This window comes from Vitis riparia, chromosome 18 (assembly GCF_004353265.1).
Source record: "Vitis riparia cultivar Riparia Gloire de Montpellier isolate 1030 chromosome 18, EGFV_Vit.rip_1.0, whole genome shotgun sequence".
In the NCBI taxonomy this organism is placed as follows: Eukaryota; Viridiplantae; Streptophyta; class Magnoliopsida; order Vitales; family Vitaceae; genus Vitis; species Vitis riparia.
This window is the reverse complement of record NC_048448.1, coordinates 29,850,316-29,922,404: the sequence shown is the minus strand read 5'-3', so window position 1 is coordinate 29,922,404 and position 72,089 is coordinate 29,850,316. Positions and strand designations below refer to the sequence as shown.

Here is a 72,089-nt window from a genome sequence, read left to right as displayed (position 1 = left end):
CTGATTCTCATGCTAGTTATACGAGGTTTCCTGTTGGTTCAGGCTTTGATTGGGATTCATTAATGGCAGCCCAGTGTGTATACTTTGCAGGAAGGAGAAAAGTTTCATATGGATTATTGACATGCTAATCTGAGGCTTTGGTAGGCTGCAAGTAAGTTGTTTAGTTTTCATATGGATTGTATGTTTTGGGACTAATACATCATAAATTTTTAATTCAATCCCTTTTTGGACATTTTCTCACCAACCAAACAAAGTGTACTTCTATTTTAAATTTTTCTTTTTCGTTTTTCAGTTTAAATTCTCTTATTGATTTATTGGGACACTATGCAAAGCATGAGGAAAATATCATTGTAATTGAAATAGAAACACACAATCTGGTTGTTAATGTGGGTCGGAGACAAGTGGAGGTGACATCATAGCTTGGAATTAACTGTGATCTGTTGCCAAATGGTATTGCATTAAAGACCCTAAAATGTATTTATGGTATCGTTGAAACTAGTTCATCTTTACAGTACTTGTGTGAAAACATGCAACTATAATTTGGAAGAGTTTCGGGTTGTCGGAATAAACCATTTCAAAGTATTACTCATTTTGCATATTCATGGGATATGGATATAAATTTTATGAATTCTATATGTTATTTTGAGATGGCCACGTGTCATCTTTGGAGAGACCATCAGACATTGCACATCTTGCCTGTTAGGAGAGATGATGGTTGGGCTGAAGATGGAATGAGCGGATGACACGTGTTATGGAATATTCCGAGGGAGAGCGTAGGCTGTTATAGAGAGAGGAGGTCGTTAGAGGGAGGGGATTTTTTTTTGGGTTGCTGGTTACAGAGAGGAGCGTAGGTAGCTTGAGAAGCAAGAAAGGTTTGAGAGCGTGTTGGGTTGCTTGGTGATTTTTGTTGCTGGTTACAGAGAGAGGAGGCTGTTAGAGAGGATGAGAGGAGCGTAGGTAGCTTTAGGGGGAAGGGAGTTTTTTTTTTTGTTACAGAGAGGAGGAGCCTAAGAGTTGCTGGGAGAGGCAAGACAAACTGAGCTGAGAACATAGAGGGGAAGGAATATAGCTTTGAAGGAGGAAAAAACCAGAGGGATAGAGAGAGCGGCAGGTTAGATAACGAGAGAATGAGTGAGGGAAGCTTGAGAGAAAGTTAGGAGGAAAAGGAAAGAGTGGAGAGTAAGCTGGAGATTTTTGAAGGACGGAGGCAGAGGGAGGGGTATTTTCTTTTGGAGAGGAGAAGAAAATGAGCTTGAAAGGGGAATAGCACAGGTATGGTTTCTATCAGCTGGATCCCTTTGTTTTCATACCATTTTGTTATGTTTTCTGGGAATAATAGGATTTTTATTTTCATGACTGGATGTGAGCGTTGGGGACTTTTGTATGTTTTTGTGAAATCTGAGCTTGCTTGCCCTCACTTTATGCTTGATTTCTAACCTGTTTTATGGGCTCTATTTTTGGCATTCGTGTCTTGATTTTTCCTTGAAACCCATTTGAGATCCATTTTGGCACACCCCTACATCTAAGCTGGTTGATTAAAACATGAAACGTCGCTTGTCTGGATTCATTTTATTCCTACCCTTTGTACTCTGTTTTGCTATCTTTCCTGTTTCTGGTACCCGTCCATGGAGTGCATTATTTTTCTCATCTCTGCCTGTGGGAGCAAGGAACTACAGAGGATATATTCTCAGTAGGTGAGTGCTTGGTGATTATCTAGACACAAAGGTGACATATTCGTCATGGTAAGAAGGTTCTGGGTATGCAGTTGCTGGGTTGGTGCGCTGCTTGACACTGTTGCCATGTAATACAAGAAAAGTTGTCTCATCATTTGAAGAGAACCTTGCTGGGCAAAGGGTTTTGCATGCTTTTGAGCCTGATTTGCCTAAAGATCCTGTAGGATTTGATCTCATCATCAAGAAGCTAAGGGACCTCGTGCCGGTATGGATCAATTGTTCCTATGAATTCATTCCGTTGGTTCATGCTACCATGCATCTTGATGCTCAATCATCTGACTGTATGCTATATATACTTCAGAGCATGGATCTCGCAGTCAGGTTCCTTGACTATGGGACTGACAAGTCTCAACCAGGATTATGCTCATCTATACACCCTTATGAAGGACCAGATATGACCGTGTGAGATCAAGATGTCTCACCTGGAGTATTGAAGAAGCTGCAAGCGGAGATATTCAAAGCCTCTGAGCAGGTCACCCTTAAACCCTTTGAGCGAACCATGCTTGTGATGTTGGTGGGTACAGAATGTCAAAGAAACAAAAGCCAACAGCTCATTCCACCAATAATACCCACACCCTTCACACCCACTGCAGCAGCTCGTTTCATTACCGTGCCCATATCACCATTTTTCAATGCCCACTCACCCATTCCTCTCACCATCCTATAAATCTTCATCCTCCACCATTCATTCCCACTCACTCATTTTCTATCATCCCCGTCGTGCATGAACCCCTATGTACATATCTCCCCATCACAACCATCCACTTATACCCTACCCTCTACCTAATTTCCCTGTCACCTTTCCCATTCCTTCATCTGCATGGCACGCATGACATTTTCCAGCATGGACAGAAATGAGTGGTGGCGCTGCGACTGGTGTGTTTGGTGCAACCCAATCTTCTTCCCCGTCGCCTTCCACAACAACATTTGGCGCTTCTTCCCACCGGCTTTTGGAAGTTCAGTGCCTGCTTTGGAGCTACTTCAACTCTTGCTTTTGGTAGTTCGTCATCATCATTTGGTGGATCTTTTGTGTTCGGACAATAGCCTGGTTTTGGAAGAGGGTCACAACCAGGTAGCTGAAGCGGAACTGTAAGATATGATCAATGAAGTTGATGCTGATCAAAATGGCACCATTGATTTCCCTGAGCTCTTGAATTTGATGGCATGCAAAATAAAGGATACTGACTCTGAAGAAGAACTCAAAGAAGCTTTCAAGGTCTTCGATAAGGATCAAAATGGTTTTATTTCTGCTGCGGAGCTTCGGCATGTAATGACAAATCAACTGCTAGAGACACAATGAAGAATGCCGGGGTTTCTACTGTACCAGGAAGTGATAGATCATTAAAAAGCACGGAAAAAGGTATCAAGCTTGCCAATGAGATTGGCTATCCTGTGATGATCAAAGCAACAGCTGGTGATGGAGGACGTGGAATGCGCCTTACTAAAGAACCCAACGATTTTGTGAAATTGTTACAGCAAACAAAAAGTGGAAGCATGCACTTCTACGGAATACCATGGACAAAGAATTGAATGGGTTAAACAAACGCCTGGAGCCAAGGTGCTATTCAAGTTACGTATGCAGGAACATCGAGTGTGATGATGATGAAATGTTGACGGTGAAAAGAAAGAAGGGCATGTACACGAGTTCCCTGAGATTTGGTCTGGTAAAACATTGGCATTTGGAATCCTTTCTCCACCCTGCAATGACTTTGGTTTCAACAGCTCAAAGGACGCCACTGCAGCCGCTATGCAGGAGTTCACTCGATCTGGTGGTGCTAGGCCTTTTGGAGCACCGCTATTGGTTGCTGGTGAGGACTGTTGGTCACTCTGGATTGATAGCTGAAGTCAGGTCCGATGAGTCGAGTCACCAGTCGTCCCCAGAGGCTTCGCTTGGAAATAGATTCAGCTTTAAACATGGAAAGCGCCGCTGTGAATGACCTCAAGTGGGGAATTTGCCGCCAGATGATTGAACTGTTTTCTGTCCATGCTCCTTCTCCTGATGTGAAACTGAAGCTGCTCAAGGAAATTGCTGAAGAGCACGGGCTAGATTGGGATCCAGCTGCCTCTGAAACTGAGTTTTTCAAGCCACATGAAGACTTGCCGAATGGCCAAGCATCCAACATTTTTTGTCTCTCATTACTTCAAATAAATTCTTTTAAATCAAAATTTGTTTCTAATCTTCTAGAATTTTCTATCTATCATTATTTCAAATAAATACTTTTAACACGAAATTTATTTATAATCATCTAACATTTTCTATCTATCATTACTTCAAATAAATTTTTTAAGTCAAAATTTGTTTATAATCTTCTAGAAATTTCTACGTATTATTATTTTAAATAAATTCTTTTAATTCACATTTATTTATGGTCATCCAAAATTTTCTATCTATCAGTATTTTAAATAAATTCTTTCGGCTTAAAATTTATTTATAGTTATCCAGAATTTTCTATCCATCATTGCTTCAAGTAAATTGTTTTAAGTCAAATCTTATTTATAGTCATTCAACATTTTCTACCTATTATAACTTCAAGTAAATTCTTTTAAGTCGAAATTTATTTATAATCATCCATGATTTTCTACCTATCATTACTTCAAATAATTCTTTTAACTCAAAATTCAAATAATGATTTCAACTCAAAGTTTATTAGGGTAATAGTATGTTAAATTGTAGAAAAAGATTCCCACTTTTTCTTTTTGGTTTCCTTCGTGATAATTTTATAATAAAGATAAATTGTAGAAGAAGATTCTAACTTATAACTTATCATAATTTAAGTTTTTAATTCAATAAAAAATAAATTTAGATAAAAATCAAATAAATACATAAAAATTGTTTTGAATTAATTTGTTTTTTCAAATCCAGATTTTAGTTTATACTATTCATTTTTCATTCAATTCCCTTTTCACTTTACCCAATTATTAATTTATTTTGTATTTCTCATTCAAAAAATAAAAACTTAAGAAACCTCATTTATTCCCTTTATTTCCCATTCGCTAATGACAAGAAATCATTATCAAATTATTTTAAATTTCCCTATCAATAATAATAATAATGAAAAAAAAAAACCTAAAAAGCCTCATTCATTCCCTTTGATGCTTGTTGATATTGGTGTTAGATAAAAATCTCTGAAGTTACAAGCAATAAAATGAAAATCCAAGAACGTACCTTTAGCCATGACAATCAAATTCACACAAAATAGGGATTAGTTGGCTAGTCCTTACAAGACCTTATGTTCATGCATTGATGGAATTCACAGACTTAATTCATATTCACAGACCGTGGGGGTGAATATTATGGTAGATATGACGAATCTGGTGAACAATGTCTAGGATCATTCGCCAAATATTTGATGGAGTGTGGTATCGTCCCTCAGTACACCATGCCATGGGCTCCAAGCCAAAATGGTGTAGCAGAGAGGCGAAACCGTACTTTTAAGGATATGGTAAGGAGTATGATCAGTCATTCTACCTTGCCAGAATCACTTTGGGGTGAAGTTGTCAAAACTGGAGTTTATGTTTTGAACAAAGTCCCAAGCAAAGCAGTAGCCAAAACCCCATATGAGCTATAGACTAGCAAGAAACCTAGTATTAGGCATTTGCATGTTTGGGGTTGTCCAGCTGAGACTAGGCCTTACAAACCAAATGAGAAAAAATTGGACTCCAGAATTGTGAGCTGCTACTTTGTAGGGTATTCTGAAAGGTCGAGAAGTTTCAAGTTTTATGATCCCTCAACTAGGTCTTTCTTTGAAACGGGCAATGCTAAGTTCATTGAGGATGTTGAGTTAAGTGGGAGAGAGCCATTAAGAAAGGTGGTATTTGAAGAGGAGTCTCTTAGTATTCTTATTATTGCAACTGGACATGGTCATATTATGTTTGATGACACTATCCAAAATGTACAAGCACTAAGAGAGATTGTAGACACCCCTGAAATTCCTCCTACTCAAGTTGTGGAACTAGTTCAACTTCATGAAAAGGTAACTCAACAACCTCAAGAACCTCAAGTACAAGTGCCACTGAGAAGATCCACTAGAGAAATGAGAAGTGCAATTTCAAATGATTATGTTGTATATCTCTAAGAACATGTGTTTGAAATGGGTCTGGAAGATGATCCAATTTCAATTAGTCAAGTCAAAAAAAGTTCTAATTCTAAAAAGTGGATAGAAGCCATGAAGGATGAGATGAAATCAATGAAAGACAATGGTGTTTGAGACTTAGAAGAGTTGTCTGAAGGTGTAAAACTGATTGGTTGCAAATAGATTTTTAAGACCAAGTGGGATTCAAAAGGCAACATTGTAAGGTATAAGGTGCCTAGTCGCAAAAGGTTTTACTCAAAAAGAAGACATTGATTATAAGAAGACCTTTTCACCGGTTTCGTCAAAGGACTCCTTTAGAATCATCATGGCACTTGTGGCTCATTATGATTTAGAGCTGCATCAAATGGATGTTAAAACTGCATTTCTTAATGGTAACATTGATGAGATGATATATATGGTGCAACCAGAGAACTTTGAGTCTAATGATTCAAAGCAGCTTGTATGAAAATTAAAAAGGTCTACATATGGTTTAAATAGGCATCCCAACAATGGTACCGAAAGTTTGATAAGGTGATTACTTCATTTGGTTTTAAGGAGAACACCGTTGACCAATGCATATATCTCAAGTTCAGTGGGAGCAAATTCATTATCTTGGTGCTATATGTAGATGATATTCTACTTGCAAGTAGTGATGTGGAACTTTTGCATGAAACCAAGTGATTTCTATCCAATAAATTTGACATGAAGGATTTTGGTAATGAATATTTTGTGATGTGTATACATATCTATAGGGATCGTTCAAGAGGTATACTTGGGTTATTACAAAAGTCATACATCAATAAGGTGCTAAGTAGGTTTGACATGAGCAATTGTGCAGCAGGAAACACACCTGTGGCAAAAGGCGATAAATTTAGTTTGCACCAATGTTCGAGAAATGAACTTGAGATGAAGGATATGGAGAGGTTTCCCTATGTCTCGGTAGTAGGAAGTCTCATGTATGCACAAGTTTGTATGCGTCCGGATATTGCGTACATTGTTGGAATGTTGGGTAGATATTTGAGTAACCCAGGTATGGATCATTGGAAAAAGGCAAAACGAGTTATGTGGTATTTACAGAGAACTAAAGATATATGCTCACATATCGAAGATCCAATCATTTAGAGATCATGAGATATTTGAACTCCAATTTCGCGCGATGTCTTGACAACAGGAGATCCACTTCAGGCTACATCTTCATGTTAGTTGGAGAAGTAGTTTCATGGAAAAGTGTTGAACAAACACTTATTGCTTCTTCCACTATGGAGGTAGAATTCATAGTCTGCTATGAAGCATCAAACCATGGGATATGGCTACGAAATTTTATCACTAAGTTGTTCATTGTTGATGGGATTGAGAAACCATTGAGAATCAATTGTGATAATAAGGCTGCAGAATTGTATTCTAAGAACAATCAAAGTTCGTCAAAGTCCAAACACATTGACATCAAGTTCTTGGTTGTGAAAGAAAGAATTCGGAGTCTTCAAGTATCAATCGAACACATAAGCACAAACTCCATGATTGCGGATCCTCTCACTAAGGGTTTGCCACCCAAAGTATTTCATGAGCATGTCACACATATGAGTGTTGTACATATTAATGATATGCCAGTATAGTGAGAGTTTGTATTTGGGTTTTGTGTTTGTTTTCTTGATGTATTGTTATGTTTGTGTTATCTGTACAAACTTTAGTTTTAAAGACTATTGTGTTTGAATACTCTGAATTGAAATGATGACTTTCAGAATTAGTTTAGCAATAAGTGTTAAAATTGGAATTTGACTATTTTTAGTCACAAAGTAGGACCAATTGGAAATAGACATATTAAAGACCACATTTTATGTAATTTCCATGGTACACATCCATACTTGATCTATGTTGCTAATTTTTTTAATGTTGTGATCATTAATGGGTCTAGTTATAGTTATGATTAACGAAAGCTTCTTTGATCCTATGTTAGCATAATTAGTAGACCGGATTGTTTGAGGATATATATTTGGATAGGATAACAAAGATGAGCTCAATAAAGTATTATCATGAACATTATTCTGTAATATATGTGGTCCAAGTGGGAGATTGTTAAAATAATTATGGACTCACATATATTAATAATTTTTTATGATTAAGCTATCTATATATATTCGATTTATATTTATTAAGTATGGGTCACCTTGTGTGTAGAGCCCAAGTCATATGCGTCTTACATGATGGGCCTAAGACACATGTGGCCAATAACCCAATGGGTATGGTCCTTAAGGCATAGAGGAAGTTAATAAAAGGGAAAAGGAAACTGAAGTTTGGTGTCTTTTAGTTTTCTTTTCTGAAAATACAAAAAACGTTCCCTCTCCTGCCTCCCATCACAAGAGAGAAAACAACTTCCTCTATTGCCTTAGAAGAACCATATTTCTTCAAGATCGACAATGGATTCAAGTTTGTCTACATTATCTAATCTAATTGACATGTTTTCTTTATGATTTAACATGAGATTTCAGGTTTTGGGTTGATAAAATATTTGGTAATCTTTAAAAAATGTTCTACAATAGGAAATGGACTCATAATGCCCATCATACACTACAAGAAAATTGACTTTTAGCGACAAAATATTTTGTCACTGAAAGTCTAAATTTCGTCTACAAAAACATTCCCCAACGAAAATTCTTTCGTGCCTTGTTCGTCGCCCTAGACCCGTCACTAAAAGTTTAGTGACAAAAATCTTATTTCGTCGCCCAAAGTTTTCCTTGATGAAATAAAATTTTGTCACTGAAGGTGTTTTCCAACGAAATATTTCATCGACAAAAGTAAGAATTTTTGTCACGAAAAAAATAAAATTTGTCCTAAAAGTCGTCAATATTTAATGCCGACGAATTTTATTTTTATTGCCAAATATTTTTGGTAACAAATTAATTTCGTCAGTGATAGTCTACCGTCTTTGTTAGTTGTCTTGGCCACGCCCTAGGCCTTCGCCATTCACCCACAGTGCTAGCTCACCCGTCAAACATGTGACCAAGCTCTGATACCACTTGTAGATCGAGGTGCTTTGTACTTCCCAGTGGGTCACTCATCCTAAGATTTCTTTAACTGCAACACGCTTAACCATAGAGTATTTTATGACAAGGCCCCCATTTGTTCTGAAAACCAATTAGTGATTAGAATTGAGACCTTATATTATTTAACGTCACTCTCCATAGTCGACATGAATTTGACTTGAACTCAATTATACTCAACCCAAAATCATGAAAGGGTGTTAGATTCAAGTCATATCAAATTTTGTCACCTCTAAACAAACCTAATGTTGAATGAGAACAAATTAGAGGACTATAGTTTATTAATAGCTAGAATAAATTCAATTCCAGACTTATGGATTAAAGTGATAAATTTGAAATATAAAATAAAAGTATAATTGAAAGACAATGTTAGGAGAATGCCAAAGTGTAATACTCATATTGACATTAATAAAATAATGATCAAAATGAAATTAGGATTCTACATCATTTTTTTTTTCTTTCCCTTTCTCATCTATTCCAAACAAAAATATCAAACATAATGAAACACTATAAATATAAATCATATAATAATTTATGATATATTTCAATTATTTTTATAACTACATTTGTTTTAAATATTTGATTAAAAATGCATACAAGTATAAAAACTCTTTTACAAGTTAGTAGCCATAGAAGTTACTATTTTGCGGTATAATTTAAGATTTTATTCTTAATAACTAATCAATTTTGATAAATTAGTAATTAATAATTAAAAATAATAAATATATACTTGATCAATAAAAAATAAAATAACCAATTATTAATAAAGATGTGGTTGAAAACTTTTAAAAAAACTTTATATTTATATAGAATTTCATATGTGTTATATATATCGGACATTTTTTATTTTGTAAATATGAAAATAGAGCTAGGCATATAGTACTTACAATATATTATATCATATAATATTTAACTTATACTTATTTATTTATTAATAATATATGATATCTTCGTACACATAAATAATATTTGGAATTTTATGTAGGTAGAATGTTTTTATAGATACTAGACAATTTATTTGAGAAAGTTAATTCTGACCAATTATTTAAAAACCAAGTAATAATTAAAAAAAAAAATCTATTAATTTAAACTATGTAACTAAATGTTAGTATAAATTTACTTCTTGAGTGGATAAGGTATGATTTTGAATAAATTTACTTATTCATAGCTAACATAAATTTAATACTACATTGGACTTGTATGGATAACTTTTACCTAATATAATAAAAATCATTTAGTAGTATTTATGTATGTGTAGCACCATATAATAATATTGAAATTTAAATAAATTTATATCATAGGATGTAATCTTACATATCTTGGATTATCTATTGTTATTATTTATATATATATAAATATAAATAACATATTACACTATAAATATTAATTGCTTAAATAATTTACATTTTTGTTATTTCATAACAATACTATTATTACATAATAGAACATTTAAATTTAAATAAATCTACATTCTAGTATTTAATTTTGTGGATCCTTAATTTTTATTATTATTTATATAAATAAAATATTATAGTATAAATATTAAGTGTCAACAAATATATATTGTATTATTTCATAGTATAAATAATCTACTTATTTATTAATATTCTTTATTAATATCACAATTTAATAACATTATTTGGTGACAAAATTACTCAATTTGTTAGGAAATAATATAATTATCGACGAAACCATTTTGTAAGCAAAAATAGATAAAAGGTTGTAACTTTTAGTGAGGAAATTATTTTCATCACCAAAAATTATAATTAGTGATAAATATTTTCGTAGGGAAATAGTTTATTTTTGTCACAAAAGTATTTGCGCCAAAAAAAAAGCGCCAAATTTTCCCACCACATCTTTTACCGACAAAAAATTCAAATTCGTTAGGAAAAGTTTGTAGAAAATTGGCATTATTGACAACATCTAAAATTTCATCGGTAAAAGTTACTTTAAGCGACAAAATTAGAATTCGCCCCTAAATTTTTGTCACGAAAAGTACATTTTCTTATAGTGATATAACTTGTAATAGTCTTGATTATGATCCTGATCTTCATCATATTCCAGTGTTTGCAGTTTCTTCCAGCTTGTTCGATTCCATAAAGTCTATCTTTTATGGGAGAATATTGAAATTTGATTATATTGCTAGGTTTTTTGTGAGTTACCAGCATTGGACCTATTATCCGGTTATGTGTGTGGCAAGGATTAATTTGTTTCTGTAAACATTATTGTTATTGTTTTTTGGGAGGAATATTTCGGACAGAGCTTTGAATATTATGGGGATTTGTGTGTTTTAGGCATGGTACCCTCTTTTTGTTTCATGTTTGCCCAATTGGGGTGATAGGGTGATGTTTCTGCTTGCGAGCATGGCTGTGACTTCAATTCAACATATTCAATTCACTTTGAACCTTTTTTCTAGCTAATTTATATGTTGGGCCGCCTAGTGGGAACGATTGGTTGAAGAAGCAGATTAGTGGGACAATTGATATTTCATGCTCAACTTGGATGGATTGGTTTCATGGTGGTCTGCAGTTTCAGCTTGAGCACCATTTGTTTCCTCGGTTGCCAAGGTGTCATTTGAGGAACATTTCTCCTTTGGTGAAAGACCTATGCAAGAAGCATAATTTGCCTTATTGGGGTTTATCGTTTCGGGAGGCCAACGTATCATCAATTACGACATTAAGAACTACTGCTCTGTAGGCTCGTGACCTTACCAACCATGTCCCAAAGAATTTGGTTTGGGAACCTGCTAATATTCATGGATGAGGTCTCTTGAGGCTTGCCAAGATTTTGCTGTTGTAGTTCTTTAACACCAACAGGTTTTCTTTTTTCATGGATGACTTTTTTATTTTTTTTATTTTTATTTTCTTGTCTTGGGCCCCACCTATTCATGGCTGTCTTGGAACACGTCAATTTCATTCTTTTTAGCATCCTAGGTCCATTATCTTAGGATTGGAAACTCTTCAAATCTTAATAATTATCCACTTAAAATCCAAATGGCTTTCCATGATTCATAGTCAAGTTACAGACACCACCCCTTTCTCACACAATCTCTTGATCCAAAACCTTGCACTATTATACATCAAGTGGCCAGTTTAAAATATCAATGGTTACCAGAGGAGTTTTCTTGTATCTGTTGACATGGTACACGCCCTACACTCTAATTACGTGGATAATCATGACCTCCTAGTTGGATCCAATAGCACTTATTGAGTTCAAGGTTAAGCAATGCATGCATTGGACTGAATTAACCGATTTGAAAAGATAATTAGGGCGATTGCTATTTTTGTTGAGTTTCTTTGTAACCTTGGAGACCATGCATTATCTATCTGGTTTGCCCCTATTTCTTTGGTTGTAGGTTTGGTTTCCTCAGTCCATATTGGTCTTCCTTTCAAGTTTTATCAATTCTAAATCCCCAGATTTGCCATCCTTTGATAGTCTAGATGTATAGAGTATCATGAAATGCATTCGTTGTCATTCATTCATTGTCTGAAAGTTGGTGACCGATATTGAGAAACTAGAGACGAATCGGCCACCTGTACACTAGAACTGCATCGGGCTTTATTTTTGCCTATGCAGATGGTTCTAAGACACAGGCAGCAGTCCATAGTCAAACAACATTTTGCAGGGGAGAGCCGAAAAATGATTTTGAAAGCACTACACGAGTAGATCGCATGGTTTCGATTGGAATTTATACTGATTAAAAACCGAAGATGATTCAGTCCCATCTGTAGTGACATTGCTCTTCTCCAGGTTCAGATACGAGGGGTATAGTAGTGGGGAATTTGATTACACTGCATGAACAAAAACTTGATGGAACCCCCACAAAAAAAAAAAAAAAAAAAAAAAAAAAAAAAAAAAAATTCAAAATTTTTTTTCCTTGCTGCCAGTTTTCACTCAACCACTAACCCTTTAGATTCAAAATTCTTTTCAGCAACTTCACAATATTTTTAAAAAATTTTAAAAACTTGTATAACTTTCCTCACTCCTTGAAATTGAATTTAAAGTTTTGTTTGAGTTAGAAAACAATTTGAGAATAGAAGATATAAATGAGTCTTTAGAGGGGCTCTGTTTTCACCCAGTTTTGGACACCCGAGATTTTTTTGCAAAAATAAAATAATATATGAATTTTTAAATTTAATTCGATATTTTTTCTTAATTCTAGGCTTCTTGAAATTAATTTTAGATACATAAAATATTAAAAAATATGCCTTTTTGAGGGAGATATGATTTTTCAAATTCATACCTACTGCACATGCTGGATTCTGGACATCTAGCTAGCTTGAGTATTTTTAAAAATACTTTTGAGTACCATCCGACCCTAGATTCATTTTTTATTTGATATATACACTTTTAAATATGTGCATGATTATTTTTTTTTTTTTTATGATTTTATGTGATCATTTATTATTATTTTTTTTAAATTTCTTATGCATGTCTCTTTTTCTTATCTAATGTGGACTTTGTAGAACCTTTAGGTGTCTTTGTTGCAATTTGTCCTCTAAATGAGTGTTTGGATTTTGGTATGTTGATCTAGACGTGTAGAAGTTGTTTTCTCAAATTTTTCGTAATTAAATTCCACTCTACGCTATTTTTTTAGAAATTGTTTTTTTGATGCTCCCTTTTCTAATTGCATGATGATGATCCTGTGCATTGTTTGAATTGGTTATTTATTTTTAGAGTCATTTGACTTACCTTGGCTCAATTTTGGCTTTGGTATTGTGTATTAAACATAATGAATATGTTATATAGTTTATACTTGTCCTAACCACTCTAGCATTTTTGGAGGAATCTTATAAATTATGCATGTTATTTAGGTACGCTCTTTATCACTTACTTTTCGAAATTTTTTAAACATGCATGTTATTGTGAGTCTTATTTATGCTTGATGTGATCCTTAGGTGCTTAGATGTATGCTTGATTTGCTTGGATAAAACACATGTTGTGTGCTATATTTCTATACTAACTTTGATATTTATGATAGCGCTATAGTTCAGGTACACACCCTAAATCTTCTTTGTGATTATGATTGGTTTTTCTTGTTTGACAAGCTATTGTTTGAAATCACCTAGCCTACCTAGGTATCTATAATCAACCAATTAATTGCCCCATTTCCTTCAACTTAGTTAGTAGAGGCCTTTATAGGGCTTAGAGGAGTGCTACCTTTTAAAGATATCTTCCCAATAGGTAACCTGATCCCCGGACCTAGACTCGGGTTAAAGACATGTTTTTTCAAAAACTATGGAGTCACTTCTTTAGGGTTTTCTTTCTTCTTTTATTTTCCCTTTTAAAATAAAATAAAATAAGTGATGACTCCAACTTTTCCAAAACCAAATTTTCACCAATAAAAAAAAGTTTCGCCGATTGAGTGGGGACACATATGAAAAATGCGGGTCCACACCTAGCTAGCTATTCTTGGCACTCATAGGAATAGGGTTATGCATATTGTTCCCTCTTCATTTGATGCCAAGAGCACTCTGCCTACCCAAATTTCCCTAATGCCTACTGCACATACAACTACTCCACCAAGAAGAAGAAGAATAAGAAAAATATTAAATTTTCCCAAAAACCTAAAAATCCCAAATCCAAAATATGGCCAAGAAGAAGAAGAAGAAGAATTATATGTTTTAGACTCGACACATTTAAAAAGAGGAAGAATTATATGTTTGAGACTCGACAATTATACTAATAATTCTTACATTGATTTGGTTCACACATTAGAGTACTTTCTTTTCATGTTTGAGACTCCCCAACATGTGATACAACTCTCCCTCAAAACTTACCTCTTTCTCAAAACTCTAGCTCACGACTAATAAGAAGAATGAAAAAAATAGGTATTTCTTTGGATTTTCCCTTATTAATTTTATATATTTATGTTATGACTCAAGCATACTCATTTTATCTTGTAGTGCCAAAAATCTTCATGATTTGTAAAATAGCACTCTTGGTGCATGTTTAAGAAATACTATAACATGTTCTATTTCGTTGTTTTATTACCTATGTTATTTAGTTACATTAGTACATTGTCTTAAATGCGTTTACATTAAAATTAACAAAAATTTAAATCATTAGCATCCTTATTTGAACATTGTTAAAAGAGTTTGTCTATTTATTTTGTTATTTATAAGCCATCACTATTTAATTGATGATGTTAGTTATTGAATCATTACTAATTAATTTCCCTAATTTTCTAAGTACGAGGAACTCAATTATCTTCCTTAAAATTTCTAAATTTCATCTCTCCTATTTGATCCAATTTGGAAAAAAATTCTACACTAAAATTTAAATTATTACGATCATCATCATGATTATGATTATTACAATTGTTGTTGTTGTTAGATTGTATTTGATTTAGAGTTTTTTTTTTTATATTTATTTTCTATACACTTTTTGAACTCTCTAGGACTACATTCTAAGAGGCTTTCTTGACTTAGATGGACCTACCCAATGTAGTAAGTTCCATTTGATTGGAGGGAGTTGAGAACTGCCCAATTCATTAAAGCATCTTTGTCCATGCCTACCTAGTTTGGAAAAAGCATACTTGACAAAGCTATGTGATGTCATCTTAGTGCTTACCTAGCTATAAGTCAATACATTTTTCTATGAAAACCAAATCAAGCGTACTCAACTAAGTAGGGCATATGTGGATTGACTCAAGCCTGCTTAGTGGGTTGGATTGCACTAGTTTAAGCAAAGTTGGTTTAGAGCAACCATCAAGTCCAAAGTTGTCCAAGCCCACTTGAATAGGATATTTTGACTTAATCTCTTTATTTGAGGCTTTGGTAAATGCATATTCCTTCTAAAGGACTAGAATATTCTCAAAGTTAATGGAAAAGATAAGGCTCGGCTATAAGATAATGCTAACTCTAAAAAATATAGAATGGTATAAGGGTAATCATAGTCTAGGATAAGTCGAACTCTAGGGCTTATCCCAATATTTGTAGGAATCCACTCTCTATAAATTGAATGCTTCTCTTCTATATAAGGCACACAAAATCATTTTTTCTTTCCTTGAACCTTTTCTTCCCATTTGATAACTTAACTATCAAAAGATTCATGTCAAACACCTTTTGTATGAACTTTTTGTGGATCTTCACATTGCTGCCTTCTTATAAATTATTGGTCTCCCATTCAAGTTCATAAGGTGAGAATTTTTTCGTATCTTCAATCAATTGGGTTACTAGATTGAGCTAAGAAAAAGGTAAACATTTTCAAAAAATAAATCTATTTCAATTAATTGACTCAAATATTCTAGTTTGTAGCTGCTAATTGAGTTTCTAGGTTAGGAAAATTTGCAAATAGATTAGGGTTTTTAGATCAATTAATCGATACATTTTTTTTAGTTAATTCAATTTTATTAGTTAGAATGTATATTTATTTGTTCAATTAAAGGAATAAATTTATTTTATAAGAGATCATTACAAATTTATTATTAAATTAGGATATTTGACCAATTTTGTGAAAATAGTAGGTATTGATTTCTTTGTTGATTAAATAACTTAATTGAATTAGATCCAATTTACTAATTTTTTTAAATCTAAAAAAATATTATTTTGGAAGATTAATCATTATATCTATAATTTAATTTATATATATAAAATTGGGTATTATGAAGTTCTCAAACCTAATTTCATGTTTTTAAGTTTTGATCTTTGATCCTAGAAGTTACATCTCAATTTAATTTTATTTAGATTATATTTTTTTTTGTTAAATTTTAATTATTAGTTTAGAATGATTAATTTAGAGTTTAGTGTTTATTTGGTTTATTTTGAATGTCCATGAATTTGTATGAATGGAGGCTAGAAATTTTGATGAAATTGAATTCATTTTTATTAATTAAGTGGAATAATTGGCTTGTGATTGATTAAGAGTGTGGCCCATTTGATTAAGGGTTTTCGCTTGGCACTGGATTAAACTATTTTGAGCATTGTCAAGACTCAAGGATCTTACTTATTTGTAATAGTTCATAAGAATGTTTAACGTTTGATTGAGCTTGTAAACTTTTTTTGTTAGATCATTCAAGTACAAGAATGTTGTTTGAATAATTGAACCAAGTTCTCTTACTTTATTTTTGTTATTTTCTTCCATAAATAAGAATAATCATGCTAGCTTTAATAAGTAGAAAAAAAATTACCTTATTCAATTTTTTTTTTTAATAAAGGGTAATGCATGCATTTTATAAGAAGTGAGAATGATTTTGTTGGAATTTGCCATTACAGCCTCCATTACTATAAATGCTTGTTTTAAGAGAGCTATCTTTCTTTAATACCATTTTTGTGAAGTTTGAGAAACTAGAGAGAGAATTGAGAGTTAATTCATGAACTTCCTTGGTGAAGATAGAAATTTTTGTGGAATGTCTCATCTCATAATTATGTTGTTAGCTTGATCTAATTAAGAAGTAAATTTTCAAATACAATCAATGAATAAAGACATGTACTTTTAGTTTGTGGTAATTAACTGAACTTCTAGGAATTTTTTTAAACTAAATTTGGGTCTTCTAGCTATAGATGGATATATCAATAGGCTTCTTGAATTTTATGAATTAAAATTTAATTCAGATGAATAAAATTGTGTATTATTTCATTTAGGAAATGATTAGGAAATAATTAAATTGATGTTATGAAATGTAAACCCTAGTTTTGTTAAAATGCACGAATTTGATTGATTTGTGAAGAATACATATTATTATGCAATTTGAATATTTAAACCCTAATTCCGAGTTTTGAATTAATCTCACTTTCATATTTATTGTTAATTTGAAAATGTAAATTGTTTAATCAAGGCTTCAATCCCATCAATATATATATGTTCATGAATTATGGAGGGTCTTTACGAAATGCTTAATTGAGTAAAACTAGGGACTAATTATGTAAGCCTAATCACATTCTTTGTTGTATTTATCTTCTTAACTTATCATATATTGTTCTGATATTGATTACGAAAAATCGTTTATTTTCTTTCTTATTGCTTTGTGGATTCAATTTCTTATAGCATGATATTTTCTATTAATTACAATATTCATTTCTTTTAATTGTTGATGGAAGTTTTCCAATGACTGTTACTTGTTTAACAGCTCTATATAGGAATTTTTTTCGTGAGTCTATAGGAAATTTTTTTTATAACAATATTCATGCTAATGCTAATATCAAATGATTTTTCTTGGATTGTAAGGGTCTCGAAAAGCTCCACTCCGGTAAAGAAAGTTTACTTTCCTTGAAATTTACACCACTGCAATGGGAAAATAAACACTCACGATTGAATCCATGATTTAGCAAAACATAACGAGAGATACGCCCGTGATTCTACTCTATGACATGGGAATATTCATACATGCCTATTCAATGAATTTTGGAGACAATAATATAATAAAAAACAAAGAAAATATACAAAAAAATCAAGTGCATGGTTTATTAATTCAAATGTTGTTGCATAAGTAGAAATCTAACAGATTTAATGAAATATTGGTTCATGCTTTCATGCAAAAGTGACAGATCCACTCTCCTTTGATATCTCGCCTAGCCAAGATAATAACCTTCTGTGACCAATGCTCTAGTCTCTTGAAGCATGTAGGAAGAAAAACCTTATATGCCTTCCCAATGTCATCATTTATGACATTAATTACGATAGGAAGAAACTATTCTGCACCAACCTAAGTGTTCAAATTTCTTAGAGCACTTAGGACATTAATCTTAGGTTCTTGGTGTTTGTGTAAAATAATCGATCCATGATGGAGTAATCGTCCAAGATATATATATTACCTTTTGGGATGGCCTTGTAATGTTTAGAAGTTGACTAGTTATAGGGATATTTTAAACGAATATTACCTTTTGAATTTCTAGGTTTGAGACATCTCTGCACCAACTAGAGTAGGATCCTAGAACATTTAAATCCAAATGTATGACTTTTAGCTCCTAGATCTAAGTTTTATCATAAAATATTTTTGCTTCCGCTATTAATAAACCTAGTAGCCTTAATATCTAAAGAGAATGCACCCATGATTCTATTGCCAACATCTGCTACTCCCATATCCACTTCAACTAAGTTGTGTCCCTAAGAGGGCTCATATCCAATTGATTGGTGGCAGTATCAAAGCCTTATAGGTGTCTTGTAATATGTGAGACTTTCTTGACCAGATATCTTAGACTTGACAAATATGTTGGCACAATTTATGCATGTATTTACTCGAATGCACATTAGTTTCTTCTTAAACTCATCCTCTGATATCTGAAAGCCACCATCCACTTTGGTCTTCATCCTCAAAGATATCAACTACATCATCTTAACACCTTTCTTCAAGAAGACAGGTTAGCAACAAAGATAAACTATACCTCTTGTTGGGAAAACAATCCCTGGATCTAGATTTAGGGAGCATGCAACTAAGATTCTAGGCACAATAGAAGATGCTTAATTTTTTAAAAACATTCTAAGGTGTTCAAGAAGACATACCTCATATTTGAATGTTCTCAAATACCTTTTCCAATCAATGTAGAACCTCTTGAAGAGTAATAGTTCTTTCACATGATGGCTCTCTCCCATGGATCTTGACACAAGATAAATATGGTCTTTTATAATTCAGGGGTGATGGTGGCTAGGGTTTCTCTTTTGTGAATGGAAGATCATAAAACATTTTAACCCTAAAACCTAAGAGGGTATGTACAAACTTATAATTGGTCTTAACTGACTTGGACCCCTCCCATGAGTTTGAGTCTCTTAATCTAGTCCCAAAGAATCTTATTTCATTAATTGACCTAATGGTCTCCAATTAATTAAAGAACCCATGTAAAAACCATAAGTCATCTAATTATAAGCACTTATGCAACCTTATGTTACCTTATGCTTTTTCAAAACCACTTATTTGTTTATTCTTACGCACACTTATAATTCCCTCAAATGAAGTGCAACCAAAAATCCAATCAAGTAGTAGCTATCGATCTTTCAATCTTTGAGTCTCGAATTCTCCTATATTATGATTAACTAATATACACTTACCCATAACATCTATCAAGTCCCACTTATGGGATTACAATTGTTATAGATTTCATGATCATAAATCTTTAGGATCACCCAATGAGACATACTGTCTCAAATCCATGGGATATCATGGTGCTTCTATTTAGAATATTTGTTGTCATTTGCCTTAACCACCAATCATGCAATCCATAGAGAATGTATGACTACTCTAGGATCTTACCTATAGATCAAAGTAATTGATGACCTTAACACTAGCGTAATATTCTCTCAAAGTTGAGAACCTTAGCCATGCAACATTGTAGTTTGAAATAGTCATGACAACTCGATAGCCATTAGTCATATGACTCTTTGTAAGTTCTGTTCAATGTGAAATCATACACATTAGTACAATTACCATGGAAAACTTATTTTGATGACTAAGACAAGTCATCCTACCAATTGGGAGGTAGTGCACTATGTTTTATAATTGATTGCCTATAAACCAACCATAAACTATCTCACTAATTTTTAAGGAACCTATGAGTTGAATCTTTTGTAAAACTTCTAATACACTCAAGCCATATAAAGTACAAGGGATCAAAATAGAATGCTCAAATTTATCGTAATGCAAATATGTTAGATAAAGGAAGAACTAACATCATGAAATCAAAATGTTACACCATGTCATTGCTTTTAAGGGTTCTATTCTAACACTCTATCACTACACATGTTATTTTCCTTGACAACAATCTCACTTCCTAGTGTTAAAAGAAAAAAAAAACAAAACTCACCATTGCCAAGTCATCTAGTGAAGTAGAGTATAGGGTTGTTGACTTTACAATCGCAAAATTTGCCTAGACATCTAATATTTTTGTGTTAGTCCCTTGAAACCACTAAATCTTGTCTCTAAAAAATCTAAGTGCAACTTGTGTCAATCCATTGTCTCAATGATGCATGAAACATTTTGCACTCGACTACCACTCCATGGGTGATAAAGTAACTAGAGGCTCATTATGTCTACCTCATGTTTACACTATCAATCAACTTGTAGACATTATAACCAAAACCCTAAGTAAACACCAATTTTTTCTTCTTGGATTCAAGATTGGTGTCTTCAATGTGGAAGCATCATCTTCCATAGATGTATTAAGAAAAAAAGATCCACACAATGACAATCAAGGCAATTCATGCCATTAGTGATGGTCCCTTGATTCTCATGCAAGTCTTTGGGACCTTGATTGTATAATTTCTTGCTATTTCCATACTCCTATGAATCAAGATGAGTTTTTTTTTTATATTATTTTTTTATATTTTGTTTTACCTTTCTTCTATGCCCAATGGTATTGTTGTATAAATTTGTGTGCACATAAATCAACTGTGTAAGTACCATTTTACAAACAATTCTTATTTGCTTTATATTTAACGTCTTCATGTTGTTAGAGAATGAAAAAAAAAAAAAATTACTTATGCTTTATATCAACTGTGTAAGTAATTGGTTAGTTATGTGTTTTTGGAGGTTAAAACAATTACGTAAGCTTGTGAATGGATTTGTAATCTGATCTGTTTTATTGACACTAGTAACTGTTGATGGTGGCATGAGTACAAGAATGAAAAAAAAAAATCATTATTCAACGTGTTATTACTGAGGTTAAGGTCATCAATCATGCTTTGAAATTGACGAATTCATGCTCCAGGTTAAGTAGCCATCTTTTGCGGATGCTTGACTATGTTTAGGTAAATGCATTTGGACGAAGGGAGATCTAACTTCAACAAAACACTACTTCATGCAGTGTTTTGTCTTGTTATTTGTCTCTGTTTTTTATCATGCTTGAAGGAACTTTACTTTCAACTTTATTATATTCAATATTTGCCATGGGCTAATCATTGTGTTCATTTTCATAAAGCTTCTGATAATATTTTAGTGGCTTTCTTTCATATGAATTCATATTTTTCATAATTGTCAGATATTGGATTTACTTTCTACAGATTGCTTATACTTTGCATTTCTATGATGAATATATACTTACCATGGACTTATAGTTAACATCTAAAACAAATCTCATGAAAAAAACAAAAAAAGACAGTTGCCTTTATTTGTACTTATGTTTTATAGCTTCTAGTAATGTTGGCATCTAAAGCTTATATAAGATGGAAATTCTCTGTTTAGTTTATTTTAAGGTTTAAATTTGTTTGTCCTTGTTACATCTGGAATTCATTAGACTACTTTTTACCAATCAAATGTTCAGACCATTGGTGGCCTTTAGTTTATCCCTTTTTTCCCCCTTTTTATCCAACTTAATGTTACAGTATGCATACCAAGCATTTGCTGCAAATAATTGTGCAATGAAGTTTTAATCATACATGTTATAATGGAAAGGCATGATTTACTAAGGAAATGCCCAGTTTTGAGATTATCTTAGTTCAAGTTTGATGACTACCATCAAGTTGTATTTGGTTATTGGATGAAAGATACAACAAATATTTAATGATAAATATCTAACATAATTTTTAAACCTATCAAGACCTTTCAAGCAATTTTACCAACCCAACTGACAATGATAAATATTTCATTTTTGCTTCTAGAGGAACAAACCTTAGCTTTCACGTGCACTCTCTTCTTTTGCATAACATAAACTACTAACTCATATGAAACCATTGAACTACTTGAATTTGTTAACAGAATTATTTGATTTGAATTCTACCACTTTTGTTTTTTTTTTTTTTTCAAGTTTTTGATAAGCATCTCTACCGCTATTATTATTGTTGTGGATGGATTCATTTTTTGAATCAGTGGAATGAAAGCTTTTAGATTCTAATATCTTGAGCAGCATTATTGAAGTTATCAGAATGTTATCAAACTCCTTTACCTACCAAACACCAGCATTATTGACTTGGAGACACCTCAAGTTCCAAGAATTCCTATAACTTGCTGCATTAGTAAACTTAAGCTTTTAAAGTGGTTTTCATTAAACAAGGGATATTCAAATAACACCTTCATCTTTTTTTAAAACCGTGTATCAACTTAACATCCAGTTCCATACTCATCTTTTCCATTGTGCTGGCTAGTTACTATGCATCGTTCTCCATTTTACATTTACCATATGGATCATCCCAGCTTAGTGTCACAAATTATTAGGATCTATGTAGTATCTTGATAACCTCAAACACTGAGTGCCCAAGTTGGCTTGCTTAAGCAACCTCAAACATTGTCTACAAATCATCTAAATTATGAAGTTCCTTTCTACCATTTACTGTTGTGATTAGTGCCATTACAGTGCACATTTATCTACAATGAAACATGCAAAATTCCTCCATATATCTTATGATCAATGTAAAGATACATGAGCAACAAGAATATGATAAAAATGTAAAAACAAGTATCAAAACTAAGGTAAAAGTAGTTGTATATTTGATTATCCTAAGTTGGTTTACACAACTTCTAACTAACAACAACCAACCACTGAAATTATTTGTAGTTAATAATTTCAGATGTTCTTTTATAGGGTAAAAAGTTTCATTATAGTGTTGCATGCGGGGTATGCAATTTCAAGCAAGCTACTAAGATTAGGAAGCCTCCTTCATTTAAACCTCAAGGTTTAAAACAATCCCCAGTGGACTTCTTCTCCTTGTCTCAACATCAAGACCTCTGCTTTCTATTTGGTAATCCTACAGTGGCAAGGATATCTAGTAAACTGCTTATGGTGTCAATAAACTAAACTAGTCTTTTCCAAACCATTTTAAACTATGGTGTTTCCCTAACACAGTCTAGTTTGGTGTCATTGTAAGAACTGTTGCACCATTTATAGTGGGTTGAGACTTGCAATGGCTACTGAAACAATTTCTAGTTGTCAATTTTAGACGTCTATGTAATAACATCTTTTTTACTATGATGATAGAGGAAATGGTTCATGTATGTTCTTTTAGTGCAAAAGGTTGAATACATGACCAGAAGGGACATGATAAAATAGAAGCACGCCTATCAAAACAAAGCTAAAAATTGTTGCAGACATTTTGGGTATGGGTGCCATGTAAAAATGGCTACATGGCCTATTTCTTTGTGCCATCCCTTCTACCTAGACCTCTAAAATTTGTTTACATAAGTCTCATTTCCTTATGTCTTTTTAGTCATATCATCGGAATCCTCAGATTCAAAGTTGGGTAGTTTAGGTATAGTAGGGAATTGGTAACATGGAATTTCCCTCAAAAGAAAGACCTAGCAGAGGGCAAAGAGCTGCAAAGATGGAGGTAAAATAAGTATACAATGGTAGAATTGAGTCATAACTCCCTTCTTTAACCTTCCAATGTGAAAAAACATGGGTATTGCTCTGAATACCCCTTAAATAACTGGAAGTCCAATAGGGAACACCTAAAGGGGAGGGGAGGGGAAGGGGTGATATAAAATTAAATCAATATTTGTGAATTATAGTTACTTTTCTTATCCCTAGATATTATAGGGATAACCTGGATATTAAAAAATGATTTCACCTTAATAAAAATATGATTTTTATGGTTAATTGATATCTAAAGATTAACAATATATGTTGAAGTATGTTGAGGATAATAATAACCACAAGAATAACCAACCAAACAAACTCAACAACCATCTTAACAAATCAATCAAAGATATCCTGAGAGAAGTTAGGAATAACAATAATTGGTTATAGGTATAACAACCATAACCACCAATATAACCAACCCAACAACTTTAATAACAAATTAACCAATCAATTCAATATATTCAATATCTTCAATCAAAATATAAGCAGGAATAAATAAAAATATAAATCTTTTAGGAATGTCTTGCAAGATATTAGCTTAAAACAAATTAATCTATTATAGACAATTCAAATGTAATATCAAATATAAAGAAATAGACAATGAGACACGATTTTTACTTGGAAAATCCCCACAAACTATGAAGATAAAAACCACAAGGTCTAAGACCTATCAATTGAAATCCACTATTCGAAATCAAGTCACACAAATTTGCTTGGCCGCTTTACCCTAAAGACTTATTCTCCAGTACCTACAACTTGATCCATGTTTGCAACGCAGCAACTACTTGTTACTCCCTAGTAGATCCTGATAGGAAAAACCCGGATCTCTCCGTTTCCCAAGTCTGAATCATGTTAGGAACATGCATAACTATTCTAGGCTTTTTCTTAATCCTATACACAGTAGAAAAATAACATTTTTGTACTTTAAAAGGATTTAGAAAGTGCTAACGAAAACCATACTTCAAATTCAGATGTTCCTGAATCAAATCCACATGGTGAAGATGAATATCGAAATCGCAGAAGTCTTGTAAACCTAAAGTCCTCTACCCGATGACTCGAACCTTGATCTTGGTACACCTCCGGTGGGGAGGAAAATAGGGTGGAGGCTATGATTCTCAATCTCTCTAGATAGTGGAAGACAAAAGTTGTGGAAACCTTAATCCTTAGGGGGTATTTATAGGGTTCCTAAGTGGGCTTAAGTGACTTAAGCCCACCTTGGCTTAGGTCACTTAATCTAGCTTAAAATGGGTCATAATTGATTAATTAACCTAAGGGAGCTTATAATTAATCAATTAGCCCAATCCAGAGACTTTGTTCACTTTCCCTTGTGCAGCCTTTCATAATTACCAAAATGCCCTTATGCACAAAAGTGAACCTAAAGTCAATCTAACCCTCATAATCCATGCCAACAAGGTATATGAGCTCAGAGCAGGGACCACTAGGACCCATAGGAATAGTGGCTCCCTTAGAATCCAATTCTAAAGTTGATTCAACATCACACTACAGAGAATCGATTGAACTCTAGTATCCTATGTAAATAACAACAAGACATTAAGTGCTTAGGTTTGACTTGCTATCCATTGTGTTTAGTCTCCTCATGAACTGGTGTCCATAGCCTAACAAGGTGAAAACTATCAGCCTTTCAAGACTACCTCTACCTTCTTTGAGTTACAAATCCTCCTATTGTGTGTTCAATTGATATATCTTAACTCTTAAAGAGCCTATGTCAAGTTCCACTTAAGGAACTACAATGACCATAGTTTCCATGAACATACCTCCTTAAGATTGCCTAAGGGGACACACTGGCTCAATCTCATGAGATATCATGGTTCCTCTATTGAGAATACCTATTGCTACCGACTTTCATCAACAATGACCCAATCCATAGGGAATATATTATCAACTTATGATCTCACCCGTAAGTCAAAGTCATTGTTAACTTTAGCACAAACTCAATATTCTCTCAAGGTTGAAAGACAACATAATGAAGCAGCTTGGTAATGTCATGACTACTTAATAGCCTTAAGTCATGACTCACCGTAGCTCCAGTCCAATGTGCAACCATACATACTAGTGCACTCACCATGGGGAATCCATCCCAATAGCTAAGACCAGTCATCCCTCCAATTAGGAGGTCATCCACTACAACCTCTAATGGGTTGCCTAAACCCATGAAACGGTTGTGAACAAGTCATCTATTTGCAAGGAACCCATGACTTAGATCTTCTATGCAACTCCTAATGCACCTAAGTCACGTACAATGCAAAAGATGCAAGCAAGAATGCTCATAAAGTATAATACATGGAATAAGGATTGATAAAAATGAAACTGGAACATCATTAAATAAATAATGAATTCCAAATTTATTACATCATGTCATGCTTTTAAGAGCTTTATCTTACCAGATCATTCGATCTCTTCAAAGAGATTATGATTTTCAACCAACAATTCAAATAATCGAATCCTTAAATGAGAGAATGGGAATGGTGGTGGAAAATTAAGTTTTCCTCTCAAATAGCACCTCTAAAGAATGAGAGGTCTCCAACAAACTCTAAGATCTCTAGGATCTCATTGCCCGAATCTTTGACCCTCAAAGGGTTATAATGGAGGAATTTATAGGCAAAATCCATAAGGATTTCAGTATCACAAGTTTCCAAATTAGAGTTGGATTAAAATTTGTTCAAAATACGTTTCTAAACTCGATAGTACTGTCATGACTGCTTGAGCGGACTTAGATCGTTTGACCGCTCTAACAGTTTGTGTGAGATTAACGACTTGAGCAATCTAACCACTTGAGTGGGCTGAACCACTTGAGCATCCCCTACTTCTTGAGAAATATTTTTAAAAAAATTTTAAACTCAAAAATGATATCGAACCTGTTATACCTTAAAAAAAAGCCTTTATATGCCACAAACCAAACCTTTTTAGATGTACCTATGATTTCCTGGTTGGACAAACAACAACCCTTGATCTTCAATGAAGAGCAAATCACTATCTAAAAAGACTTCTATGGCCAAACATAATTGTCAATATATAAACAAGACTTAATATCCTAACACAATGGAAATTGGGCAGTCACCTGATAGACTTGCCTCATTTTGAGCTCCAAACTTAAACTAGTAACCAAAACCTTCTAATGCATGAGGCCAACTTTTCCCTTGATATGCTTAGCCACTTGAATCCCTCTTTTAAATATTTTATGCTCTATTTTTTTGTATAGAAATATAACTAGCAATCAAAGGAAAACTATAGCCCATTCATTTTATTGTTAGAAACACAACTATCGAATGTCATTATATCAAACTGAAAATATCAATCATTGAAGTGTAAAATTGAATTGAATTGTTAAATAAAGACATAAAATAAATAAATAAATCTTCAATTTCTTCTTGTTCTGTTTATTGCTATTCTCTATCTAGAAATACCTTCAGTCTCTGTTAAAAAATTCTTAAGGTGAGGTTAGTTTTTTTACTCTCAATTCAGGAATGGAAATCATATTTTTGGAAATAAGTTTTCTAAATGCAATAGATATAGTATTATCATTTAAAGCTTTTCATGGTCTATGTATAAGCATGTATATTCTTCTGTATTGAACTTTTGTGATTTGTTTTCAATCAAGGCCGAAGCTTCTACACCAATAGTTTACTAGCTAACAAGTTTTATTCCCTAGTATATTCTGCAAATGCTAGAGTTGCTAATGCTTCTGCAAGTGATGCATAATTAAACTAATACTCCATCTAAATTCCATCTCGAGTTTGTTAATTGGCATCACCAACTCCTAGGCCTCATTCTATAGGTATGACTGGTAGCATTAGCTTTCTCTCGGTGTTGTAGACAACTTTGCTCTATTGGACCCCTGGACCCAGAGAAAGTGAAAGGGAAGATTGTATGTTGTTTGGTTGGAGTAAATGAAAATGTTGAAAAGAACTAGGTGGTTGCTAAGGCAGGTGACATCGGGATGATTGTATACTAATGTCAAAAGCCCTGTAGTGGTCAATGCAACCACCCTTCAGATGTAACATTCTTTTGATTATTATTATTATTATTATTGTAATATCAAGCGTAATTAACAAAAATAAATCTATGTTTACCATATGGGCTCACTGTTAATAACGAAAGTTAACTTCAACTTCATTTTGATCTAATATTGTTCATTAAAAAAAATATGAGATTTTAAAAAGTTGAAACAGAGGAGATGAATTAAAGGTGAAACATATGAGATGCGTAAGAATATTTTTTGTTTTAGTCAAATATATTTCACCAAAAAATTATATTTCATGGTAAAAGGGTTATCTTTCACAATGAATTCTTTTATGGCAAAAAAGTGACCTTTTACCATAATTATTTTCATGAAAAATAATATGTCACCATAAATTTTATTTTCCAATAAAAAGCGACATGTTGCCACAAATTTATTTTGTGGCGAAAAGTGATATGTTGTTATAAATTTATTTTATGGTGAAAAGTAACATGCTATCATGAATTTTATTTTTTGAAAAAATTATTTATTTTATTATAAAATTAAATTACTCGTGAACTTAGAGCAACAAACTCGCCACAAATAATTTTTTGTGGCAATATTCTTCTCCCACAAAATACTTTTTTTTAACTACAAATTATTTTATGGCAAAAGCTCATAATTGTTGTAGTGATTATATTAAATTTAGTACAAATCCAACAAAATATACAAATGCAAACTCTTGTTCGAGGTAACATTATATTATACTTAGTTGTATTTTGTATTTATTAGAACTGATAACTTTCTTTTTACTAAAGTCAATAACATTAACATAGGTGAGTGCTCAAACTTGTTGCTATGCAACTCAACAAGCAACTATTACTTTATTTGATGCGGCTAAAAAAGTTATTGAATGTTTCTTACTTTAAAAAAGTTTGAAGAAATACTCCTATAGGTCCCAATGGTCTCCGTTTTGAGCTCATATACCATGATAACAAGGTTTATGAGAGTTGGATTGACTCTAGGTTCATTATTGTGCATAAGGGCGTTTTGGTAATTATGTAAAGTTGCACAAGGGATAATGAATAATCTTTTGGACATATAAATATTCACTAAACAAAATAATCTTTTGGGTCTTTAATGGCTTTCTATGTGAATGTTCTATTATTGGACCCATAATTGAAGATCTTGGGTGACCTAACAGGTCATGCCAAAGCATAAAAACTTTTGGGTTGTTGAATTTCTAGTTTTAGACAACATATGACTCAATTAATAGACTTTTATGGTTATATGATACAACCTAGAGGAAAAAGATGAGAGCTTTTCCACTATAAGCTTTTTGCTAGAAATAATAAAAGTAATGTAAAAATATTTTATATTACTTTCATTCATAATTTCAATCAAATACCCATTTCTATGGATTTAAAACTGAACAACTTTCTTCTATATTTGATAGAATATAATATGTCATTTATATGAAATTTAGTTCCATTTGGTATGATAGTATTTGTTTTGTCAAAGCCTTCAATGAAGTTTATAGTATTTAATATGGTACTAACATTAGCTTCACTAATATTGAAAAAGTATCTTTTATCTAGAGTGTAAGTGGTTACACAGTGTGCAAGATATGCATCTTCCCCATTCATCTTGAAATAGCATATGAAATTTTATATATGAATAATATTTGATAGGACATGACACTGCATCAAATGGAAGAATCTGGTAAAGAGTGGGCTTTTCCATATATTTCTTCAATATATATTATTCATTTTTATAAAAATTTAAATAATTTATTTACTAAACATTGTTTTTCTATATTTCTTTATTCTTTAATAGATTAATATACATATTTTCAAAATATTATAATTTCTATACTGAAAATTCCTAATATATTTCTTGCATTATTTTTAAACGTTATATTTTCATATTTCTCTCAATATTTTTTTTTCATATTTTTTTATTCTTCAATATGTAGCTAAGAATTCCGAGTATATTTCATGTATCTTTATATATTTTTTAGAGACTTAATATAAATGATTCTTTTTTATGAAGTTCCAACAATGGAGGACTCTCCCATTGAACTTCCAACATTATATAAAATTTACTACGAATTCAACAAAATATACAAATGCAGACTCTTGTTCAAGGGAACATTATATTAGACTTAGTTGTATTTTGTATTTATTAGAACTGATAACTTTCTTTTTACTACAGTCAATAACATTAACATAGGCGAGTGCCCAAACTTGTTGCTATGCAACTCAGCAAGCAACTATTACTTTATATGATGCGGCTAAAAAAGTTATTGAATGTTTCTTACTTTAAAAAAGTTTGAAGAAAAATTACCTATAAACAAAGCTTTCTCTACTTTGCAGGAAGACATAAATAACAAGTTTTTATAAAGGATCAATCAATTCATACAAAATATCATATACTTTTCTTACTTCAGTAATCAAAATGAATGATGCAAATGTGTTGCAGGGAGGCATAAATACCAAGTTTTGTAGTAGGTATTTCTCTTGTATTACCTCTTGTGGGAGGGTTTTTCCAGTCTAAAAATTTGATGTTCCTTGTATTACCAAAATGAATGATGGATAATTAGAAACATGGAAAATCAAACAATATTAAAAAAACAGAGATCCCTGGAAGAAGAGTTCAAATAATGCTGTGGCCATCGTCGGAGACCTTTCCCTTGAGTTTATCCCTATGCATGGGTATTACAATTACATTTTAATGACGTCGTCTGTATATAAGCTGAATGCCACTGTGGACCCGCATTTTTCACGTGCGCCCCCACTCGATCGGCGAGACTCGCTTTTTATTATTGAAAAATAATTTTTGGAAAAGTTGGAGTCGCCACTTATTTTATTTTTATTTTAAAGGGAAAATAAAACAAGAAAGAAAAACCCTAAAATGTGACTCCATAATTTTTGGAAAAGGCATATCTTTGAAAAACCCGAGTCTAGGTCCGGGGATCAGGTTACTTATTGGGAAGGTACCTCTAGGAGGTAGCACCCCTCTAAGCCCTAAAGAGGTCTCTACTGACTAAGTTGGGTGAAATATAGCAATTAACCGATTAATCATGGATACCTGAGTAGGCTAGGTGATTTCGAAAAATAGCATGCCAAACAAGATCAAATTACAATAAAGGAAGGTTAGGATACGTACCCGGACCACTTCTCAAGCACTATCATAAAACATCAGAGTTAGTATAGAAGTATAGCACACAACATGTATTTAATCATAGCGAATCTAGCATACATCTAAGCACCCAAGGATTATCAAACATATGCATATTTCACAGTGACATGATTGTTTACAAAATTTAGAAAGTAGGTGATAGGGGGCGTACCTGGATAACATAGATAACTTACAATGCGCTTCCATAAGACATGAGGGGTTAGATAATAAATAATAAAATATAGAAATCATAGCATGCTCGTTATCTAATTAGCATAGCAGAAATTATCAAAGTATATGAAAACACTAATTATCACACTCATTTTGTATACAATTCCTAAAAAAAGATAGACATAATTTCAACAAGTGACAAAAGTGGCAACAAAAATAATTTTTGAAAAGATTTTCTTATGTAGGGGTTTCACCAATTCCCCAATCGATATACACGAATTTAGCTTAGAATTATCCCATTTATTTGGGACCACAAGCTTTGATTCGTGCTTTATTCAAAACTATAATTTTATTTGAAAGATGTGAACCGATCTAAACATGGTTGCACATTATTTTAAAAAATGAGATTTTGATTCTAAGAACTCTAAATGAATTTTTGAAATAGATTATTAAGGGGATCTTTTGACTCTAAGAAACTCTAAATGAATTTTTGAAATGGATTTTTAAGGAAAATGAGATTTGGAGAATATTGTTATGTTTTAAAGATAAAAGAAGCTAATTTGAAAACAATAAAATGTATGAATCAAAATACAAAGAAAAAAGAACAAAATCACAAAGTAGAATTTTTGACAATCGATAAAATTGAAGGTGAGAATGGAGGTCAATCTTCACTATTTTCCGATAGCCTCCGAAAATTGAATTTGACAAAGGATGACCAAAGTGATAAACCGAAACCTTAGATCTTACAAGCACTGAAACTTTAACGACATTTAATCTTAAGATAAACTTAATCAAGCACTAAATATTATGTGACCTTTAAAATAGTACAACGATACGTATCAACTAATATTGACGATTTGGAGTCATAAATTTAATCGACTAATTAAACAAATGAATAAAATAATAATAATAATAATAATAATAATAATAATAAGAAAACAAACACATAAAATAAATAAAATTAATCAAAAAATAAAATGAACTATTTTTAAACACAAAATGACAACATGGGGATAGATTAAACTAATAGCCTACAATTTGAAAGCATAGAATTAATAGAAAAATAGAATTAAAAAAAATCTTAACCTAAACTAATCAATATGAAACCAATCGAATTAATTAAAACTCTAAAAGATATCAACTAAAACAGGATCAATCAAGAGTAAAATAATTTTTTTTATTTATTTTAAAACATGAATATATCAACGCGGAATGAAATAAATTAACCGACTTAAATTCTAAAACTAATAAACTAGAAGGATGAATCATGAATTAAATTTAACAACCTTTAGATATGAAAAAATGTGACATGGAATCAATTGAACTAATAAACTGAATTTTAATAACATCTAAACTAAAAGATAAATTAAAACTAAACTAAGAGAAATTATGAATTTCCTAATTGAGAACAAAAATAATGTCAATCAAAATTCTAAATTTTTAACCATCATAACAAATTATCTAAACTCTAAAAAATCTTAACTTTTCCATTATTAACAAAATTGCCCAAACCAATACTAAAAAAAACTAATTTGTCAAACTAAGCAAATGAATTGTAACCACATTAGACAAAAATCATAATTTCCAAGATGGAATAATAAATCAATAATAATTAATTAATTAATTAATTAATAGTTGGATAAATATATATATGGTCAATTATTTTAATGAACTAAAATTTTATAAGAGTGCTTAAATCTAAGGTAAAATTAAAAACTAGCAAAAATGATTTTTAAAACTAAATCTCTAACCTATAGAATCAATTCATAAAAAATGATTTTTTAACTATCATAACAAATTATCTAAACTCTAAAAAATCTTAACTTTTCCATTGTTAACAAAATTGCCCAAACCAATACTAAAAAAAACTAATTTGTCAAACTAAGAAAATAAATTGTAACTACATTAAACAAAAATCATAATTTTCAAGTTAGAATAATAAATTTGTTTATTTAGTTAAGAAAAATTAAAAATTAACATTTAAACTACATATGAATTCACAATAAAAAATAAAATAAAATTTAAAATGCATAGGCCAAATAGGAATAATCTTAAAACTAAATCATGAATATATAATGTTATTGAAAATAATTAAACCTAAACAATAGATAAAATACTAAACAAGTATGAATTGACTTGAATATCTCATGAAACAAAATTATAATGGAATGAATTATTTTACCTTAAAACGTGGAGGCCACTTTCCACCAGTAAGAGTTTTTTTATTAAAAAAAAACAATTCCAAAGGTGACTTGTGTGGTGGATATCCATGCACAGCAAATTCTCAAAAGGCTTTTTCAAAACTTGAAGACCACTTTCCACCGAGCAAGATTTTTTTATTTATTTAAAACAATTCCAATGATGCATGGTGTGGCGGCTACCCATGCACTGCAAGTCCTCAAAGTGCTGCGCGTTAATGGAGAGGAACTTCCCTTAAAAATCTGGTGTGGCTGTGGTGTTTAAGTGGCGGGACTGACAAGCTGGTGCGGTTGTGGTGTCTCTGATGAGAGGAACTAGACCCGAAAGTGTCTGAAACCCAGCTTTCTTTCCTTCCTTCACTGGTGCGGCTGTTCCGGAATTGCTCCCAATGGTGTGGCTGCCTTTCTCATCTTCAGATTCAACAAGGTAGGTATGTACTCATCTTCACCATCGGGATGAATAGTCTGTGGATATTAACAAACAGTTGCGTCTCTCCGTTCCAAAACAGCAGCCTCTAAAATCCTTTCAAAACACAGACTGATCTTTGCAGATAGCAGCCCCCAAAATGCCTCTGAAACATGGACTGATCTCCTTCAAACCGCAGCCCCCAAAAATGCCTCTGAAACGTGAACCTTCCCTCTTATTTTTTTCGTTTCATTCACCTTCCTCTGAAATAAAAAATTTCTCCTTTTTCCCGGTGCGGCTGCCACTACCTTGTAGAAAAATCCTTTTTTTCTTTTTTCCTTTTTTCTTCCCTGAAAATTTCCTTTCCTTCTAAAGAAAAACTCCTCTCTCCCTTTGTATCTTCCCCACAAAATTGTCTTCATTCATTCCCATGAGTGTCCTTCTATCTTGCCCTGAATCCACCCTTCCAAAACCGGCGTGATCCCTTTCCATGAGCGTCTTCTGCACACCTTTCCATTGACTCCACCTACATGGAAAAATAACAATAATAAAATAAAATAAAAAAATTCCAAAAAAGAAAGCAAGAATCCATGAAGTCAAAACTATTCCCGTCATTCAAAGTCAACATTCCTTTCATTAAAATTTCAAGAAGTCCTTAAATCCCAAATAGGAAAATATCAATACATAGATAAAAAGATACATATCTAAAAATAAATAAATAAATGTTAGATATATTTAATAATAATAATAAAAAGAATTAAACTAATGCAACATATAATAATAGTCGAAGTGTCAAACTCAAGCCACCAATAATAATAATAATAATAATAATAATAATAATAATAATAATAGTAAAAACTCATTTCATGCAATTATAAAATAAATAAACAAAAATACAAATAATAATAATGATGAAATAATATAAATATATCAAAACTCACTTAATCTTAAAAGCAATCAATAAAATAAATAAATAAGTAAAACAAGAAAACAAATCTAAATGAAACTAAACCTTGAAAAGTGTTTAAGTGGGCCTAAGGCGGTACCTAATGGGCCAAGTGCGTCTAATGGGCCTAAGGTGATGCCTAATGGGCTAAGTATGCCTAAATGGGCCTAGGGTACCTAAGCGAGCCTAAGGTGGTGCCTAATGGGCCAAGTGTATCTAAAAGCTATCCTAAAAAAAAACAAGAAAAGCCTAAGTCTAAGCTAGGGCTGCCAAGGGTCACGATAAGGAATCAAATAATCCCTCAACCAAAGTCTCCAAGGTGACTCAAAAAAAGGTAAGTGGTGAGCAGTACTGGGCCACCAAGGAACTACTGTGGAGCACTGAAAACGAACTTAAAGACATGTGTTAAAGGGACAAAATTGAGGGTCTACAGCCACACTTTATCGACAACGCATCAATCACACCAGACAGTTCAAAGGAAGCCCGAATGCTACTCCATGCCTCAGGGTGGCAAATATCGACTGAAGAGCGTGGTTGATATGCCAACCACATGTGGGGATCATTTGATGAATGCTCACCACTCCACTTGCCCCAGTAGGGGTAGAAAAATGAAAAATTGTTCAACTGACATAATATGTCGTCGTGGATCTGAGGCAGTTGATCCTTGAAAGCAAAGACAAAGCATACACAAAATCCCAGGAAGTTGTCAGGGTCGTACCAATCTGAAGGCAGCTCCATTGTTAGTGAAGATCCCATTTCCTGATGTTCAAACCATTCAGGAATTCCATCTCCAGGAATGAGAATACAGAACTCACTCTTTGAAGCGTGGTCCTGCCATGGAAAATCATTAGAGAGAAAGAGAGAGAGAGAGAGAGAGAGACCTGAATCCTCACTAATATAGTTTTGTCCAGTGACATCATCATCATCCGTGAGGTAGCTTCCACAACTTCCACAACATCACTTGATGAAGCCCAGGAAGTTCGTGTATCCGTTTGCAGGGATACGCATTCGTGTGCATCCAGTTCTTCCAGACATCGTGGTAATTTCGGAATTTCTCGGAGCCTCTTGCAACGCCCCAACACAAGAACTTTTAGCCTTGGAAAATATTTGATTGTTGTTGGCACCTCTGTAAAATCGTTTCCACTCAAATTTAACTTTTCCAATGAATATAAGAACCAAAAATCGCAGGGTATATCTGCATCCCACCAATAACAATCACTTAGATTTAATTCCCTTAAGGATAAACCTAGTAAAGAATGCGATGATAGGTAAGCTCTTCTTCCTGTACATCCACTCAAGGACAGTATTTGAAGTTCACTTAAACGACGAATTGCACGAGGGGGCACTCCTGTAGCTGTTCTATCTGCATAAAGCTCAGTTAGATGTTCCATGTTTCCCAAGTCTTTGGGCAAACAGTTGAGTTTTGAACAGCCACTAAGATAAAGAGTTTTAAGAGATTTCAAGCTGCAGATGCTGTCTGGAAGACTACCCAGTGACTTGCACTCTTTCAAATCTAACAAACCAAGCCTTTTCAGATCTCCAATAGACGGGTCAATCTCGCGCAAGCTTGTACAACCTTCAAGAATTAGTTTCTCCAAATTTGGAGTGCTGGAAAAGTTTGAGACTTCTCTGAGGTATTTAGAGTGACTGAGAATGATGGCTGTTAGTTTGGAAAACTGAACCTGTTAAAAATATGTTGCTTGAATAAATAAGCTACGAGAAACATAAAGAAAAGGTGCATATAAAAGGAAACGTATAAAGAAAGTATACATACCATATTCCCTTCCCCAAATTCTCTTATGTTGCTATACGGCATGTTGAGTTCCACTAGTTTCTGAGTCTCAAAATTTGATGGCAAAGAATTCAAAGGGTACCCATGCCAATAGAGATAGCATAAATCCCATGAAGGAAATTCGAAATCACTAGAAATGCACACTTTGTAATCCTCTTCACCAGAAACAACTTCAGAATCCAAGAAAATTTTGAGCAATCGAAGTTCAGTCATCCCTTTCATTGCTTGAGTAGTTAAATTTATGTTGTTTAGTTTCGATAAATTTAGGAATATGCCTTCAATTGAATTGGTCCCCTGTCAAAAGAGCAGATGATAAGCAATGAGCATAACATGCATATATAATTTTACTTAGTAACATAGATCATGGAGGAGCATTCATACCGTCCTTTTCTTCAATACATCTTGTACATCCATATGATGCCACAATCGGCTGCGCATACCTTTGTTCCTGAGACCTTCATCATGCACTATTTTATGACCCAATTGTTGAATCAAATTATGCATGCCAACCTTTCCATTTGAAATTGTTAGAAGACACCTATTTTTGAGAAATCTTATTCCACTCTCCGCATGAAAACCACAACCATCTAGTATTTTTATAATAAAATCTTTATACTCTCCTTTAAAGAAACATGCAATGTCAAGGAATATTGCCTTATGAGTATCTTGTAGTCCATCTAAACTTACTTTAAGCACATCTAAAACATCTATGTTAGGTTCTTCATCAAGTTTACGTAACTCACTTTTCCATTCATCGGGTTGCATTTTGAATAGAAAAGAACCCAATGTTTTGAGAGCAAAGGGAAGACCTTGACAATACCGCACAAAATGATTGGAAAGAGTATAAAAATCATCATATGGAAGTCTTTGATCAAAAGCATGCCAACTGAAGAGTTCAAGAGCTTCGTCCCAGTTTAATTGTGAAAGCTCATATAATTCATCCACTTTGTGTGCAACCAGCAAACGTTTATCTCTAGATGTTATAAAAATTCTACTTCCTTCATCAAACCAATCATGTCCTCCAGCTAAGTTTTCTAATTGCTCCTTATTATTCACATCATCAATGACAAGAAGGACCTTTTCATGGCAAAGTATGTTCTTTAAAACATTAATTCCTTCAGCAAGAGTGCTTATTTTTCGTTTTCCTCTGGGTGAGATATCACAAAAAAGTTGCTTTTGCAAATCCAGTAGACCATCATAGTGTTTGGAAGCGTCTCCAACTTTGTCCAGAAAGCTTTTGCTCTTAAATTGATAAGAGAGTTCATTATAAATAGCTTTAACCATTGTGGACTTGCCTACTCCACCCAGTCCACATATCCCCACCATGAGAACATCTTTTGACCTAATGCTCATCAAGTTCATTATTTCATCCAGACGTATATCCACTCCAACCAGGTGTGTGCCGACATGTAAAGGTACACGATTTATGCAAGATGAAATATAACTAATAATCTCTTCAAGAACCTGGGATTCATGTCTATACACAATTATAAGATACAAAAGAAGATGTGAAGATTCAGAGAGTGAACTACAGAGATGTAAATATTTGCCAAGTAAATTTGATGGCATTCAGTTTTGTTCAAAGCAATTAAATTATTAACAAAACGAAATAAATTAAAGGAATTGAATCAAATTTAATTAAATTCCTATCTAGCTTCATTTTGTACCTATGCCCAAAAAAAAAAAAAACTGGAATAAAATGGAAAATGTGATTTTTGTTAGCCTTAGAATGATACATGTTGGGTATTCAGTTATTGTCTTAATTAAGGTGTCACAATGTTATGTGTCTTTATGGTAAAGGATGCTAATATTAGCATCCTAGAAAAAACGACCACCACAATGTTGTCTAATCTTTCCTGTCTAGTATATGCTGACTGTAGATTGAAGTATAAACTATCCTCCACTCCATTCATTTTGTCTATTTCAAACAAGTTGTTCATGAGAACACTTCTCCGACATTCTAGTGAATTAAGGCAGCAAACAGTGTTCATAGAAGCACTTCTTTGCAACTTGCCGATGTATTAATTATAAGGGACTTTTTTGCCTTCTCAATTTACTTGCCAAAACTTAAGCTTACCTTAGGGTCCTTGTGTTTCCTCGGTTCCTTATTTGCCAACTAATACGGAAGGGATTTTAGGAATTGCTTAATGTGGAGCTGAGCAAAATGGATGAGGGAGGATTGCTGAGAGAGGTTTTAGACTCACGATCCCCCTTATAGCTTAGGGCTCTATGAAAAGAGGCTAATTGTGTATCAATCAAAAGCATTAGTATCTCCCCCTCTCTTCTCTTCGAGGCTAATTGTGGAAAGAGCAGTGCATGCTCCAATGGAATCTAGTACCAAGGGCACCCATTTTCTGACATCATGAGGTATATCAAATCTACTCATTCTTTAGTTCCACTCATCATATAAAGGATAAGTATATTTTCTATTTCTTTATTGTGAAATAAATTTAAATTTAAAATTGGTAATGACCTAGCATGGTGCGAGAGATGATTGGAAACCTAGTTCTACTGTCAATTTTGTGACCTAGGGAATTGTTAATTTTACCCCGGCCTAAGATTCATGCTGCAATAATCTTGAATATATGCCATAATAATATCCCTATTTTTGTGCATTGTCTAGGAAATGCTATAAAAAATAATTATTGCTTATCTTACAAAGGGGAGAAGGTAGATGGTGATAATTATGACATATGGCATCGCAAAATCCAATATGTCCTTGATGAGTAAGAGGTCTTGGAGACCCTAACACAATCAACGAATGAACCGTTTGCCCATATTATTGTTACATTGTTTCAATTTTTGACATTGGTATAAGTGCATATAGTTTGCTTAGCCGTATTCCAAGAGAGTATTTGGTTGAGGAGGTTCCTTTGAGAGCTAGACATTTTTACATGCACTTCGAAGCATGCTACTATCCATAGTGAGAATATGGCAACTCTCAACTATGCAAAGGACAAGTATCATGGATGGACCAAACACATCAATATAAGATATCATTTCATCGTAGACATGATTCTACAAAAGGCGATGGTCTCCAAACTAAACCAATACCTAAAGACATATATTCTCATGTTCAGAGCATAAAACTATGTAGATTGTGATTGTATTTTTTTCTTAGTACCAATTTATTAGGATACCCCTTGGATCATAGGTGCATACCCTCTATCAATCTAAGGACACTAGTGTCAAAAGTTATTAATATATTTAGTTGTTATATTAGAATTATATATTTAGTTGCTATATCTCTTATTTATTTAGTTACTATATTAGAATTATTTTCTTTTCTTTTAGAAGTAAGAGTAAATTAATCTTTATTTTCTTTTATTAGGCCTTTTTAAATTGTAATAGTGTTTTACCTATTTTTAAAGAGAATTCATAATAAGAAATCCTAAATTTTTTTTTTTTTCTCTTTGAATATTTTCTAGATTTCAACAACTAGATCTAATTGCAATGGAAAACAAAAAAAATGAATAACAAAGATCTAGAGCTCAAAATCTTTACCTTTGATCTAGATGTTCTTAGATTAAGTTCCTCTTGTACAAGAAAGTCTTAATCACCATGTGATTTTCCACCCGATCAGTTATTCTTTGAGCCTTGGCACTTGTGTAGATTGGCTATACAATTTTGTTGAGAAAGAGAGAGAGAGAGAGAGAGATGGAGGCTCTCTAGAAGACAATAGTCAAGAATGTCTAGTCCTAAACCCTTAAGATTGTTTATATAGACTTTCTTGTAAGTTTAAGTAACTTTAGTTTAACTTGGGTTTGGGTCACTTAATCTAGTCCATTGAGTTCTAATGAATTAATTAGTCCTAATAGACTCTAATTAATTAATTAGACAAATTCAGAAAAACCTAAATTAATTGATTATAAAATCTTACACAACTTTGTAATTTTTTTTTATCAAAACACCCTTATGCACATAAATAATTAATTCTCCATAAAACCTTAAGACTTTGTGCCAACAAAGAGTATGGACCAACAAAGAATATGACCTCGAGTAGGGACCAATAACACTTATAGGAAAATACTAACTCCGTAAAAATCTAGTTATAAAGTTAACTCAACATTTTCTTAAATAGAGTCAACTACACTTCAGTATTCTATGAAATTATATTGAGATGAAAATTTGAATAAATCTAATTTAATTTATTCCATGGCATACTATCAACTACATATAGACTCCCTATGAGCTGGTATCCCTCTACAATCCTTGAGTCTTAGATTCTCTCTATTTTGTGATCAATTCACATACTCTATTTTACAAAGGACATATGTCAAATTACACTTAAGGAATTACTATAGTCATGGATTACATTGTGACAAGTGTTTAGGATCACCCAAAAAGGAAGTGTCATCTCAATCTCATGAGATATTATGGTGTCTATCATGAAAATATCTGTTGCCACTTTCTAGGACATGTAAGGAAAAAAAATATGTTCCACAATATCCTAGCCAAAATTAATAAATAAATAACTCTAATGGTTTCAAATGCCAAGATTATTCTCTTTCATAGCCTTAGACTTGCCATAGTAGGCTATTCAATTGCATAAATCTCCTAAGATTATAGCATGTGCCTTAGCCTATCTTAGCTTGTTATTCAGTTGTACAAATATGCACAATATCATGTTGTAATGAATTGAGATATGTTTGCTTTGTTAATACCCTTATATTTCAATTCCTCATTAAGTGAAAATACAAAAAATAAAATAAAATAAAATTAAACCCCCTTAATTGATTGGATTGAAAATGAGCTTTTTTAAGTCCTAAATCTCTCTCATTTGCTTCAAACTTTTATGCTTAATGAAACATATAATAAAGCACTTCAACATAACAAAGAGTTTTTAAATATCATACCAATGGAAAATTTGAATGACATGACCATTTAAATTACAAATGCTCCTAATTAAACTAAAAGGATTTAGATTAAAATTTGAAAGGAATGTATAAAAATTGGTGTTGGCCTTGTTGTATAGGCAAAAGATTCGATACCAATTTCTTATAAAAGCGAAAACTTTAATATCAACATATTAGTGCAAGAACATAAAAATAAAACAAATTACACACAAATGTATGCCAGATTTTAACATGATAAAGGAGATCATTCTACTATACTATAAAGAATATTGTAAATGACATTAATTAAATACAAGCTCATCTGAATCTATCATATATAGTTTGCACAAACCCATCTTTATATTATAACTTTTTTCCCTCATAACCTAGAAAATTTATAAAAATATTCCTAAGAACTTTCATTCTTCTAAAGAAGACTTAAAAATTAAGTAATAAGTTTTAAATGATATAATTTACGAAGAAAGGTGGTGGATGAGATTAATTGCTTCCATGGCACAACGCTTCCATAAAACAAACTATAGGTTGTAAAACTAGTTATAGTTTACTAGAAAATAAATTAAGAAACGGAAAGGAGAAAATTTGCAAACAAGAGATGAAGTTATACTTACATATTTGGGTCCACATGATATCCAGTCAAATTGGCTGCTAGAGTCAAAGCATTTCTCCACTTCTTTATCATCTCAACTTTCTCCTCGTCTGCGTCTTCATCAGGAGAAGTATACCTTGTGGCATAACTTCCCGTCTGATGTCGTACATCTGAAGGATCCACATGATAGAAAATCGGCAAAACAATTCTGCTATCATCGCTTGCAATTGACTCAATAATAGCCAGTAATTCATTTAAACACCATCGGGAATCAGCATAGTTCTCAGAGAAAACTACTACAAAAATATGTGATTCTTTAATAGCATCTACGAGTTGAGATGAAATCTCCCCTCCACGTTCAAGTTGCTCATCATCTCTAAATGTATGAAATCCATGTGCAACTAAACCTGCATAAAGATGATCGACAAAATTCGTACGGGTATCTCCCCCTCTAAAATTCAAAAATACATCATGCTTGTGTGGGAGCTTGGAAGAAGAGGACGAGGCTTTGGTACTGGTTGAAGCCATTCAAGACAGGTGGTGTGCTAAAATGACGAAGAACTGCGATTTCTCTGCTATGATGCTGAGGCTTAAGATAAATGTAACATTTTAAGCAGTTTCTTAGAATCTTAACCTGGTGGGTGGAAGCATCAGCCCCAAAAGTCAAACAAATTCTGTCCTTTAGTATTTGTATAACTGGAAATTTTGCAGACGAGTTGGGTTATCCCGTCAATTTTTGTCTTTTACTGCTTAATTTCCAACTTTATTTTCAAAGTAGTGGTTTTCCAGCATATTCTATTTCGATATGTGCATGTCGTCGTCAACTAGTCATATGGGTGCACCCTCTTGACAGTATACCTGCCTCTTATCTCTTATCTCTATGTTGTAATTCTCTGCTACCTAGTTTTGAGTTATAAAATACCGTATTTGAATTTATTTTCCAAAGCCCTTGACTTTCAAATAAAAACTTCTATTTGCTTAATATTTTTGTCATGCTAAAATACAAGAAAGTAACAAGGATATGTAGAGTTTAAACACAATTTTTTGTTTTTTATTTTTAAAAATAAAAAACTATAGAACTTTTATACAAAATATTACAACTCTTGTATAAAAGGCATTGATTTTATTTTGTTCAAAAAAATTATTTTTTTTAGAAATTTTATAATTTATAATAATTAAAAATTGTAAATACCTCATTTTTGTCAATTTTATTTTACATGTAAGTATTTAAGAATTCTTGAATTTTACATCGGAGTTACTATTAATATTTTTAAATAAAAATAAAAACAAAAATAAAAATATGAAATATTTCCAAACAACACCATACAATACAAAAGTTATCAAAATATTCTTCGTATATTTGATTTTTTTTAAGTACTCTAAAAATATATATGAAATTGTTAGCTTTTTTCTTATAATATGTGATCATATATAATTATGTTTGTGTAAATATTATTTAAGGGTATCAATTGATAGGGAAGTAAATCAATTGATTGGGCATCCAAGAGTCTTATATATGGAAGACTCAAATTATAAAATGGGGAGTTAGAAAATTTAATTTATATGAATGTGGTGTTACAACTTTTGTAACCCCATCATTATGAAATTTAATTTATATATTATATTTATGAGTAATGAAAGAAAATGGAAAAAGTACAACCTATGCAATTATATAGATGCATTCAAGTTAGTAACCCACCATTACCCATTAATTTGTACATATGGTTATAAATAATGAGTATAACTCTCATATAATCTTTTATAGGAAGACTAAGAGATGTACAACTTTTTATAAGTTAACGTCCCAAGCCACACTCTTATTCTTATGTTTTTTTTTTGTTTTTTTTTTTAACAACATACACCACACAAGTGACTCATTCACTATATGAGAGTGTTGAGTTAAAGACCTTGACAATACAATTCATAAGGTGACTTAATCTCACTTCAAAAGTGTTATTGGTATCATGGATCAAAGTAAGAATATGATAATTATTTTAGTACTTATATTTATTTTATTTTATACATCCAAAATTATTTTTTAAAATAATTATTTTCGCATAAAGTTTATAAAAGTTGAGATAATAGAAATTTATTCCAATATATATATAACAAATTCTTAATATACAAATTCTTAACATCATTGATCAAAGTTTATAACCTATGAAGACTTCCAAAAAATTATAAGGAATTTAAAAGGGTTGTAATTATCATAAGCTTTTTGCTACATTTTGAAATGATTTGGGCAATGAATAGTATTTATTTTTCTTTGATTTTTAAAACATAAAATACTGTTCATTCTTTAACAAAATAAAAAATAATTATATTTGCTTTTATCCCAAGGCTAAGAAAGTGAGTTCCAATATATACCCACGTAAGGCACCTCTCGTTTTCCGATGTGAGGTTCATTTTTAACGCTTTAAGAACACTCCCTCAATTCCCTCTCTTCCAACAGCCATATCATATTAAATGAAAAGCTCAGAATGCAAGTGAATCCTGCTACGTTTCTCCTTAACTTCAATAAAAATAGAGATTGAGAGAGGGAATACTTAATATTGACTAGCCATGCTTTATAATGAATGAGAGCAAAGTAAAATATCAAATAATTGAGATTACCCAGTCATGTCCAAAACACTCGGTTCTCTTTTGTGCCAGAAAGACATGTGAGCACGAGTATTCAAGCTTTTGCAATGAGGTTTTACTACCTTGAGATGAGCTTCTTAGACAGAATCTATTTAATGCAATTTCGTATTTTTTAAAACCTTAGCTCATAATTATGGAGAGTTTCTAATTTTTATATTTCTTTAAAAATCCATTTTTTTTCTTGCAGTTGTTTCTTTCTCATTTAAGATACATAGGCCTTGTTAGGTAAAGTTTTGAAGAACACTTTTGAGAAAAAAATTTCAATTATTTTTAGTTACAAAGTTTACTTAAAACTTTAAATATGAAACTAGTTTATTTATTTATTTATTTATAAAGTAACTATATATATTTATGTGTAATGTAAAAAAATTTCAAGCGGATGTTTTCCATTTTGGTTCAAAAAAATTCTAAAAAGAAGAATTGGAAACATGTTAAAATTATTCTAAAAACAATTCATTTTTAAAACAAATTTTGAAGAAACTGTTTTTTTTATTAAAAGTTTTTCAAACGTATTTTTAAAGTTAAAAAATAATTTTTTTGTTCAAAGAATAGAAATGTTTTTTTAGGAACACGTATTAATCATATGCTTATTTTCTTGATTTCTTTAATAAAGATTTAATAACTTAAGTGAAAAGGTTTTAAAATTTATAATTAATAATAAGAAATGTATAATAGTATAGTATCCTAAATATCTATTATTGCAAAAATGAATGAAAAGATGATTTCCCGTATAATATAATATAAGCAAATGGAGATAGCCATTTGTTCTATGACATGCTTACCCATGTATGGTTTAATTTATTGGAAGGTGACATGTGTATAAAGCTTGATTTGACTACCATCTTATTCAAATTTTATTTTGGTCAAGTGCATCCATTTTGGGTTTAATTTATATGAATGTGGACGGTTGAATTGGATTGTAATCCTTTTCAAATTTTATTTTTGGCATATACAGCCATTTTGAGTTTAATTTATTAAAAGATGAACATGTGGATCCAGCTAGATTGAACTAGTATCTTCTTAAAATTTTACTTTTGACATATGCATCCATTTTCAATTTAATTTATTGGTGTAGCCACATGGACCAATGAAGAGAATTTAGAATTCTTTATCAACGATAATGGAGGCTTAGTTGCTAATATATATATATAAGAGGATGAAATATATTAGTGAAAATTAATATATATCACATCTCATAATAATATTTTCTTTTAGGCTACTTTTCATTAGCAGTTTAGAATAGAACAGGATATATGTATTCCATTAAATAGAAAATATATATCTCATGATATAATTTTCAATGAGATATGATATCCTTAAATATCCACATCATATTCATATGATATTTTAAAGTAGCATATTTAATTAAATATGTTATATTATATTTATATTTAATTTATAAAATGGATAAAAACTAATTTAAAATATATATTATTTTTAATATTTAAAATAAAAATTATATCATATTTCAATATTTTCTATTAATAAAAAATGAAATTTCCCTTATATTTAAAGGATATTTATGATTAAAATACTTAAACTTTACAAATAAAATTTTTTATATTATGTTATTTAATATATAAAAATAATTTATATATTATATATTAATATTATTTTGTACATATTTTTTATATTTTATATTTTTAACTATAAATTTTATTTATAAAAAAATTATTTTGTAAAATGAATATATTAAAAACTAAAAAATTGATAAAAAAAAAAAAATTTATGATATATGAGTTAAGTATATCTCATATCATAGCATGATATTAATATAGCTCATATAAAAGGGATAAAACTAAAATAAGTGAATAATATATCCCACTACTTATCTTATTTTATGTTTGATTGAATATGAGATAATATAAGTAATAGGATAACTTGTCCTATCTCATCACTAATCAAACATATGATTGAATAAATATTTCATCTCTTGTCCTATCTCATACTATATCTGACCAATCAAACATAACTTATTGTTTAACAAACCCATTAAACAAAAAAAAAAAAATACAAGAAAAGAAGTTCAAAAGAAAGCCATTAATTTCACCACAAAAGCAAATAATGGAGCATCTTTAATTTTATTGACTGTGAAAAGCCAAGTAAAAGAATTTTGTTTGAAATTTGGAGTGAACAGTCCATTGAATGATAAAAGAGTAAAGTGAAAAAAGAAAGGGATATGATTAGCTAATACTCAAATGCAAAGGAAAAAGGGCACTTTAAATTTTATATCTGGTGCATTAGGAAGCTCACAAGAAGCCACTCACCTCCCCAAATGCTAATATATATTTTAACCCTTCGGGTGCCATCCAACTCTGCATATCCAGAAGCGCATGGGTGGTCTGTCCTCCTATGTAATTGTTTTTTGGGAAATCATGCAATCATACATCACCCAAAAAATATGAGATTTTTAAAACTTTGCTTTTACCTTTTTAATTTTAGTGTAAAGCGAGAAAAAATATTACCTATTCATGTACTATAATAGTGTTATTAAATTTGTTTCATAATTACCCTCAAAAGTAAAATGGGAAAGCACACACCACTTTAATACCACCATTGACAAGTAAATATATAATTTATTTTTCTTATTTCTCTCTTATCAACTGTCTCGCACATCTCACTTACCACTTATCACGTTCTCACTTTTTTCTTTTTTTCCTTTATTTCCTTTTTTTCCCTCTCTTGCCACCATAATCCATAGTCACCTATTATATTTTTTATTGTTATTTTTCTCATAAAACTTCTTTAATTTTAAATTTTCTTTTCACTCTCTAATTTTTTCATATTTATTGATTTTAATTATTTTTTGGACATATTAAACTTAAAATGATAATATATAATAAATAGTTAATATAATAAATAAAATAAAAACAAAAATATATAATATGCTCATGTATATGCTTATGTATATATAAATTAAAAGTATATTTTTATTGTTGTTTTTCTCTTTTTCCTTTGATATTCTTTTTAATATGCTCATGTACTTTCTCATAAAACTTCTTTAATTTTAAATTTTCTTTCACTCTCTAATTTTTTCATATTTATTGATTTTAATTATTTTTTGGACATATTAAACTTAAAATGATAATATATAATAAAAAGTTAATATAATAAATAAAATAAAAACAAAAATATATAATATGCTCATGTATATGCTTATGTATATATAAATTAAAAGTATATTTTTATTGTTGTTTTTCTCTTTTTCCTTTGATATTCTTTTTAATATGCTCATGTACTTTCTCATAAAACTTCTTTAATTTTAAATTTTCTTTTCACTCTCTAATTTTTTCATATTTATTGATTTTAATTATTTTTTGGACATATTAAACTTAAAATGATAATATATAACAAATAGTTAATATAATAAATGAAATAAAAACAAAAATATATAATATGCTCATGTATATGCTTATGTATATATAAATTAAAAGTATATTTTTATTGTTATTTTTCTCTTTTTCCTTTGATATTCTTTTTAATATGCTCATGTATTTTCTCATAAAACTTCTTTAATTTTAAATTTTCTTTTCACTCTCTAATTTTTTCATATTTATTGATTTTAATTATTTTTTGGATATATTAAACTTAAAATGATAATATATAATAAATAGTTAATATAATAAATGAAATAAAAACAAAAATATATAATATGCTCATGTATATGCTTATGTATATATAAATTAAAAGTATATTTTTATTGTTATTTTTCTCTTTTTCCTTTGATATTCTTTTTAATATGCTCATGTATTTTCTCATAAAACTTCTTTAATTTTAAATTTTCTTTTCACTCTCTAATTTTTTCATATTTATTGATTTTAATTATTTTTTGGATATATTAAACTTAAAATGATAATATATAATAAATAGTTAATATAATAAATGAAATAAAAACAAAAATATATAATATGCTCATGTACATGCTTATGTATATATAAATTAAAAGTATATTTTTATTGTTATTTTTCTCTTTTTCCTTTGATATTCTTTTTAATATGCTTATGTATTTTCTTATAAAACTTCTTTAATTTTAAATTTTCTTTTCACTCTCTAATTTTTTCATATTTATTGATTTTAATTATTTTTTGGACATATTAAACTTAAAATGATAATATATAATAAATAGTTAACATAATAAATTAAATAGAAACAAAAAAATATAATGGAAAAAAATGAAAATATTATCCCACAAATAATATACTTGATGATTTTAAATATTAATTATAATAATACATTTGATAAATTAAGGTTTAAATTTAAGAATTCTATTTTATTATATAGAGGTTTATGATATAAGATTATTTATATTAATGCTAAACAAAAGATTTATTTATTTTGTAAATTTTATCACATGTAAAAGTAAAAATATCTTTGTAATAATATTTTATTATTTATATTATTTTTCTTTTAATTTTTATTTTAAACTTATCATATCAAAATCACAATAAGTGATGGCGCTTTTATCTTTTTTCTTATAATTTTAATTTGATTGTGGATTTAACTTTTTGTTTGGTTAAAATCTTTAATTTTTAATTAAAATAAAATATAAAAGAATATATATTTTTCATAAAAAAATTGTTTTTAACCTTTTATATTAATTTCATAAAGAATAAGTACACCCTTAAGAAAAAAGGTAAATTCATGCCTAGGGGAATTGGGACCCTTATCATCCTTATCATGGTCTATATATTCCTTTGGGATCCTCGATAAGTGATTAGAGGTTCTCGTCCACCTCAGAACGAACTTTGGAATCCTAGGTACATCCATTCTTAGGGGAACCAAGACCCCTATCTCCATTATCATGGTTCATATATTCATTTGGGGACTCTCGATAAGTAATTGGAGGTTATTCCCCACCCTAGAACGGATACTGAAACCCAAGGTACATCTTAAAGACAATTTGGTACATTCGATCCTTAGGCTACTGAGACCCCTATATGCCTTCTTATGATCCATTTGATCGTTTGAGGGCCCTAGGTACATCCTTATAAGGAATGGATGAACATCCTCAATTTTAATTTTTTTTTTTATACATACATACATATATATACATATATATATATATATATATATATATATATATATATATATATATATATATATATATATATATATATATATATGTATATATATGTATGTATGTATGTATATATATGTATATATATGTAAACTAGGTATGTTCGTAAATATTTCAAATAATACATATATTCATTACAAAAATACTTGCATCATTTACAAAATAAGCATAAATTATTTTATTCCCCACCTAGACCCCATTAGATATTTAATTGCTTAAATATATATATATATATATACATATAGCCTTGTCAAAACTAATTACTTATAACAATTGTGATGTCTCATTTAGATTATGAACAATCCAAGTCCACTTCATTAACACTTTATGGTATGACATTAATGTGCTAAATATTGAAATGTGTTGTATATCAGACATCACACAATGCATTTACTTTTATTTATTTATTTGTTAGGTACTTATTTGATATGTAATATAAGTTTAGGCTCCACCTCTGAATACATGGGTTGACCGCTATTTTCCTCACTGTCCATGTTTTAAGGTTATAATGTCCACATTCGAAGGCCTACCTATGACCTAAAGGGTCGACCCTTATTTTAGCTATTGACCACTTCAAACAAAACTAATATTATGACTAAGGGTCATAAGCTAAAAAGGGACAACCTCTACATGAAAAAGTCGACCACTATTATGCCCATTGGTTAACAATTCGTTTTTCATATAAGGATCGACCTTTTTCTTCCATAATGTCCACACAAATTCAATCCTTCTTTACTACAACTTATTCTTTCCTTTTTCAATTCAACTATAATCCATTGGAATTTGACAAATTTTTTGAAGAAAACTATTCAAACGATTCATAGTATAATACCATTAAAGGTGATAATAATTCCATTTATTATTCATTTTCATCTGGCCATGAATAAACACAATCTATTTTCCCCTGATGATTATATAATATGGCTTAACCACCTCATTTGGTTCAACAAGATCAAACTATTAAATAATCATATAAATACCAAATTTTCTTAAAGATGCACCTAAGGTTCCAAAGTCCGTTCCAGGGTGGGGAACAACTTCCAATCACTTCCTAAGTGTCCTAAGGAACAAATGGACCATGATAATGGAGATAGGGGTTCCAGTAGCCAAAGGACTAGATGTACTAAATTTTCTTAATAATTTACCTAAGGTCCCAAAGTTCATTTCAAAGGTAGGGAATGACCTCTAATCACTTCTCAAGGAGTTATCAAAAGAAAAAATGAACTATGGGAAGAGAGATAAGGGTTTTGGTAGCTTAAGGATTGGATGTACTAAATTTTCTTAAGAATATGCAAAATTTTATGAAGGATTTACCTAGGGTTCCAAAGTTCGTTCCAAAGGCGAAGAATGACTTCCAATCATTTCCTGATAGTTCGCAAAGGAATGAATGGACCATACGAAGGAAGACAGGAGTTCTGGTAGCCCGAGGATTGGATGTACCAATTTTTCTTAAGGATGTACCAAATTTTCTTAAGAATATACCTACGGCTCAAAAGTTCATTCTAGGGTGGGGAATGACCTCCAATCACTTCTTGAGAGTCCCTAAAAGAACAAATGGACCATGTGAAGAAAGATAGGTATCTCAGTAGTTCGAGGATTGGATGTACCAAATTTTCTTAAGGATCTACCTAAGGTTCCAAAGTTCGTTTCGGAGTAGGTAATGACCTCCAATTACTTTCGAAAGAACCCTAAAGGAATAAACAGACCATGGGTAATAAGATAGGGGTCTCGCTACCTCAAGAATTGGATGTACCAAATTTTATAAAGGATGTATCAAGGGTGCCAAAGTCTGTTCCAAGGTAGGGAACGAACTTCAATAACTTCTCAAGGGTCTCCAAATGAATAAATGGACCATGAAAAGGAAGATAGGTATCCCATTAGCTCAAGAATTGGATGTATCAAATTTTCTGAAGGACATACCTAGGGTTCAAAAGTCTGTTTCGGAGTAGGAAATGACCTTCAATCACTTCCCAAAGATCCCTAAAGGAATAAACAAACCATGGGTAATAAGATAGGGGTCCCGATAGCTCAAGGATTGGATGTACCAAATTTTTTTAAGGGTATACCAAAATTTGTGAAGGATGTACCAAATTTTGTAAAGGATGTACCAAATTTTGTAAAGGATGTACCAAGGGTACCTAAGTCTGTTGTGAGGTGGGGAATGACCTTTAATCACTTCTTGAGGGTCTCCAAATGAGTAAATGGACATTGAGAAGGGAGATAGGTGTCTCGTTAGCTTAATGATTAGATATATCAAATTTTCTTAAGGATGTAACTTGGATGCCAAAGTCTATTCCGAGGAAGGGAACGACCTCTACTCACTACTTGAGGTTCCTCAAAGGATAATATGGACCATGGGAAGATAGATAGAGGTTTTGATAGCCCAAGGATTGAATGTACCAAAATTTCTTAAAGATGTACCAAATTTCCTTAAGGATGCACCTAGGGTTCCAAAGTCTGTTTTGAAGTAGGGAACGACATTCGATCACTTCCCAAAGATCCCTAAAGAAATAAATGAATCATGGGTAATAAGATAGGGGTCCCGGTAGCTCAAGGATTGGATGTACCAAAATTTTTTAAGGATGTACCAAATTTTGTGTAAGATGTACCAAATTTTGTAAAGGATGTATCCAGGGGGCCAAAGTCCGTTCTAACGTGGGAAACAACCTCCAATCACTACCTGAGAATCCTCCAAGGATAATATGGACAATGGAAAGATAGATGGAGGTCATGGTAGCCCGAGGATTGGATGTACCAAATTTTCTTACAAATGTACCAAATTCCCTTAAGAATATACCTAAGGTTCCAAAGTCCGTTTTGAAGTAGGGAACGATCTCCAATCACTTTCCAAAGACCCCTAACAAATAAATGAATCATGGGTAATAAGATAGGGGTTCCAATAGCTTAAGGATTGGATATATCAAATTTTTTTAAGGATGTACCAAATTTTGTGAAGGATGTATCAAATTTTGTAAAGGATGTATCAAATTTTGTAAAGAATATACTAAAGGTGCCAAAGTTTGTTCCGAGATGGGGAATAACCTCCAATCACTTCTTGAGGGTCTCCAAAGGAATAAATGGACCATGGGAAGGGAGATAGGTGTCCCGTTAGCCCAAGGATTAGATGTATCAAATTTTCTTAAGGATGTATCAAATTTTCTTAATGATACCAAATTTTTTTAAGGATGTACCTAGGGTTCTAATAATGTCCATTCTGGGGTGGGGAATGACCTCCAATCATTTCCTAAGGGCTCCCAAAGGAACAAATAGACCATGGGAAGGGAGATAGGGGTCCTAGTAGCCGGATGATTGGATGTACCAATTTTTTTTAAGGATGTACATAGGGTTCCAAAGTCCATTCCGAGATGAGAAATGACTTGCAATCACTTCTAAAGGTCTCCAAATGATCAAATAGACCATGAGAGTGGATATAAGGGTTCCGATAGCCTGAGGATTGGATCTACCAAATTTTCTTAAAGATGTACCTTGTTTGAAAAGTCCATTTTGGGGTGAGGAATAACCTCCAATCACTTCTCGAGGGTCCCTAAATAAACAAATGTACCCTGAGAAGGGAGATAGGGGTCCCGGTAGCCCGAGAATTGGATGTACCAAATTTTCTTAAGAATGTACGTAGGGTTCCAAAGTCCATTATGAGATAAGGAACGACCTTCATTCACTTCTCAAGAGTTCCCAAAGTATCAAATAGACCATAGGAAGGGATATAAGGGCCTTGGTAGCCCAAGGATTGGATGTACCAAATTGTCTTTAGGATTTACCTTGAGTTCCAATGTCCGAGGACCTCTAATTCCTTCTTGAGGGTCCCCAAATGAATATGATCCATGAGAATGAAGATAGGGGTCTTGGTTTCCCTAAGAATGGATGTATCTAGGGTTCCAAAATTCATTCTATGGTGGGGGAGTACCTCCAATCACTTATCGAGGGCCCCAAAGGAATGTATAAACCACGATAAGGATGATAGGGGTCCCGGTTTCCCTAGGCATGTTTTTACCTTTCTTAAGGATGGACCTATTCTTTATGAAATTAATATAAAAGGTTAAATACAAATTTTTTTTATGAAAAATATGTTTTCTTTTATATTTTATTTTAATTAAAAATTAAAGATTTTAACCAAACCAAAAGTTAGATCCACAATCAAATTAAAATCATAAGAAAGAAAGATAAAAGCACCAACACTTATTGTGATTTTGATATGATAAATTTAAAATAATTTTTTTTAAAAAAAATAATATAAATAATAAAATAGTATCACAAATATATTTTTACATTTACATGTGATAGAATTTACAAAATAAATAAATCTTTTGTTTAACATTAATATAAAAAATCTAATATCATAAACCTCTAAATAATAAAATAGAATTTTTAAATTTGAACCTTAATTTATCAAATGTATTATTATAATTAGTTTTTAAAATCATCAAGTATATTATTTGTGGGATAATATTTTCATTTTTGTCCATTATATATTTTTGTTTTTATTTAATTTATTATATTAACTATTTATTATGTATTATCATTTTAAGTTTAATATGTCCAAAAAAATAATTAAAATAAATAAATATGGATAAATTAGAGAGTGAAAAAATTAAAATTAAAGAAGTTTTATGAAAAAATATATGAGCATATTAAAAAGAATATCAAAGGAAAACGAGAAAAATAACAATAAAAAAATACAATAGGTGATTATGGATTATGGTGGCAAGAGAGAAAAGAAAAGGAAAAAAAAAAAAATGGGAACATGACAAGTAGTAAGTGAGATATGTGCGAAAGTTGATGTAAGAGAACTAAGAAAAATAAATGATAAATGTACTTGATGATACATGTACTTGTCAATAGATGATATTAAAGTAGTGTGTACTTTGTTTTTTACTTTTGAAGGTAATTGTACAACAAATTTGAAAACACTATTGAAGTGTATGAATAGACAATATTTTTTCTCATTTTACACTAAAATTAAAAAGGTAAAAACAAAGTTGTAAAAATCCCATATTGCTTTGGGTGATGATGTATTGTTACATGGTTTCCTCTCATTTTTTAACTCTTAGGTTGGGTGCCATCCAAATTCCACATGCCAAAAGTACATGGGGGATCTCTTCTTTATATTCAATAATGCTGTAACCCTTCGGTGTCATCCAATTCCAGATGCCCAAAAGCACTTGGGGATCAGTATCTTCTTTATCTTTATTAATTTTTTAACCCTTGGTTGTTGGCCATTCTGCACGTCAAAAAACATATGGGCAGTCTCTCGTTCCTTAGTATAATGCTTCCAATTCAACATGGAGATTAATTTTTATTTATTTTACTTTTCTCATGTTGAAGTGCCTCACTCCTACCACACCACTCACATTACATAAATCAATAGAAGACTATCTTATAGCTTTGACACAAAAGCAATCTGGTAATGGCTTCAACAAGCACTGTCTGTACAGTTGACATAAAAGGTCCTCCTTGATCATAACATCAGTGCCTATTTGGCCAGGGTTTTTGAAATTAGTTTCTAAAAATTAACTTTGAATTACCTTCAAGAATAATATTCCATTGGAAATCAAGCATATAAAACAATTTTCTAAAGTTTTTTTTTTCCATAGAAGTACTGTATATTAATAATATATAATGCAAAAGTTTTGAAAAAATACATTATATTTGTTTTAAAAAAATAGGGTTACATTTGGTTTGACAAAAGGTTTTTCAATTTTCATTTTTCTATTTTCATTCTATAAAAGCAGATTTTGTTTTCTAGTTTTTCCTTTCTTGAAAATTCATTAATTAAGAAAAGTGGAAGCCATTTTTAAAAATTGAAATTTATAAAATCTTATTTGGTTTTAAATTTTTACTAATGGAAGAAATGGATATTTTATTTATATTAATATTTCTTTAATATTTGTAATGTTCATATTCTTCTTATAGGAGTTCCCAGATTGTCTTTTATGTGTTTTACTCTTCCCTTTTTTTGTTAAAATACTTAAATAAATTTAAACACCAAATTAGTATTTTACTTTTTTCTATTCTTGAACTCAATTTTCCCTAGAATGGAAATAGAAAACTGAGGTCATTGAATTCTAGAGTCTATTTAGCTGTATGATTTAAAAATAGTTTTTTGTTTTTAAAAATTTCTAACACTACTTGGTCATTGTTCTTTGGAAACAATTTTTAAAAATAAAGTGAAATAGAAAACGATTTTTAGAGAATAAGTAGAAATTGTTTTTACCAGTTTTTTTTTTAAAAAAAAGAAAACGTGAGCCCCTTTGGCCATGTTTTCTTAAACTTGTTTTTAAAAATTGTTTTTAAGTTAAGGAATGAAAAAAAAAGTTTTTAAAAACAAGTTTCAGAAAACGTGGTCAAACCGACCTCTAATTTATGTTTTCTTTAAAAATAGAAATAGAAAAAAAAAATCTAAACACACCTAATATGTTTTTACAAAAAGTTTTCAAACAACTATTTTGAGTATAAAAAAAAAAAAAAAAAACTTACAAAACTTATTTCTAAAATTACATAGAACTGATAGTGTATGTGATGTACATTGGACATGACCTATGGTGAATCATGATGCAAGGTTGTCAGTTGTCATGATTCACCAAGCTACTATACTACATGAACTCTCAACCTTGAGAGGATATTGAGCTTATACCAAAATCAAAAAGAAGATTTGACCTATGGGTGGAGACCCTAAAATGGTTATATATCCTTATGGATCGGGTCATTGTTGATAAAGGTTAATGGCAACTAGTATTCCCAATAAAGGCACTATGATATTTCATGGGATTGAGACAGTGTGTTCCCTTAGGAAATCCAAAGGACATGTGATCATGAGATATGTGGCCATAGCAATTTCTTTAATGGAATTTGACATATGCTCATTGAAGGTAGGGTATGTCAGTTGATCAAATAATAAGTAGGATTTGTAACTCAAGGATTTGAAAGATAATCTTAAAAAGTGATAGCATGACCATGTTAGATTATGAACACTAGTTCATGGGGAGTTCGCATGTAGTGGATTCACGGACCTGAGCTTCGTTTCAGTGTTATTTACATAAGGTATTGGAGTGCAGTTGATTCTCTTTAGTGGAATATTGAATCAACTTCAAAATTGGATTATGAGGGAGCTAGTACTCCTATAGGTCTTAGTGGTCCCCATTCTGAGCTCATATACCATGATGACACAGTTTATGAGGGTTGGATTGACTCTAGGTTTATTCTTGTGCATAAAGGTGTTTTGGTAATTACGCAAAATTGCATAAGGGATAATGAAAAAAGTCTCTAGATTGGGTTAATTGATTAATTAGATTACTTAATCAATTAAGATCCGTTTTGGGCTAGATTAAGTGACCCAAGCTTTGTGACTTTAGTTAGTCATCTTCCACTCCTAGAGGGAGAGAGAGAGAGAGAAAGAGAGAGAGAGAGAGAGAGAATCAAGGTTTCCACCATTCCAAAGCCCACATTTTGGAGTACTAAGGTCGTGATTCGAGTCGTTGGGTAGAAGATCTTAAGTGTACAAGACCTCTAAACTATTCAGACATATTTTTCACTAAATTGAATTAATCTAGGAATAAGTAGATATAGGTATGAGGTTCATACCTCTAGACCTATAGTTAATAATGGTTTACATTATCATTTTATTTTGTTGCGATAGATTTAGAGATGTCTAAGGATAAATACATGCACCCTACGAGATCCAGGGCATTGGAACAAAGTAATCTGGGGTTCCCATGCAACACAAGGAGCCTAGCAAAGGCAATACTATGTGTAGAAAGGAGATAGACCTATGACTACCTAATAGAGACATCTATGATCATAAAGAATTGGAATGGTCCACATGATGGGTGGATATACCTACATATGTCCCTATGCATTCTTTCCAAAAAGACTTGTGACTCCGATATGATTTTAGTAAAAGATGATCTAACTATCAATTTGCCTTGTAAGCAAGCAACACATAAATATTCACTAAACAAAATAATCTTTTGGTTCTTTAATGGATGTCTATGTGAATGTTCTATTATTGGACACAATAATTGAAAATCTTGGGTGACCTAACAAGTCATGCCAAAGCATAAAAACTTTTGAGTTGTTGAATTTCTAGTTTTAGACAACATATGACTCAATAAGCTTTTATGGTTATATGACACAACCTAGAGGAGAAAGATGAGAGCTTTTCCACTATAAGCTTTTTTCTAGAAATAATAAAAGTAATGTAAAAATATTTTATATTACTTTCATTCATAATTTCAATCAAATACCCATTTCTATGTATATCTTTAAACTAAACAAATTTCTTCTATATTTGATAGAATATAATGCGTCATTTATATGAAATTTATTTCCATTTGGTATCGTAGTATTTGTTTTGTCAAAGCCTTCAATGAAGTTTATAGTATTTGATATGGTACTAACATTAGCCTTCACTAATATTGAAAAAGCATATTTTATCTAGAGCGTACATGGTTACACAGTGTGCAAGATATACATCTTCTCTGTTCATCTTAAAATAGCATATTTAATTTTATATATGAATAATATTTGAGAAAAGCATATGGGAAATGAAAATAATAAATATAAAGACAATATATGATACATCATTAATCAATAAGAATATTTCTATTGTTCTCTAGAAGATCAATTTTTTTTTACTAGGACATTTAAAGAAATTAATATATATCAAAGTAAATTAGATCTAATTCATCACTATTAATGAAATTCATTTTCATTTCTTCTCTTTTTACTTTTAGTGATACTTGGTAAAAGTTGATTGAATATTTAAGCATATGACATATATGTATACTCTTTTTTACCAAACCCATAATAATTCTTAATGTTGTTTTACTTCTAGTGATATTGTGTGGTTTATTGTGCTATGTCAACTTTCACTTTAATATAATTAATAGGGAGATTTGTATTTGCTTTTGGGGATAATTTGCTTTAGAGAATGAAATTGGTTTCTTGTGTAGGTTCAAGATATACCAATATATGAACTTTCTTTTCTTTACTTTTGGCTATGAGAAAAATATAAAACCATTTCCATATTACTTTTGACCATGAGTAAATTTTAAAGTATTTTTCACACAACTTCTAGTTATAATTTGGAAATAGCTTTTGACTATAAGCATGGCTTTTAGATAGTTTCTCAATACAACAATAAATTTTACATAACTTCTTGCTACATAATAATTTGTTTATAATATCTAGCAATAATGGCAATAATATTAAATGATATTTGTACATAACTTTTGACTGTTATTAAGTAAAATAATTGTTGCATAACTTCTTATTATAATTTGCAATTAGATTGAGACTATAAAATTAGTTTTTGCATAGCTTTGGCTACATAAGAATTTGCACATGACATCTACCGATGATAGTATTAAATGAGAATTGAATGTAGTTTTTTTACCATAACCAAACAAAATAATTTTTTATAGCTTATGGCTATATATAACAAAATAGATGCTAATAAAAATATGCAATAACTATTCTACATAAATAATTTTGAATTAAGAATAAAAAAATTATCTTCAAAACAACTCATGTTGATAACTTATTATAAAACTAGAAACTAACTAGAAATTTTGTATAAAGAAGAGTTGGGAGAACTGAAAAAAAAAAAAATCTTTTCATAAATCACTATTCAAATCTTGAGATGTCTTTCCAGACTTACAAAATCATATTAATTGATATTTCATTTAATGAGACTATAAATAAAATTTAAAATAAATAGAACAATAAATGTAATAAATGTGGCACTAGGAAGAGGGGAAGCTGGTGGTTATCCACCAACATATTGAATGCATTTATAACATAAATGATTTATTTACTGTAATTTCCTAGTATGGTCCATGGATACTTTTTAAACCTTCTAATTTCATATTTATCTCAACTTTCTTCTTCTTCCTTTTTTTTTCATATTTCTTTATTCTTTAAAATAGAACATTCTTTTTTTATATGTTTTATAAAAAATCAAATAATTTCTTATTAAAAATTCCCGATATGTTCCTTAAATATTTCTCATTTTCTCAACCTTCTTCTTCTAATTTCTTTACTCATTAATACATATTATTATTTTTACAAAGAGTTTTAAATAATATATTTATTTAGGCAGTCTTCTATTTTCATATTTCTCAAAATCTTCCCTTTCCATGTTTCTTTAATATATATTATTCATTTTTATAAAAATTTAAATAATTTATTTACTAAACCTTGTTTTTCTATATATTTTTGTTTAATCAATTAATATATATTTTCAAACTTTTTAAAAATGTTATAATTTTCTATCCTGAAAATTCCTAATATGTTTCTTTCATTATTTTTAAACCTTGTATTTTCATATTTCTCTCAATATTTTTTTTCTTCAATATATATATATATAAACTTAAATATTTTGTTGCTAAGAATTCCTAGTATATTTCATGCATCTTTATATATTTTTTTAAAGACTTAATATATATGATTCTTTTTTATGAAGTTCCAACAATAGAGTACTCTCCCATAGAACTTCCAATATTATATTAAATTTAGTACAAATCCAAAAAAATATACAAATGTAGACTCTTGTTCAAGGTAACATTACATTATACTTAGTTGTATTTTGCATTTATTAGAATTGATAACTTTCTTTTTAATAAAGTCAATAACATTAACATAGTTGAGTGCTCAAACTTGTTGCCATGCAACTATTACTTTATTTGATGCAGTTAAATTGGATATTGAATGTTTCTTACTTTAAAAAAGTGTGAAGAAAAATTATTTATAAACAAGCTTTCTCACTTTTATGTTGCAGGAAGACATAAATAACAAGTTGTTATAAAGGATTAATCAATTCATATAGAATATCATATATTTTTCTTACTTCACTAATCAAAATGAATGATGCAAGTGTGTTGCAGAAAGGCATAAATAGCAAGTTTTGTAGGATGTATTTCTCGGGTATTATCTCTTGCGGGAAGGTTTTTTCAGTCTAAAAGTTCGATGTTCCTTGTGTTGATTTATTTTTGCCTGCTCATATTAGGATGTTTGGGGGGTATGATACTGTTTCATGGCTTGGCTTGGATTTTCGTTATGTCTATACTGGTTTGTGTAAAGAACTGATTAGAGAGGTTTTACAAGGAGATTGGAAAAGGATTCATCTTATCACGTCTCAGAGACCTTATCAAAGTTCCAATAAGATGGATGTTGTAGGCATTTTCTTGGAGTTAGGTACGTAGCTCATTGTGCTTCCTGTTCATCCAACCAGCCTTCATGCCTTGGTTTAGATATGTGAGTTTCAGCTTCATCTATTTATCTTGCTTTTTCTCATCATCAATTTTCTCTCTTTATAAGCTTATATGAGATTCGATTGATCTTGTGTGTGCGTAAGGTTTTGTTCTTCCTTTTCTTTCTCAGGGTGATGTGTTTATGAGCGATGAGTCTATGATTGATGATAATTAAATTAATGATGCTGGTTTGCGTTGCAAATTAATTCAACTCAATAAGAAATTAGATAATTGGAAACATGGAAAATCAAACAATATTAAAAAACAGAGATCCCTGGAAGAAGAGTTCAAATAATGCTATGGCCATTGTCGGAGACCTTTCCCTTGAGTTTATCCCTGTGAATGGGTATTAAAATTACTTTTTAATGACGTCATTTGTAGATAAGATGAATGCCACACTTTATCGACAAAGCATCAGTCACACCAGACAGGTCAAAGGAAGCCTGAATGCTACTCCATTCCTCAGGGTGGCAAATATCGACTCCAGAGCATGGCTGATATGCCAACCACATGTGGGGATTTGATGAATAGTCACCACTCCACTTGTCCCAATAGGGATAGAAGAATGAAAAATTGTGCAACTGACATAATATGTCGTCGTGGATCTGAGGCAGTTGATACTTGAGAGCAAAGACAAAGCATACACAAAATCCCAGGAAGTAGTCGTCCCAGTCGTACCAATCTGAAGGCAGCTCCATTGTTACTGAAGATCCCATTGGAATGAGAATGCAAAACTCACTCATTGAAGCGTGGTCCTGCCATGGAAAAATCATTAGAGAGAGAGAGAGAGAGAGGTTGATACCTGAATCCTCTTTTAATATGGTTCTGTGCAGCGACTTCATTGGTGAGGTAGTTTCTATTAGAGAATTCATTACAATTACAATAGATTTTTTTTTTTTCTATTTTCAAATTCTTGTAATTAGTTGTAACTTCCTATTTTTGTTGTAATTTCCTAATTTTAGGATTGTTTCCTATTTTTGTGTTTTGGGCTAATTTTAGGATTGTTTCCTATTTTTATGTTTTTGGTAGATACTTTCCTATTTTTGTGTTTTAGGTTTTATGTATATATATTCATTCTTAATCAATGGAAAAGTCAAGTCATTGTTTCTCAATAATCCTCTCTCTACTTCAACATGGTATCAAGAGCCTAATCTTCTTGGCATATTTTTTTTTTCCTTCTCCTCAATGGCTTTCGGTGCATCCTTCTCTTCCACCAACGATCCTATCACCATCCAAAACTCCCAAGATCCTCAACATCCCCTCCTTACAATCAATCTCTCTAATATCACCAAATTGTCATCCACCAATTATCTCACATGGAGCCTTCAAATCCAATCTCTTCTTGAAGGTAATGATCTTCATCTCTTCATTGATGGCGCTCATATTCCACCACCACCTACCGTCATCGTCACTGGCATTGCATCCCCAAATCTGGCATACACAACCTGGAAGCGTCAGGATCGTCTCATCTTTAGCGCTCTCCTTGGTGCTATCTCCATTTCACTACAACTGCTTATTGCCCACACCACCACTTCCCTTGATGCATGGCAAACCATCTCGTGGTCATATTAAACAAGCGAAGGAACAATTAAAGCGCCAAGGGCTCAAAATCAATTAGTGAATATATGCAGGCGATAAAAACTTGTGCCGATGAACTTGCCTTTTAGGGAAGCTAGTTGATGATGAAGATCTAATTGATCGGGTTCTTAAAGGACTAAGTGATGAGTACAAATCCGTCATTGATGCAATCAATGCCCCTGACACATCAATTTCTTTTGCTGAGCTCCAAGAGAAACTTCTCAACAAGGAAGCATCTCTTCAGACCGCTCAACCATCTCCTCTATCACTACCAGCAACAGAAAATCCTACAACCTTCCAAATTCGTCCAAATTGGCGTCCAGCAGCCACCACTCCACAACAACCAGGTCCTACCACTACGTTTTCTCCTCATGATCAACTCCAACCCAAACCTTATTTGGGTCGTTGTCAAGCATGTCGTATTCAAGGACACACTACCAAGTGATGCCCAATGTTTCAGCTTGTCACTAATCAACAATCCCCAACACCTCGTCCTCAAGGCACTCAGGGATATCGCCCCTCCACACCCTGGCAACCACGAGCCAATCATGCTGTTCTCGGAACTCAACCATATTCCCTTCCCCAAAATTTGTTATGTTGTTGTATGGTATGTTGAGTTCCACAAGTCTCTCAGCCTCAAAATTTGATGGTAAATAATTCAAAGGGTACCCATGCCAATAGAGATAGCATAAATCCCATGAAGGAAATTCAAAATCACTAGAAATGTACACTTAGCAATCCTCTTCACCAGAAACAACTTCAGAACCCAAGAAAATTTTGAGCAACTGAAGTTTAGTCATCCTTGCCATTGCTTGAGTAGTTAAATTTATGTTGTTTAGCTTCGATAAATTTAGGAATATGCCTTCAATTGAATTAGTTCCCTATCAAAAGAGCAGATGATAAGCAATAAGCATAACATGCATCTATAATTTTACTTAGTAACATAGATCATAGAGAAGCATTCATACCGTCCTTTTCTTCAATACATCTTGTACATCCATATGATGCCACGATCGGCTGCGTATACCTTAGTTCCTGAGGCTTTCATTACGCACGATTTTATGACCCAATTGTTGTATCAAATCATGCATGCCAACCTTTCCATTTGAAATTGTTAGAAGACACCTATTTTGGATAAATTTTATTCCACTCCCCGCATGAAAACCATAACCATCTAGTATTTTTATAATAAAATCTTTATACTCTCCTTTAAAGAAACAAGCAATGTCAAGGAATATTGCTTTATGAGTATCTTCTAGTCCATCTAAACTTACTTTAAGCACATCTAAAATATGCATGTTAGGTTCTTCATCAAGTTTCCCTAACTCACTTTCCCATTTATCAGGTTGCATTTTGAATAGAAAAGAACCCAATGTTTTGAGAGCTAAGGGAAGACCTTGACGATACCATAAGAAACGATTGGAAAGAGTATAAAAATCATCATATGGATGTCTTTGACCAAAAGCATGCAAACTGAAGAGTTCAAGAGCTTCGTCCGGGTTTAATTGTGGAAGCTCATATAATTCATCCACTTTGTGCGCAACCAGCAAACTTTTATCTCTAGATGTTATAAAAATTCTACTTCCTTCACCAAACCAATCATGTCCTCCCGCTAAGTTTTCTAATTGCTCCTTATTTTTCACATCATCAATGACAAGAAGGACCTTTTCATGGCAAAGCATGTTCTTTAACACAGTAATTCCTTCAGCAAGAGTGCTTATTTTTCGTTTTCCTCTGGGTGAGATATCACAAAAAAGTTGTTTTTGCAAATCCAGTAGACCATGATAGCCTTTGGAAACGTCTCCAACTTTGTCCAGAAAGCTTTTGCCCTTAAACTGATTATAGAGTTCATTATAAATTGCTTTAACCATTGTGGACTTGCCTATTCCACCAAGTCCACATATCCCCACCATGAGAACATCTTTTGACTTAATGCTCATGATCTTCATTATTTCATTCAGACGTTTATCCACCCTAACCAAGTGTGTGCCAACATGTAAAGGTTCACGAGTTATGCAAGATGAAATATGCCTAGCAATCTCTTCAACAATCTAGCCTTCATGTCTATACACAATTATAAGATACAAAAGATATGAAGATTAAGAGAGTGAACTACAGAGATGTAAATATTTGCAAAGTAAAATATTTGATGGTATTCAGTTTTGTTCCAAGCAATTAAATTATGAACAAAACAATATAAAATAGAGGAATTGAAACAAATTAAAATAAAAAAATAAAAAGGAAAAAAACCCAGAATAAAATGGAAATTGTGATTTTTGTTAGCCTTAGAATGATACATGTTCCGTATTCAGTTATCGTCTTAATTAAGGTGTCCCAATGTTATGTCCCTTCTATGGTAAAGGATGCTATTATTAAAATCTTAGAAGAATGACCACCAGAATGTTGTCATAAACTATCCTCCACTCCATTCATTTTTTCCATTTCAAACAAGTTGTTCATGAGAACACTTCTCCGACATTCTAATGAATTAGGGCAGGGAAGAGTGTTTGTAAAAGCACTCCTTGCAACTTGCTGATGTATTAATTATAAGAGACTTTTTGCCTTCTCAATTCACTTACCAAAACTTCAGCTTACCTTAGGGTCCCTGTGTTTCCTCAGTTCCTTATTTGCCAACTAATACGGAAGGGATTTTAGGAACTGCTTAGTGTGGAGCTGAGCAGAATGGATGAGGGAGGATTGTTGAGAGAGGTTTTAAACTCACGATCCCCCTTATAGCTTAGGGCTCTATGAAAAGAGGCCCTCTCTCCCATATTAAGCATCAATCAAAAGCACAAGTAGTATCTCCCCTCTCCTTTCTCTTCCCAGTTTTGTGAGGCTAATTGTGGAAAGCAGTACTGTATGCTCTAATGGAATCCAGTACCAAGGGTACCCATTTTCTGACATCGTGAGGCATATCAAATCTTCACATTTTTAACTAATGCTCTATTACATTAGTTAAGTCATAATAGAATAACAAACGGGACTGTTATCTGGTGCAGATGAGGAGTTTTCTGGTGGAGTTTGATAGTTAGTTTTGAGACTGTTACCAGGTTGAACAATTCAATCACTAAACCGTGAATTGAGATAGCTTTTTTTGGTTCAGTAACCGATTCTGAAAACATTGAAAAAGATGTAGGGAAAAATGGGGATGGAAGAATAATAAGATGGACCAATTGAATTGGTTGTTGAACGCTAAAGGGAAAAAAACTAAGACAAAATGTAAAAGAGGAGTTAAGAAAAACTACATCAATTAAGGGGCGTTAAAGAACTTTGACAATTGTATCTGTACATTAAAAAATATTCCAAAAATATAATTGGTCCAAAAATATAATATTCGTAAATCATATTTTAACATTTATTTTTAGTGTTGTTTTGAAAAAACAAATTTAAAAACTAACAAAATATTGAAAATAAATAAAATTTGTATTATTGTAACTAAAATGATTAAATAATATATTTTATAATAATAAAATAATCTATGAGGTCTAGATTATAAAATTAGTTAATTTTATCTGATAAATCTAATATAAATATGAGTAGTAATTGTTTATTTTAGATATATTATTTATAAATAACATTATTGCAAAACTATATATCATGTATTTGTATTTTATAATGACACCATCATATTTTCTAGATTGAAGATTATCCTCACCAAATAAAAACTAATTTATTTTTTTGAGTACTTTATGTTGTTTTTTAAGATGAATAATAAATATTTCAACTTTAAATTTTATTTAATCAAATTAATTTTAAAATGGAAAGGGAACAATTTTTATTTAAAAAATAATTCAATACACTCAAAATTAATAATGAATTTATTAATGCTTCGTCCCTTCTTTATGAAAAAAATAAGGTGAAATATATAACAGCTTCATTTCTTTAAAAACTCTTCAAAATTTCTTATCTACCAGAAGTTAGATACAATATAACTTTATTTTTCATTATCTTATACATTATTTTTGAAAGAGCATATTTCTTTATCAAAATTGTGAGGAAAATGATTTTTTTTTCCTTTTAAATCATTTATCTTACATATGAGAATTCAATGCAGACAACATTTTATGACAAATCTACAACTTAAAAAATAATTAGAAAAAATTGAATTAATTGATTTTTAAGATAAAATTTAAAATTAACTGAACCATAATTTATTTAAAAAATTTTATTGAAATTTATTATAAAAATAATATATATATATATATATATATATATATATATTGTTATAGTAAAATTTAACTTTTTATTGTTTAATTCATGTAAATATAAAATTTAATACTATATAAATGTTTTATAGCAAAGAATTGATGTGACCTATACTAAATAAGGTTGCAATATATTAATAAACTCAAAATTAACACAAAGGTTTCTTTTTCTTTTCTTTTTTTTCATTTTTAAGTTTATTAAAAAGAAATTTAATGGACTCCGAATGAACAAAAAGTAATGTTTTGTTGTTCAAATAAAAATTTAAAACTTGAATGAAATAAAATCTATAATGATTTAATTTTTTTTTTAAATTAAAAGTTTTCCCCGACAAGTTAAATACAATAAAATATATTTTAAAAAATAAATATAATTTCTTTTTAAAGTTGTCAAATTTGCAATCTGTAGGTCCTTGTAACAAAATTAGAATTTTATTTATTCTGAAAATCCTAAATCATCCTAATGAAAATATATTAACAAGTAATATAAAAGTGAAATGGATTGAGTTTTTACAGCTTTTGATTGTGTTTAAGTAAAATAATTGTTGCATAACTTCTATTATAATTTGTAAATAGTTTCAGATTATAAGAATAATTTTTACATACCTTTGGACTACATAAGAATTTGCACATTGCATCTACCAATGATAGTATTAAATGAGAATTGAATGTAATTTTTGGCCATAACCAAACAAGATATTGAATTCATTTATTATTAATGCATTTATAACATAAATGATTTATTTACGCTAAAATTCCCTAATATGTTCCATAGATTCTTTTTAAACCTTCTAATTTCATATTTCTCTCATTCTTTCTTTGTTTCTTTCTTCTTCCATGTTTCTTGATTCTTTAATATATAACATATCTTCTTCTTTTTTTTAATAACTTTTCATAAAAATTTAAATAATTATTTATTAAAAATTCCTAATATATTCCTTAAATATTTCTCATTCTCTTGTATTACCTCGTGGGAGGGTTTTTCCAGTCTACAAATTTTATGTTCCTTGTGTTGATTTATTTTTGCCTGCTCATATTAGGATGTTGTCTACTTATTTCGATAGTTGGGGGTATGAATAATGCACAAATTAACAATTTGTTAAATAAAATAATGTATGCAAGAAACAAGAAATTGGATAATTGGAAACATGGAAAATCGAACAATATTAAAAAAACAGAGATCCCTAGAAGAAGAGTTCAAATAATGTTGTGGCCATTGTAGGAGACCTTTCCCTTGAGTTTATCCCTATGCATGGGTATTACAATTACTTTTTAATGACGTCATTTGTAGATAAGATCAATGCCACACTTTATCGACCACGCATCAGTCACACCAGACAGTTCAAAGGAAGCCCGAATGCTATTCCATGCCTCTGGGTGGCAAATATCGATTCCAGAGCGTGGTTGATATGCCAACCACATGTGGGGACCCTTTGATGAATGCTCACCACTCCACTTGTCCCAGTAGGGATAGAAAAATGAAAAATTGTTCAACTGACATAATATCTCGTCGTGGATCTGAGGCAGTTGATCCATGAAAGCAAAGACAAAGCATACATAAAATCCCAGGAAGTTGTCACGGTCGTACCAATCTGAAGGCAGCTCCATTGTTAGTGAAGATCCCATTTCCTGATGTTCAAACCATTCAGGAATTCCATCTCCAGGAATAAGAATACAGAACTCACTCTTTGGAGCGTGGTCCTGCCATGGAAAATCATTAGAAAGAGAGAGATAAAGAGAAAGAAAGAGATAGATAGATAGAGAGAGAAAGAGAGAGAGAGAGAGAGACCTGAATCCTCTTTAATATAGTTTTGTGCAGCGACATCCGTGAGGCCCCTTCCACAACATCACTTGATGAAGCCAAGGAAGTTTGCAGGGATACGCATTCGTGTGCATCTAGTTCTTCTAGACTTCGTGGAAATTCCGGAATTTCTTTGAGCCTCTTGCAACGCCCCAACACAAGAACTTTTAGCTTTGAATCTGTGATTCTCCGTGGCACCATAGTAAAACGGTTTCCACTCAGATTTAACTTTTCCAATGAATATAAGCCCCAAAAATCATCGGGTATTTTTGCATCCCACCAATAACAATCACTTAGATCTAATGCCCTCAAGAGGGATAAACCTGATAAAGAAAACAATGATGGGTAAGCTCTTCCTCCTGTACATCCACTAAAGGATAGTATTTGAAGTTCTCTTAAACGACCAATTACAGGAGGGGGCGCTCCTGTAGCTGTTCTATTTGCATAAAGCTCAGTTAGATGTTGCATGTTTCCCAAGTCTTCGGGCAAACAGTTGAGTTCTGAACAGCCACTAAGATAAAGAGTTTTAAGAGATTTCAAGTTGCAGATGCTGTCTGGAAGACTACCCAGTGACTTGCACTCTTTCAAATCTAACAAACTAAGCCTTCTCAGATCTCCAATAGATGGGTCAATCTCGCGCAATCTTATACAACCTTCAAGAATTAGTTTCTCCAAATTTGGGGTGCTGGAAAAGTTTGAGACTTTTATGAGGTTTTTAGAGTGACTGAGAATGACGGCTGTTAGTTTGGAAAACTGAACCTGTTAAAAAATATGTTGCTTGAATAAAAAAACTACGAGTAAATATAGAAAAGCTGCATAAAAAAAGGAAACGTATAAAGAAAGTATACATACCATATTCCCTTCCCCAAAATTTGTTATGTTGCTGTATGGCATGTTGAGTTCCACAAGTTTCTCAGCCTCAAAATTTGATGGTAAAGAATTCAAAAAGTACCCATGCCAATAGAGATAGCATAAATCCCATGAAGGAAATTCAAAATCACTAGAAACGTACACTTTGTAATCCTCTTCACCAGAAACAACTTCAGAACCCAAGAAAATTTTGAGCAACCGAAGTTCAGTCATCCTTTCCATTGCTTGAGTAGTTAAATTTATGTTGTTTAGTTTCGATAAATTTAGGAATATGCCTTCAATTGAATTGGTTCCCTGTCAAAAGAGCAGATGATAAGCAATGAGCATAACATGCATATATAATTTTACTTAGTAACATAGATCATAGAGGAGCATTCATACCGTCCTTTTCTTCAATACATCTTGTACATCCATATGATGCCACAATCGGCTGCGCATACCTTTGTTCCTGGGGCTTTCATCACGCACGATTTTATGACCCAATTGTTGTATCAAATCATGCATGCCAATCTTTCCATTTGAAATTGTTAGAAGACACCTATTTTTGAGAGATCTTATTCCACTCTCGGCATGAAAACCACAACCATCTAGTATTTTTATAATAAAATCTTTATACTCTCCTTTAAAGAAACATGCAATGTCCAGGAATATTGCCATATCAGTATCTTCTAGTCCATCTAAACTTACTTTAAGCACATCTAAAATACGCATGTTAGGTTTTTCATCAAGTTTACGTATCTCAGTTTCCCATTCATCGGGTTGCATTTTGAATAGAAAACAACCCAATGTTTTGAGAGCTAAGGGAAGACCTTGAAAATACCGTACGAAACGATTGGAAAGAGTATAAAAATTATCATATGGATGTCTTTGACGAAAAGCATGCAAACTGAAGAGTTCAAGAGCTTCGTCCCGGTTTAATTGTGGAAGCTCATATAATTCATCCACTTTGTGCGCAACCAGCAAACTTTTATCTCTACATGTTATAAAAATTCTACTTCCTTCAGCAAACCAATCATGTCCTCCAGCTAAGTTTTCTAATTGCTCCTCATTATTCACATCATCAATGACAAGAAGGACCTTTTCATGGCAAAGCACGTTCTTTAACACATTAATTCCTTCAGCAAGAGTGCTTATTTTTCGTTTTCCTCTGGATGAGATATCACAAAAAAGTTGTTTTTGCAAATCCAGTAGACCATGATGGCCTTTGGTAACGTCTCCAACTTTGTCCAGAAAGCTTTTGCTCTTAAATTGATTAGAGAGTTCATTGTAAATAGCTTTAACCATTGTGGACTTGCCTACTCCACCAAGTCCATATATCCCCACCATGAGTGATAGAGATATACTATTAACCATGCATATGCGTGAATTTAATAGTATGTTATTATGATGACATTCTATAAACAATTATTTCTTTGTATTTAATTGGAGATTTGCATTAGATAAATTAATCTTTCGGTATAATTTAATAATAATTGTGTTAGTATATTTTATATATAACTAACTGGACCAAGTAGAGAATGGATGTTTTGTACTGACTGTTAAAACATATTCTCTAGGACATTAGAAATAAGATTTATGTTTTTAATCATGATTTAATTAATATGAGCAAATATAAAATGTCTTGTGTTTTGATTCATTAAAGAGTGAGTTTCATTTATTGGAGCGATAAGACTCGATGAGTTGGACAAAGACGCTTTATGTTTGCGATGTATTAAATAATGATTGAATCCACGTCTCGGTATAGAGATTGATGATGCACTTTAAGTAAGCTTATAAGGTTTCATAGTGTGAACCCTGCAGGTGGATTTTTATCCGACACATGAATTAAGTTAAGCGACAATCTTGAAGATCTATTGTTACTCAAATAAATTGTCAGTAATTTGTTTGATGTAAATAGCATCTGTAATCTTAACGTGGGAAACTTAAATTATTATGTAATGGAATTGTAAGATTAATAAGGAGTTCAATCATGAATTTTTAGTGGTATAATTTGTGATTAATTATAATGAGAATATACTGGTCCTGTATGAATTCTTATTATAATTAGTAGCCTTGTTAATTTTATTCCTGCGGTCCCTGTTGTGCCTTAATTGTTTGGACTATACATGAATTATGTGTTTTAAATAAATGATAGATTAGTTTTTAATTAAATTTTATTTAATTAAAAATAGATAATCTAATTTATTTAAAATGAGCATTTTAAGGGAAAGGGTTTCTTAGAAAGCGGTTTTTTTAAATAAATGATAGATTAGTTTTTAATTAAATTTTATTTAATTAAAAATAGATAATCTAATTTATTTAAAATGAGCATTTTAAGGGAAAGAGTTTCTTAGAAAGTGGTCTTCTTCCCATCGAAGAGAGATATATTAGAAACAGAAAAGAGAGTGAAATAAAACCCTAGCTATTGTTTTTCTGCCCACTCAGAAATCATAGTCCGGAAAATTGATAAGGTAAACAGCAGAAGATTGTAGGAGATTGTGGGCGTTTTCAGCAGAG

The 72,089-nt window shown here is 31.5% G+C and overlaps 2 protein-coding genes and 1 pseudogene across 2 annotated transcripts; 1 reads left to right on the top strand and 2 right to left on the bottom strand.

Moving 5' to 3' along the window:
• The first annotated feature begins 3,587 nt into the window (after positions 1-3,587).
• Positions 3,588-11,607, top strand: LOC117905672 (annotated as a pseudogene).
• Positions 11,608-33,810: 22,203 nt separating this feature from the next.
• On the bottom strand, positions 33,811-42,689 carry LOC117905670 (disease resistance protein RPV1-like). Its single transcript, XM_034818554.1, has 7 exons — positions 42,184-42,689; positions 37,101-38,196; positions 36,702-37,013; positions 35,809-36,609; positions 35,359-35,686; positions 34,433-34,507; positions 33,811-33,986 (listed from the first exon to the last, which is right to left on the bottom strand). The coding sequence occupies exons 1-7, from the start codon at positions 42,687-42,689 to the stop codon at positions 33,811-33,813; spliced, it is 3,294 nt and encodes a 1,097-aa protein (XP_034674445.1).
• Positions 42,690-68,203: 25,514 nt separating this feature from the next.
• Positions 68,204-69,815, bottom strand: LOC117905669 (disease resistance protein RPV1-like). The gene is made up of 3 exons (XM_034818553.1): positions 69,576-69,815; positions 68,712-69,482; positions 68,204-68,623 (listed from the first exon to the last, which is right to left on the bottom strand). Exons 1-3 carry the CDS (start codon positions 69,813-69,815, stop codon positions 68,204-68,206), a joined length of 1,431 nt encoding a protein of 476 aa, XP_034674444.1.
• Between the last annotated feature and the right edge of the window lie 2,274 nt (positions 69,816-72,089).

Excerpts from the sequence above, each read along its gene's own strand:
- LOC117905670 (XM_034818554.1), bottom strand. The coding sequence starts at position 42,689 with ATGGCTTCAACCAGTACCAAAGCCTCGTCCTCTTCTTCCAAGCTCCCA. Across the intron at positions 36,610-36,701 it reads AATTTGGGGAAGGGAATATG|GTTCAGTTTTCCAAACTAAC; the intron begins GTATGTATACTT and ends TATTTTTAACAG. Across the intron at positions 33,987-34,432 it reads TTTGGAAGGGTGGATTCAGG|ATGAGAAAGGCAGCCACACC; the intron begins GCAAGATAGAAG and ends TTGAATCTGAAG.
- LOC117905669 (XM_034818553.1), bottom strand. The coding sequence starts at position 69,815 with ATGGAAAGGATGACTGAACTTCGGTTGCTCAAAATTTTCTTGGGTTCT. Across the intron at positions 69,483-69,575 it reads ATTTTGGGGAAGGGAATATG|GTTCAGTTTTCCAAACTAAC; the intron begins GTATGTATACTT and ends ATTTTTTAACAG. Across the intron at positions 68,624-68,711 it reads CTATATTAAAGAGGATTCAG|GACCACGCTCCAAAGAGTGA; the intron begins GTCTCTCTCTCT and ends TTTCCATGGCAG.